The sequence below is a fragment of the Macaca mulatta genome, chromosome 3 (assembly GCF_049350105.2).
Source record: "Macaca mulatta isolate MMU2019108-1 chromosome 3, T2T-MMU8v2.0, whole genome shotgun sequence".
Lineage (NCBI taxonomy): Eukaryota > Metazoa > Chordata > Mammalia > Primates > Cercopithecidae > Macaca > Macaca mulatta.
This window is the reverse complement of record NC_133408.1, coordinates 72,620,977-72,675,404: the sequence shown is the minus strand read 5'-3', so window position 1 is coordinate 72,675,404 and position 54,428 is coordinate 72,620,977. Positions and strand designations below refer to the sequence as shown.

At 46.3% G+C, this 54,428-nt stretch overlaps 4 long non-coding RNA genes across 4 annotated transcripts; 2 read left to right on the top strand and 2 right to left on the bottom strand.

Moving 5' to 3' along the window:
* Nucleotides 1–2,877: 2,877 nt before the first annotated feature.
* On the bottom strand, nt 2,878–12,618 carry LOC144340076 (uncharacterized). The gene is made up of 4 exons (XR_013415790.1): nt 12,138–12,618; nt 10,760–10,818; nt 9,151–9,638; nt 2,878–3,032 (listed from the first exon to the last, which is right to left on the bottom strand). It is a non-coding gene; the product is annotated as an uncharacterized LOC144340076 (long non-coding RNA).
* A 1,904-nt stretch (nt 12,619–14,522) lies between these two features.
* On the bottom strand, nt 14,523–19,541 carry LOC144339838 (uncharacterized). Its single transcript, XR_013415343.1, has 4 exons — nt 19,214–19,541; nt 17,742–17,957; nt 16,684–16,860; nt 14,523–14,580 (listed from the first exon to the last, which is right to left on the bottom strand). It is a non-coding gene; the product is annotated as an uncharacterized LOC144339838 (long non-coding RNA).
* A 4,443-nt stretch (nt 19,542–23,984) lies between these two features.
* LOC114676901 (uncharacterized) lies at nt 23,985–36,751 on the top strand. The gene is made up of 4 exons (XR_013415342.1): nt 23,985–24,338; nt 25,297–25,381; nt 28,061–28,237; nt 36,239–36,751. It is a non-coding gene; the product is annotated as an uncharacterized LOC114676901 (long non-coding RNA).
* Nucleotides 36,752–48,747: 11,996 nt separating this feature from the next.
* LOC144340075 (uncharacterized) lies at nt 48,748–51,337 on the top strand. Its single transcript, XR_013415789.1, has 2 exons — nt 48,748–49,076; nt 50,905–51,337. It is a non-coding gene; the product is annotated as an uncharacterized LOC144340075 (long non-coding RNA).
* Nucleotides 51,338–54,428: the final 3,091 nt, after the last annotated feature.

Below are 54,428 nucleotides of genomic sequence, written 5' to 3'. Positions count from 1 at the left end.
CCAGTCTTAGCCTCCCCAGTAGCTGGGACTATAGGTGTACAGTGCAATGTGTAGCTCAATATTTTTTTAATTTTTAGTAGAGACAAAGTGTCGCTATGTTGACCAGGCTGGTGGTGATCTCCCACACTCAGGCAGTTCTCCCACCTCAACCTTCCAAAGTGCTGAGATTACAGGTGTGACCTGCCTGTAACACCACAGAGGTGTGACCTCACACCTGGCTGAGGGGGTTAATTTTTAATTATATAAAGAACTCAAAGAAAATATTAGAAGGAGCCTAAATGCCTACAGCAGCTGATGAGTAAACTGTGATACATCTATATAACAAAATATTATGCAACCATGAAAAGGATTAAGATAGATCAATAGGTATTGGCACAAATGTCCACGAAATATGAAAATGTGAAGTGATGTTCAATCACCATGTATGTGTCTTGAAGGATATGGCCCATTTTCTCAATAGAAATTATTTCCTGAGATAAGATTATGGGTCTAAAGACTGAAGGAAATTTTTCACTTATTTATTTTAAAGTATTTACTGTTTTTATAATTTAATAAAAGATTAAACAGATCATCGCATTAGTAAAAGACAAATTAATTCCATAAATAAATGGAAAAGACATGGACAGCCCAGGCATGGTGGCTGACGCTTATAATACTAGTATTTTGGGAGGGGGTGGTGGGGGGATCGCTTGAGGCCAGGAGTCCCAGACCAGCCTAAGAAACAAAGCAAGACCTCGTCTCTACTAAAAATTAAAAAAAAATTGGCCAGGCATAGTGGCATGTGCCCATAAACCCAAGTACTGAGGTGGAAGGATCACCTGAGATCAGGAGGTCAAGACTGCAGTGAGTTGAGACTGTGCCACTACACTCAAGCCTGGGAGACAGAGCGAGACTTCATCTCAAAAAAAGAAAAAAAAAAAAAAAAAGGGACAATAAAGAAAGAAAGCTAAGAAGCTAACACAAGGAAAGATAAAACGTGTGACAAATAGGCCGGGTACGTGGCTCACGCCTGTAATCCAGCACTTTGGGAGGCCGAGGCGGGTAGATCACGAGGTCAGGAGTTTGCGACCAGCCTGATCAATACGGTGAAACCCCATCTCTACTAAAAATACAAAAATTAGCGAGGCGTGGTGGTGTGTGCCTGCAATCTCAGCTACTCAGGAGGCTGAGGCAGAATTGCTTGAACCTGGGAGGCAGAGGTTACAGTGAACCAAGATCATACCACTGCACTAGAGCCTGGGCGACAGAGCGAGACTATGTCTCAAAAAAAAAAAAAAAAAAAAAAGGTGACAAAGTAATATGAAGTCTTTTATTTATCACACAGAAAGTAACTTGTTAAATTATAATACCTGTGCCAGTGAAAGTGCAGTGAAATGGCCATTTTCTTGTACTATCACTGGTGTTTAAATTGTATATAAACCTTCCAGGATAAAGCTTGGACATTTTTTTAAAATAATACAGACAGTTACTCATTATACTGCCTCCTCCAACTCCTGGCCTCAAGCAATCCTCCTACCTCAGCCTCCCAAAGTGCTGGAATTATAGGCTGACAGCCACCATGCCTGAAAGCTTGGCAATTTACATCAAGGGTAATAAGAATGCTCATACCCTGTCACTCACAGTAATCTCACTTCCGGAAATATCATCTTTGGATATAATTCAACCTAAACAAAAGGTGATATGCACAAACACAGTGAAAATCTGGGAGTAATTTTTTTCTCATTTTTTAAAAAATATGGAATGCTTCACAAATTTGCATGTCATTCTTTCACAGAGGCCTATTGTTCCAACTTAAGTACATGTGCCACTGAAGCAAGCATGAGTAATTTAAGATAGAGTGGTTAAGTGAAATAAGGAAGAGATAAAAAATCTGTGGTACTTATAGGCACCTAGTAACAGCTCAGCAAATTATTATTTTTATGGTAATTTCACTCAATTAAAAATTGTCATTAAAAATTACCATTGTCATGGAACATAATGTATCCTACAGTATAATTGTAAAAACAGATACAATTTGTCCCTTGGTATATGGGGGGATTAGTTCCAGCTACCCCATTTCTGTGTATACCAAAATCCATGTGTACTCAAGTTTTCGAAGTCAGTCCTGTGGAATCCAAATATTTTAAAAATGGGAAAATTAGTGAGGTGTGGTGACAAGCACCTGTAGTCCCAGCTACCTGTGAGGTTGAGGCAGGAGGACTGCTTGAACCCAGGAGGTTGAGGCTGCAGTGAGCCATAATTGCACTACTGCAGTCCAGTCTGGGCAACAGAGTGAGACAGAAGGTTCACTTTTTAATAGAATTTTTCTGTTCACTTGAAGATATGGTCAGGACTGTGGCATAGGAAAATTTTTCTTTTTTTTTTTTTTTTTTGAGACGGAGTCTCGCTCTGTCGCCCAGGCTGGAGTGCAGTGGCGCGATCTCGGCTCACTGCAAGCTCCGCCTCCCGGGTTCCCGCCATTCTCCTGCCTCAGCCTCCTGAGTAACTGGGACTACAGGCGCCCGCCACCGCGCCCGGCTAATTTTTTGTATTTTTAGTAGAGACGGGGTTTCACTGTGGTCTCGATCTCCTGACCTTGTGATCCGCCCGCCTCGGCCTCCCAAAGTGCTGGGATTACAGGCTTGAGCCACCGCGCCCGGCCAGGAAAATTTTTCATAAAATAACTATCTAATCCAATTAATGCTGGAGTTGGGGACAGAAAACGTTTTGGTGACTATTTATTCCTTCACTTGCTGTTACATAAACTATTGCCAGTAGGCATTTACCAACCAGAAGTGTCATCTCAGAGCTACTCACAATGAAAGGTGACGTCTGGGGCTCAGGTGTGTTGAGGTCTCTATGCCTGGGCTATGGGTGCTGAGTGGGACTTACTTGTGCATCCATTTTCTCTATTCCAGCACCGGGAAACTTGGGTTTATCCATCTTGATAAGATGTCATTGAAATTCCACTTGGCAAGAACCACAAATGGAAGAAAGGCCATGAAACCACAGGACAGTACTTGTTCTCAAGGGAATCTTTAGCTTAAGTGGCTCTGTAAAAGAGAAAGTATATTGTTGAAAAATCATTGCAGGTCAGGTGAGGTGGCTCATACCTATAATGCCAGCCACTGGGAGACAAAGGCAGGAGGATCCCGTGAGGCCAGGAGTTCAAGACCAGCCTGGGCAACACAGTGAAACCTCATCTCTACAAAAAATTAGGAAATGAGCTGGGTGTGGTAACACATTCCTATACTCCACGCTACTCTGGAGGCTGAAATAGGAGGATCGCTTGAGCCCATGAAGTAGAAGCTGCAGTGAGCTCTGATCTCACCACAGAACTCCAGCCTGGGTGACAGAGTGAGACCCTGTCTCAACACACACACACACACACAGACACACACACACACACACACACAAACACACACACCCTCATCTCAGTCTGCCCAGCCTTGACTAATCAAAAGGGTCTTCTGGTTACAGAAGAAGTATGCTCTTTTATAGGACAGGGAGAGACCAGCAAGCTTGTTCACAGCCTTTTCCTCATCCTCTGCTTAGTTTCCAAGAACCCTCACAGTGAAAACAGAGTCCCTGGGAAAACAACCTAAATCTTCAGGTTACCAGGGGAGAAATATGCCTCCTTTGTCAATTAATAAATGGAACACCTGCCTTAAAATCCAGGGAGTTCTGCTAGAATGAATCACTCCCTAAGACCTTGACCTATGCAGGGAACACGAAAAACTGGAGTTTAACCAGGCGCGGTGGCTCACGCCTGTAATCTCAGCACTTTGGGAGGCCGAGGCGGATGGATCATCTGAGGTCAAACCTGGCCAACATGGTGAAACCCCGCCTCTACCAAAACTACAAAAATTAGCTGGGCGTGGTGGTGGACGCCTGTAATCCCAGCTACTCCGGAGGCTGAGGCAGGAAAATCACTTGAACCCAGAAGGCGGAGGTTGCAATTACTTCTAGAATTTCCATTAGCCCTTTGAAATCCTTCAACATTCATTAAGGTCAAAGAGTTGTCACCTAATTTAATCTGATGGGTATGTGACCAGAGTCTTTCTAGGGAATAGAGACTCCCAAACTGTTCAGCTGGGAAGTGAGGAGATAATTTAATACTCAAAATCAAAGGGAAACGAAAAGAGGCCAACCTAGAGCATCATTATTCTTTCTTGGCAGGGAATGGATTCCAGAGTCATTCTGTGACCTTTACGTTCTGTGACCTCCTTATTAGCATCTAAAAGCTTCCAGTGTAGGATGCAGCCAGCTAGGTTCTCTTCTAATGTAATAAAATCTGCTTCAGCAAAGCTTATACAGAGCCATCTCCAGACTCCAGAAATAATAGGCTATAAATTACAGGATCTCCCATTTGATATAATGAAGTATAAGCACGCTCCTGAATGACTCCTCTACATACTACTCTGAGTGACTTGAAGTGAATCTGATACAAGTACTGGAGCGAGCGCAAAGCAGAGCTACATCTAGGATTAATGTGCTTGGGCCCAGCTCCTCACTACTCACCTATGAGTACAGTTCCAGAACCTAAGTAGAGGGTGGGGGAACAAGGCTCCTGGCTTTTTTCCCTAATGCCTGCCATCTCTTTCAGATTTCTTATTTCTTTGCAGAGAAACTAAACAGGCACGACTAAAAAAACTAAACGATTAAACCCTACACAGAGAATCTCCAAAAATTCACAAAATATCATTCAAGACTGTTAGAAAGACAGCCTTGAGGATAACTTGATGTACCAGTGATCTACAATATTTGGGATCATTCCAAATTCCCGTCAAGGATCTGCCTATATCAACACAGGGACAAAGGACCAACCATTCAAATAGGCCCTGCTGCCAAAATGCCATCTCTTCATATTGTTCCATTTAACAAAACTGCAGCCTGTCATCTATCCTTAAGTCCCTTGGCCAATGGTACAGAGCCAGAGTATGCTACTCCCTAGCAGGAAATCAACAGGATGACCTACTAAACACCATTCAGAAGATGCTAAGGCCCATGAATTGCAACAGGAAAGAAAAGACACATAATTAGTCAGATAGGTACATGCTGGGCCAAAAATGCACTACAACCCCCACCCAATTCTGCCTAATCCTAGCTGGGCTGACACCAACCTGATGAGACAGGCCTGTAAGATCTCAAACTAAAACAGAAACTCCTGAACTGGGTTCTTGAGAACCCAGGAAGCAGCAGTAAACCATTAAAGAACAATTAAGGTCTGGAGGTGAGGGGGGAGTTTCAGATAAATGAAATGCTGGTAGAACACAGGGCCCAAAGGAGCAAAAGTTAACCTAAGCCCAGGTAGAACCTTGTTTACCAGAGTACTAGGCACGGGGTGTGGCAACTATTCTAACCAAAGAGGCTCCACTGGGGTTGGGTTAGCAATCCAAGGTATGGTATGCATAGGGCTGGTGGAATTCAGGGGGACTGAAACAGAAGCTTCAGAACCAGAAAGACTATATCTGGGGACAGAGCACAAAACTCTCAAGAGATGAATCTTTGTAAGAGTGAGGCAGAACTATATAGCAGTTTCAGGAGATCTGCTGGTGCCCAGCAAGAGCTCCAAATGGGTTATATGCAGGGACGCAGGCTGTAGTCTCAGAAGAGGAGGTTCACAAAAGTCATTCAGTCCAAGACCCCAAACTGTGTTCTCTACTAACAGGAATTAAGGCCCCCTAGAGAAATGGCTGACTCCATGTATGGTACAGTATATTGATCCTGGAACATCTTTTTTGACAGAAAGCAAGGAAGTCATCAAAGTCCAACAGGATCACATCAAAAAGACAGGAGAGTCAACTTGAAGAGATAATTATTAACCTCGATGAGACAATGTAAGCATCCAAAACAATAAAGACAACAATGGCCTGAAATACATCAAATGCAAACAATAATCTATGAGTTCATGATGATATTCAGAAAAAAAAACTATTGGTCATTAAAGGGAAGGTTACTAGGTCACTAACTTACTACTCTGAAAAGTGACTTAAAATGAGAGGTAGCATGGAGCTATTTATTCAGTTTTTCCCTTACAAACATAAATTTTTAGGGAGATTAAAGCAGATGAAACAAATCTGGAAAAATGGAGGTAACTGCTTAATCGGAGGGTTGGGTACATGGAGGTTCATCCTATTTCTTTTGTGTATGTTTGAACCCCCTACAAAAAAAGCACAAGACAGAATGTGAGCCAAGCAGCTTGGGGTTCAGGCAAGGCTTCTGCCTACAAGAGACACTAGGATATGAGGGGTAGTTTTAGCCCTGATGGGCTGAGCCAACTGGAGGTACATAGGGAGGTGCTAAATTGCAGAGGTATCATGTTGCCCAGCACTTGATCGAATCCTAGATGCTAGGACTGCTTGGTAGCATGCTTCCTAGGTGGTGGATCTGAGGCTACCTACAGAATTTCCTTTGTAGTCATAATTGGCTCAGAAACTACAAAAGGGCTTGCTCTTGAAAATGGAGTCGGTCTTTGTCCATTTCATGCTGCTATAAAAGAATGCCACAGACCGCATAATTTACGAGAAGGAAAAAAGGAAGGAAGGAAGGAAGGGAGGGAGGGAGGGAAGGGAAGGGAAGGAAGGGAGGGAAGGAGGGAAAAAGGGAAGGCGGGAAGGAGGAAGGGGAGGAAGAGAAGGAAGGGAAGGGAAGGAAAAGAAGGAAGGGAAAGAGGGAAGGAGGAAGGGAAGGAAGGGAAGGAAGGGAAGGGAAGGAAGGGAAAGAGGGAAAGAGGGAAGGACGAAGGGAAGGAAGGTGGGAGGGGGAGAGAGAGGAAGGGAGGGGAAGGGAAGAGAACGGAAGAACAGGGAAGGGAAGGGAAGGGAAGCGACGGGAATGGAAGGAATGGAATGGAATGGAACAGAACGGAAAGGAAAAGAAAGGAAAGGAAAGGAAAGGAAAGGAAAGGAAAGGAAAGGAAAGGAAAGGAAAGGAAAGGAAAGGAAAGGAAAGGAAAGGGAAAGGAAAAGGGGAAAGGAAGAAACTTTATTTCTTATAGTTCTGGATGCTATGAAATCCAAGGTTGAGGGGCCTGCATCTAGTAGGGATCTTCTTGCTGCATCATCCCACGACAGAAGGCAGAAGGACAACAGAGTGCAAGACAGCAAGAGGGCAAAAGGGGCTGAACTCTCTTTTATAATAAGACCACTCTGTGATTACTTATCTATTACCATAATAACAACATTAACTCATTCTTGAGGGCTCTCTTATTAGGCCCCACATCCCAACTGTTGCATTGAGGACTGAGTTTCCAGCACATAAACTTTGGGGGACACACTTAAACCACAGCAGAGCACTTATGTAAATTCAACCAAGAGGTGCTGGGAAAATCAAAGGCATGAGAAAGAGAGCAAAGGCTAGCAGAGAAATACGCGCAGGTTAAGGAAAAAAGTCACAATGAATCCTGTAGTGCAGGCTACTTTATCAAAAGCACCTAAAAAAAAAGATCTCATTAACTGCCCCAACTCACCTCCACCCACATCTAAAGGGCCACACACAGCACCACCAAAGGCAGCACAATGAGAACAGCATTCTCCTCAACAGATGAGCTGTGAGTATCCATACACCTAACTCAATAGCTCCAGAACAGCCCTAAAACAGCTCCTCCCCAACCACCACTCAAGTCACCAGCTGGGAAAGTATTCAGAAAACCCAAATCCTGACACACCACTACCAAACAACTTAAACGGCAAAGAACAACCCATTTAAACAGCAATGCCAGTTGCCGGGAAAAAAAAGGAACAATGAGTAGAGGAAAAGCAGACCTCTTGGGGTCCACCAAGACCCAGTCTCTCAGCTTCAGCACTTTCAAATGCAGAATCCTCTGGGGCCTGTGGAACTCCACGAGGCATGTTGTCCTCAAAGATAAGTAAGCAGGCAAGCTGGCTAGAAAATTGCTAAGGGTATTATTCTTCAAAGAATCTTTATAGGGTCAAAGAGGAATGCGTCTTACGGGCTATGTGTATTCCCCACAGATTCTGAGGATGATGTCAGTATCCCTTTCCAGATGTGTTGAACAATTTGTGGTCACTTGTATTCCTGCCACTGAGTACCAGTGCTTTGCTAATTTGAACTGATTCCAGCTCACACTGACCCCGGCTCCCTGGATCTGGTTACCATTAGCCAAGACTGTCATCCATATTGTACCCTTTCAAAGAGTCCTAAAAACAGCTCTTCGCCTACTCTTCCAAGACAAATAAAAATGTCTGCCAAAGAAATGGGGAAGCCGGGCGCGGTGGCTCAAGCCTGTAATCCCAGCACTTTGGGAGGCCGAGACGGGCGGATCACGAGGTCAGGAGATCGAGACCATCCTGGCTAACACAGTGAAACCCCATCTCTACTAAAAATACAAAAACTTAGCCGGGCGAGGTGGCAGGCGCCTGTAGTCCCAGCTACTCGGGAGGCTGAGGCAGGAGAATGGCGTAAACCCGGGAGGTGGAGCTTGCAGTGAGCTGAGATCCGGCCACTGCACTCCAGCCTGGGTGACAGAGCGAGACTCCACCTCAAAAAAAAAAAAAAAAAAAAAAAGAAATGGGGAAAAAAGATTGAAAGAGAGAAAACAATTAACATTCTAACAAGAGAGCAAAAAGCGAAGGGGGAGGAGAAACTAGGAAAATCATACATGGGCTCACACCTATTTCCAAAGCTGAGCTAATATTCTTTTGCTTGTGTCTGAATAAGTCACCAATTTTAAACTGCTAAAGAAAAAAAAAAGAAAAAGAGAATGAAAGAAGCAGGCCCAGGCTGGGCACGGTGCTAGGATTAAAGTGCCGTAATCCTAGCACTTTGGGAGGACGAGGCGGGTGGATCACCCAAGGTCAGGAGTTCGAGACCAGCCTGGTCAACCTGGTGAAACACCATCTCTACTAAAAATACAAACAATTAGCTGGGCATGGTGGCGCATGCCTGTAAACCCAGCTACTCAGGAGGCCGAGCAGGAGAACAGCTTGAACCCAGAAGGCAGAGAATGTGATGACCTGAGATCACACCATTGCCCTCAAGCCAGGGCAATGAGAGCAAAACTCGGTCTCAAAAGAAAAAAAAAAGCCATAAAATAACTCAGGTTTCATTAAATACAACCCTAGTGGTGAATGACTATTGGTCAACAATAAAAAAGATGGATTACTCAGAACAGAGATTAAGAGTCCAGTAAGAATCCAGGAATCTTACCCTTAAATAATGAAAGAAATCCTTTCCTTGGAAAGTAATATCCTCTCAGGCCAGGAACTCCACTAGTAGACAGCCTTCTTAAAAAAAACATTTCTGGCCGGGCATGGGTTCATGCCTCTAATCCCAGCACTTTGGGAGGCTGAGGCAGGAAGATCACCTGAGGTCAGGAGTTCGAGACCGGCCTGGCCAACATGGCGAAACCCCATCTCCACTAAAAATACAAAAATTAGCCTGGCATGGTGCTGAGCACCTGTAATCCCAGCAACTCGGGAGGCTAAGGCAGAAGAGTCACTTGAACCCAGGAGGCAGAGGTTGCAGTGAGCCAAGGTCACGCCATTGCACTCCAGCCTGGGCGACAAGAGTGAAAACTCTGTCTCAAAAAAAAAAAAACATTCCTTTGGGAAGAACTTCTACATAAAAATCTTCAACATGAGACTGGAAAAAACAGTATGGGATCATCCCCGGACCGTTGGCTTTTACAGTTGGAGCTGTAAGAACAAAAAGAAAAAAGGATGTCATTTAAACACAATATGTAGAAAAGAATAATTATTAAATCTGTATTGGTCTTTAACTTTTATACTTTGATCTTTAATTCTGTTATTGTAATTGAGTCCAAAGAAAAATAGTATGAGTAAAATAAAAAGAACACCATAAATGCTAATATTCTGTTTATCAAAGTCTGCAGTGAAATATCCCATTAAATCCAAGTGCAGTGACTTACACCCATAATCCCAGCACTTTGGGAGGCTGAGGCCGGTGAATCTCCTGAGGTCAGGAGTTTGAGGCCAGCCTGGTCAACACGGTGAAACCCCAACGCTACTACAAATACAAAAATTAGGCAGGCGTGGTGGCAGGGGCCTGTAATCCCAGCTACTCAGGAGGCTAAGGCAGGGAGAATTGCTTGGACCCAGGAGGTGAGCTTGCCATGAGCTGAGATCACACCACTGCACTCCAGCATGGGTGACAGAACAAAACTCCATCTTAAAACACACACACACACACATACACACAAAACAGGTAGCACATGACATTTGCTATGGGGAGACTAGGGATATGATCTTGCTGCAATCCTTCTTCCATTTTAGTAATTGCAAACAGTGTGATTCCATTCTGTTTCGTCCCCACTCCACTCCAGAGCCAAAACAAGAAAATCAATTATATTTCTATTTCTTTAAAAACATATCTAACTAAATCATCTAATTAAAAGATAATATGCACGGCTCCATACTAGTAAAAAAAACTTCTTATGTCCTGAGTATCATGGACATTTGATGAATGCTTGTTCAGCTGACTGGTGTAGACTTCAATAATAACCTGTTCGATGCATTACGCCACATTAATCTTACATCTCAAAAGTAGGACAAATACTGTTCTTTCAGTTTTGTCTACCCAAAATGTAGTATTTACACATATTTAAAAATGGGTTAATAAAAAGAAAATGAGTTTGTTCTAGAGAGTATGAGAATTTTGAAAACATGAATTCTCCTGTCCTGGCACATAATTAATACTTAGAGGCATATTATTTCATGTGAAAGCTACCATTAAAAGAAATTAATGTTAAACGTTACTTCACATAATCTTCTAACCTGACTAAAGACTGAAGACCTACCTCACAAAGCTGATTTATCAAGTTGTAAATCTTCACCTGTTGAATTCATAAGTTCATCTCTGAAAGGTAAGAATAAATACTTAATATTCACTAGGCAATATTCAGCAAAGTAATATCCACTAGCACATATTTAACATTTCATCACCAAGGGTGGGTGTGAAAAGAAAAGACAGACTGGGCACCGTGGCTCACACCTGTAATCCCAGCACTTTGGGAGGCCGAGGTAGGCAGATCTTGAGGTCAGGAGTTCGAGACTAGCCTGACCAACATGGTGAAACCCCCGTCTCTACTAAAAATACAAAAATTAGCCAAGTGTGATGGCAGATGCCTGTAATCCTAGATACTCAGGAGGCTGAGGCAGGAGAATTGCCTGAACCCAGGAGGCAGAGATTGCAGGGAGCCAACATCATGCCACTGTACTCTAAGCCTAAGTGAAAGACCAAGTCTCCATCTCAGGAGGGAAAAAAATAATTAATTAATTAATTAATTAAGAAAAGACAAGACAATCGGGATGCTTGAGCACAGCTAAATCTTCTTTTGAGGTTTCTATACATTAACCAAACAAAATAATAATTGCAAATGGTCTCATCAGGTACTTCGTGGAGGATGTGTCCTCACAAATAAACTGGTAACTTTGCAACCCACAGGTCTTTGAAACATATTACAATAATCTTAAATGGGATCCTTTAATATCACATTGCATTCAAGACTATCTTTCTCTACACATCTATAAAAATCATTTATTCCCACATAGGCTTTAAAATCTCAGCCTTAAAAACAAGACATGGATACTATTTTCTTTAGCAAAAGTAGCAGAAAACTGTGAAAGAAAATGTCAATTGCGTGCCAGTCAGGTGAGGGCAGTCTTCACGTTTTAAAAGCTAACACTGGCATGACTTACTCAATGTTGGACCCAGATAAATTAAAAAGTGGAAGATAAAAATACCTAAAATAGGCCCGGTGCAGTGGCTCACGCCTGTAATCCCAGCACTTTGGGAGGCTGAGGCAGGCAGATCACCCGAGGTCGGGAGTTCAAGACCAGTCTGACAAACATAGACAAACCCCAACTCTACTAAAAATACAAAATTAGACAGGCATAGTGGCACGTGCCTGTAATGCCAGCTCCTCGGGAGGCTGAGGCAGGAGAATCGCTTGAACCCAGGAGGCAGACATTGCATGGAATCGAGATCGCACCATTGCATTTCAGCCTGGGCAAGGACAGCAAAACTCCATCTCAAAAAAAAACAAAACAAAACCATAAAATAACTCAGACTTAATTAAATATAACCCTGGTGGTGAATAAATATTTGTCAACAATAAAAAAAAATTTATTACTCAGAACAGAGAGGAGAGTCCAATAAGAATCCAAGAGTCTTACCTTTTAATAAAAAAATGAATCCATTCCTTTGACAGCAATATCCTCTCCAGGCCAGGAATTCCATTAGTAGACAGTCTTCTTTAAAAAAATTCCTGGCAGGGCATAGTGGTTCACATCTGTAATCCCAGCACTTTGGGAGGCTGAGGCAGGAGGATCATCTGAGGTCAGGAGTTCAAGACCAGCCTGGCCAACATGCTGAAACCCCGCCTCTACTAAAAATACAAAAATCAGGCTGGCATGATGTTGGGCGCCTGTAATCCCACCTACTCGGGAGGCTGAGGTAGGAGAATCACACGAACCCAAGAGGCAGAGGTTGCAGTGAGCCAGGATCACGCCATTGCACTCCCGCCTCAGCAAGAAGAATGAAAACCCCATCCCCCACCACAAAAAAAAAGTTCCTTTGGAACGGCCTTCTACATAAAGATCTTCAACATGACACTGGAAAAAAGGGTATGGGATCATCACTGGACCTTTGGCTTTTACAGCTTGAGTTATACGGACAAAAAGAAAAAGGGATATCATTTAAACACAATATGTAGAATAGAATAACTATTAAATCTGTATTGGTCTTTAACTTTTATACTTTTATCTTTACTTCTGTTAATATAATTGAGTCTAAAGAAAAATAGCAATAAAATAAAAATATTATTGTTCAAAACATTGAACAATTATACTCTGTTCAATGCATTATGCCAGATAAATCTTGCATCTCAAAAGTAGGACAAATACTGTTCTTCCAGTTCTGTCTACCCGTAAATGCAATATTTACATGTATTCGTAATGGGTTAATAAAAAGAAAATGAGTTCATTGTTCTAGAGAGTATGATAATTTTGACAACATGAATTCTCTTGTCCTGGCACATAATTAATACTTAGAGGCATATTATTTCATGTGGAGGGTACCATTAAAAGAATTCAATGTTAAACCTTAAATAATGACTGAAATAAAAACAACAGCAAAAATGCTAATATTCTGTTTATCAAAGTCTGTAGCGAAATATCCCATTAAAGCCGGTTGTCGTGACTCACACCCGTAATCCCAGCAGTTTGAGAGGCCAAGGCGGGTGAATCACCTGAGGTCAGGAGTTCGAGACCAGCCTGGCCAACAGTGAAACCCCATCTCTAGTAAAAATACAAAAAGTAGCCAGACATTGGGGAGGGCGCCTGTAATCCCAGCTACTCAGGAGGCTGAAGAAGGAGAATCGCTTAAACCCGGGAGGCGGAGGCTGCAGTGAGCCAAGATCACGGAATTGCACTCCAGCCCAGGCAACAAGAGCTAAACTCTATCTCAAAACAAAACAAAACAGACAAACAAAAAACAGTAAGAGAAAACTGGAGCTAAGTCCTACTCATTGTATTTACTTTCCTAAAATAAAACAACATTATTAAAAAAATTATGGCCAAGCCCAGTGGCTCATGCCTGTAATCCCAGCGCTTTGTGAGGCCAATGTGGATAAATCACATGAGGTCAGGAGTTCAAGACCAGCCTGGCCAACATGGTGAAACCTCAACTCTACTATGATTACAAAAATTAGGAAGGCATGGTGGCAGGTGCCTGTAATCCCAGCTACTTGGGAGGCTGAGGCAGGTAGAATTGCTTAAACCCAGAAGGTACAGCTTGCCATGAGCTGAGAACACACTACTGCACTGCAAGGGCAACAAAACAAAACTCCATCTTAAAAAAAAAAAAAAAAAAGAACTGCTAGCAGGTGCAATTATTCACAATATGTAGAAATTATTCTTTTCTACATACTGTGTTTAAATGATATCCATTTTTCTAATTGTTCTTATAGCTCAACCTGTAAAAGCCAAAGGTCCAGGGAGATGGGATATGATCTCACTGGCTATCCTTCCATTTTAGCAAATCTAAACAGTGTCATTCCATTCTGTATCGTCCCCACTCCAGAGCCAAAACAAGAAAATCAATTATACTTCTATTTCTTTAAAAACCTATCTAACTAAATCTAATTAAAAGATAATATGCATGGCTCTACACTCTAAAAGAAAACCTTCTGTCCTACGTATCATGGACATATGACAAATGCTTGTTCAGTTGACCGGTGTAGACTTCAATAATAATCTGTTCAATGCATTACACCAGATAAATCTTGCATCTCAAAAGTAGGACAAATACTGTTCTTCCAGTTCTGTCTACCCGTAAATGCAATATTTACATGTATTTGTAATGGGTTAATAAAAAGAAAATGAGTTCACTGTCCTAGAGAGTATGAGAATTTTGACAACACGAATTCTCTTGTCCTGGCACATAATTAATACTTAGAGGCATATTATTTCATGTGGAGGGTACCATTAAAAGAATTCAATGTTAAACCTTAAATAATTATTTCACATAATCTTCTAATCTGACTTAAGATTGAAGACCTACCTCCTGAAGCTGTTTAATCAAACTAAATCTTCACCTGTTGAATTCGTAAGTTCATTTCTGAAAGGTAAGAATACTTAATATTCACTAGGCAACATTAAGCAAAATAATATCCACTAGTACTTATTTAACATTTCATCACCAACGGTGGTTGTGATAAGAAAAGACAGGCTGGACACGGCGGCTGATGCCTTTAATCCCAGCACTTTGGAAGGCTGAGGCAGGCAGATCACGAGGTCAGGAGTTTGAGGCCAGCCTGCCCAACATGGCGAAATCCTGTCTCTACTAAAAATACAAACATTAACCAGGCATGGTGGCAGGCACCTGTAAGCCCAGCTACTCAGGAGGCTGAGACAAGACAATTGCCTGAACCCAGGAGGCAGATGTTGCAGAAACCACGATCACACCACTGCATTCCAGCCTGGGTGAAACAGCAAGATTCTGTCTCAATCAATCAATCAATAAAAATGTAAGGAGGAAGCATTTACTGTGCATGTATATGCCTGGTATTATATGAAGCACTTTAGTGTCTTATCAAATCTTCAGGATAGATCTTCAGTTCTCATGACCACAAAAGAGGACACTAAAGCTCAGACAGGAGAAGAGACATGGCCAGCCTGTGTCCCCAGAGCCTACGGTCTTACCACCAGGTGAGACCGTTACACTGGTTCCAGATATCACATGTTGTGAGATTTTTACTTTAAAATGAACCAAAAAAAAACAAACGCAAAAAAGGCACAAGCTATTAAAAAGTGGGAGAAACACTAAGAGAACCTTAAGCACATAACTAAAAATATTATGGAAATGTTACTGAATTCACTAGCAAATTTAATTCTAGATTTTCATTGAGGAGTACGTTATATTATTCATGATGAAGAAAAAGTGTTCACTTAAGTATATTAACATAAATACCATCAATATGATTTATCATGATTAAACGTTCACTTAAGGCAATTCAGTCAAAATTCTGCATCTCATACAATTTTATAGTTTGCTAGTAGGTTACAAGTAGTCATCCAAATAAAAACAGTAAAACACATGATGTTTTCCACTGGTTATTGCTCTTTTTAGGTAAGCACTTTGGTTATTGCTCTTTTTAGGTAAGCACTTGATATATACCAACAGACAGAGGATAATAACAAATTGCTAATTTCTTTCATCATTATATAAAGGTGGCTTCAGGATAGAATAGTATAAGTGCAATGACGAATTTGAAATCTAATGTCAACTCAGTGATGCATCAAGATAAAAGTAGAGACAATAGGGGCACCTTGGTGAGTACTGAATTTTTATTTATTTATTTATTTATTTATTTTGAGATGGAGTTTTGCTCCTTTTGCCCAAGCTAGAGTGCAATGGTGCAATCTCGGCTCACCACAACCTCTGCCTCACGGGTTAAAGCGATCCTCCTGCCTCAGCCTCCCGAGTAGCTGGGATTACAGACATGTGCCACCATGCCCATATAATTTTGTATTTTTAGTAGAGACGGGGTTTCTCCATGTTGGTCAGGCTGGTCTTGAACTCCCGACCTCAAGTATCTGCCTGTCTCGACCTCCCAAAGTGCTGGGATTACAGGCGTGAGCCACCACACCTGGATGAATACCAAATTTAATGAAGCAGACTAAGAGAAACAATTCATTTTAAAAAATAACATTTGGCCAGGCATGGTGGCTCACACCTGTAATCCCAGCACTTTGGGAGGCTGAGGCAGGTGGATCAGTAGGTCAGGAGTTCAAGACCAGCCTGGGCCAAGATCATGATACCATCTCTATTAAAAATACAAAAATCAGCCAGGCGTGGTAGCTGGCGCCTGTAATCCCAGCTGCTCAGGAGGCTGAGGCAGAGAACTGCTTGAACCCGGGAGGCAGAGGTTGCAGTGAGCAGAGATCACACCACTGTACTCCAGCCTGGGCGACATAGTGAGGCTCTGTCTCAAAAAATAATAATAATAATAATTCAATGAAATCCCTAAGATGAAGGGCTTTGCAATACATATGTAAATAAATTCCCAATCTCCATGCTGAAAGTTTAAAAAAATTCTATTAATTAAAGAAACACAACTTTTCCTTAGCTTTGTAGCAATTTAGAAACAGAGAATGTTTCCAATATTTAGACACTACAAAGCACCTGACAAAGAGAAACGTGTAAGGAGGCATGACTCACCGGCAGCCCTGGGCCTGTCCACGGTACCCCCATGATGAAGAGTAACTCCACTGTGTAAATGCTCATGAACACAGGATTACAGGACTTTTCCAGTTTAGACATACCATATTTTCTTTCAGACAATTCTTCAACTTGCTTATGTAGATCAGCAATACGATTATTCCATTTCTCTGAAAACTGAGCAAAAGCTGATTCTCAATAATATGTCCCTATGTCAGAGCAGCACTAACATGTAAGAACTTATTTCATATATTTTACATTCTAACAGTCCACATCATTTTACTGCTTTGAAAAAAATTTTTCCCTTTTTTGGTGGTTCTTAATTAGTTTAATGAGAGACTATTAGAGAAGTTGAAAAGCAAGAGGGCAGAAAAGTTCAATCAAATTAAACACGGTAACAGGGAGGCCACAAAGAGGAGGTCTCCAGGGGTCTTTTAGCAAACTTCCTAAAACTTGTCTCAGCTGTGTGGAAATAAGTCTTTACAGCAGCTGGGTGTGGTGGTGCAGGCCTGTAATCCTAGCACTTCAGCAGCAGAGGCAGGCGGATCTCTTTGAGCTCAGGGTAACATAGCCAAAACCCCCCTCCCCACCCCCACCTATCTCTACCAAAAATACAAAACAGCCAGGCATGGTGGTGGGCGCCTATAGTCCCATCTACTCAGGAGGCTGAGGCAGGAGAATCACTTGAACCCAGGAAGCAGACGTTGCAGTGAGCCAAGACCATGCCACTGCCAGACTGGACGACAGAGCAACACTCCACCTCAAAAAAGAAAAAACAAAAACAAAAACAAGGTTAAAAGGGACCCCAGACCTTAAAGGTACAAGTTTAAGAGGGACCCCTAAGCAAAAAATGCCAACCCTTTTTCTCTCAATCTTTGAAACACCAGGAGGGTGTAACAGTTTTGCAGCCTAGCTGTAGCAGGCTGATGCCCCCAAGATGCCCATATCCTAACCCCGGAAACTGGTGAACATGACCTTGTATGGCAAAAGGGGCTTTGCAGATATAATGAAGTTAAGGGTCTTTGGCTGGCTTGTACTGGCGGGGTTAATGTACTCACCCGGATCCTTATAAGAGCAGAGAAGGTGATGGAGAGGGTGGGAGGTGTAGTGACGGAAGCAGGAAACTCCAGTCATTCAGGACATGCAGCACAAGCTGAGAAGTGCAGGCCGCCTCCAGGGCCAGGAGACAGATTCTCCTGCAGAGCCTCGGAAGGCAACAACCCTGCTCCCACCTTGCTTCAGTGGGACTTACTTTAGAATTCTGGTCTTCAGAACTGTAAGGGAATACATTCGTGTTGTTTGAAGTCACTGTGTGGTAATTTGTTGCAGCAGCCACGGGAAACTAGTATTGTAGTGAAGCCTCAAAACCCATCTGAAGGGGCTGGGCTCAGTGGCTCATGTCTGTAATCCCAACACTTTGGGAGGCTGAGGAGGGCAGATCACTTGAGGTCAGGAGTTCGAGACCAGCCTGGCCAACGTGGTGAAATGCCGTCTCTACAAAAAATACAAAAATTAGCCGGGCACAGTGGCACATACCTGTAATCTCAGCTACTCAGGAGGCTGAGACATGAGAATTGTTTGCACCCAGGGTGGGGGGGTGGAGGCTGCAATGAACTGAGATTGCACCACTGCACTCCCGCCTGGGTGACAGACCAAGGCTCCATCTTGAAAACAAAAACAAAACAAACCAAAAAACCCACCTGAAGAAGGTTTCCAGTTCTGCCAGCAGTCCCCCACCCAACCCTCGGAAGCAGACATTCCATTGCTGTGGGCCATGGACAGGCAAAACGAAGCGCCTCCTCGTGGCAGAGGCCTACCCAGGAGAAACCCAAGGGAAGGCACTGCCGGGCCAGGCTCTCTGCCAAAGCCATATTATGGTGTTTTTTGTTTTTGCTTTTGTTTGAACACAGTTTCACTGTGTCTCCCAGACTGGAGTGCAGTGGCACAATCTCGGCTCACTTCGACCTCTGCCTCCCCAGTTTAAGCAATTCTCCTGCCTCAGCCTCTTGAGTAGCTGGGATTACAGGAACATAGTATGCCTAGCTAATTTTTATATTTTTAGTAGAGATGGGGTTTTGCCATGTTGCCCAGGCTAGACTTGAACGCCTTACCTCAAGTGATCCACCTGTCTCAGCCTCCCAAACTGCTGGGATTACAGGAGTGAGCCACCGCACCCAGCACTCGCCAAAGCAGGCTTTTTCCAGGGGATCAGTCCTGGTCTGGTCTGGCTCTGCCCACTCTCCCTCTCACCTAGCTGGAATCCCTAGCTCCTTCTCAGTAGAGGAGTGTGGACCCCAACCCCAGCTTGGTATGGTTCAGATCTGCGTTTCACTCATGGAACCTGGCTGCTCCCCAGGCCCTGGAGAAAAACAGGGTCTCTCTGCAGGTATGATACAGGATGGGCCTGTCCCCAGGACCCTGTGAGAGGGAAGCCCAATGTCCCACCAGATTGGCAGAGCTGGGAAAGAGAAAGTTTTATGATAGCCCTAAGGAAAAAAAGAGGCAGCAGAGGAAGCAGGACAGCACTCACATGGAACCCATGTCACTGCCTGAGTGAGGTGAGGGAGGAGTGCACCCCAGTGACATGAGGGGGAAGAGAGGCGCGGTTCCAGGGCAGCTTTCCCCCTCATTTCCTGCCATGTTACTCTGATCCCCTCCAGGTGAGCCTGCCCACTTTGTGCCCAGGAGCCTGTAGAAAAACACAGCTCCAAATGGTTATGGCTCCAGGAGTGGGGCACAGCAGGGAGGAGACCTGGACAGAGGACAGGCAGGGGAGGAGGGAGTGGGCCTCAAACTCCTGGAGGGGGCCCTTCTCATGGGTCCTCCTTTTTGGCTTCTCCTTCTTTACCCTGGGCTGATCACCCAGGGAAGAACTGAAGCAAGGTTTCTCACCCTCAGGTCCAAGGGGTTCAACTCCCGGGCCCTTAGGGAAGTGTGAGCCCCCTGAAAGGATGCAAGGGTTTTTTTTTGGAGATGGAGTTTTGCTCTTGTCACCAAGGCTGGAGAGCAGTGGTGCAATCTCACCTCACTGCAACCTCTGCCTCCCGGATTCAAGTGAATCTCCTGCCTTAGCCTCCAGAGTAGCCTGTAAGGTGTAAGGCCACCAGTAAGGTGGCTGCCACCACGCCTAATTTTTTGCATTTTTAGTAGAGATGGGGTTTCACCATGTTGGGCACGCTGGTCTCGAACTCCTGACCTCAGGTGATCCGACCGGCTCGGCCTCCCGAAGTTCTGGGATTACAGGCGTGAGCCACTGCGCTTGGCCGCAATGCAAGGTTTTGCATGGAGAGCATGTACATGCCTTTCTGGAAAACAGTCCACAGCTTATTCTCAGCAGGCTCCACAGTCAAAAAAGGTTAGAACTCTTGCTACAGAGCTGTGGGAGCACCTAGGTGAGGGGCCTGCCAAGGGCATTCTGGGGACTACCTGGGCACCCCTGAGCCCACTGTCCCCTAGGCAGGCTGCACTGCTTGGTATTTGCAGAGCTGAGGGGGTGGGGCACATGGGGACTGTGAAATTGCCCTGAGATGACCCACAGTCCTCAGCTGGGAAGTGAGGGGTGCATCTCCTGCAGCATCCTCCATCCCTAGACCATGGGGCCAGGAGAACTGATCCTTTCAGCAAGTCAAAAGCCTATTACTGACTTCTTCCCTGGCCATGTAGACAGTGAACCAGGGTAGTCATATCAAGTAAATGCCTTGGTCCTGTCACCGAGGTGACCAGTAGGCATTCCCAGGTGCAGTGAAGGTCCTGACACCAAGATATGCACCTGGCCACCTGAGGAAAGAGAAAGGACTATCCAAGGGGATGGGGCTGAGCTGGGTGTGGAGTGGTCCTTGTGAGTCTTGGTGAATGGGAGGGGGAGCAGCATGATCCAGACCTTGAGGCGGAAGGACAACCAGGAGACAGCCTGGAAAATGTGCTGGACCCACAAGGGCTCAAGGCTGGCCAGAGAGGGAGGTGGGATAGGCTGGAAAGTCCTGAGGTCTGAAGATTGGCCCTGGCAGAAAGAAGCCAGGTAAGGTGGGGTGTTACCTGCACCCTGGGGACCAACTGCAGGCCAGATCAGGCCAACTACCGGGCCCTTAGGGAGATGTGAGCCCCTTGAAATGGTGGAAGGTTTTTTGTTTTTTTTTTTTTGAGACGGAGTTTCGCTCTTGTCGCACAGGCTGCCACCTTTGCCCAGAGCAGGCACCAATATTTCTGGCTCTGGGTGTGACCTCAGAATGGGGAAAAGCCCCAACCCCCACCAGGACCACCTGCCGCCTAGACTACTTCAGATGCTGAACCCAAGCCAGGGGCAGGAAGCTAGAATGACACCTAGGTTAATCCCGATAAAGTCCCTGGCTCCCCCCAGCTATGGGGCTGAAGGGGAATTACAGCCCAAACCCCAGATGCTGACTCTCCAACACTGAGCCCTCAGTGCCCACAGGGAGATAGAATCAGCACACTATCCAGATGGGGAAATGGGCTCAGAGAAGTGCAAGAGCCTTGCCCAATGCCCCAGACCAGGGCTCCAGACCCACAGGGTTCTTTTGTCACTGTGTCTACTCCAGCCTGGGTGACACAGCAAGACTGTCTCCAAAAAAAAAAAAAAAAAAGAAAGAAAAACAATAAATTAGACATCTGGATCAAATCAGCTACTTCTGTCATCGTCTAGTCCCGCAAAGTGTCAGGTAACGTCCTATTAAGATCGCTGCTCACATATCTATAAAATACTGAAAATATCATTTTAAAAAATCTTTTTTTTTTTTATTTTGAGACGGGACTTTTGCTCTTGTTGCCCAGGCTGGAGTGCACTGGTGCGATCTCGGCTCACTGCAACCTCCACTTCCTGGGTTCAAGCAATTCTCCTGTCTCAGCTTCCCGAGTAGCTGGGACAGCAGGCATGCACCACCATGCCCGGCTAATTTTGTAGTTTTAGTAGAGACAGGGTTTCTCCATGTTGGTCAGGCTGGTCTTCAACTCCCGACCTCAGGTGATCCACCCATCTTGGCCTCCCAAAGTGCTGGGATTACAAGCGTGAGCCACCGCACCTGGCCAAGAAACCCTTATTTAAAAACAAGCCAGGTGTGGTGGCTTACACCTATAATCCCAGCACTTTGGGAAGCAGAGGCAGGTGGATCACTTGACATCAGTAGTTTGAGACAAGCCTGGGCAACATGATGTAACCCCATCTCTACTAAGAATATATATAAAAAAAAAAAAAATTAGCTGGGTGTGGTGGTGGGCACCTGTAATCCCAGCTTCTCAGGAGGCTGAGGCAGGAGAATCGCTTGACCCTGGGAGGTGGAGGTTGCAGTGAGCGGAGATCTTGCCACTGCACTCTAGCCTGGGAGACAACAGCAAAACTCCATCTCAAAAAAAAAAACAAAAACAGACCCCATTTCAAAACAAAAAGAAAAGCAAAACAAAACACAAATGTGGTATGGAAATAAAAATAATTACCGTGTTAAACACAGCTTCGTAGAAAATAAAAGACCACTCAAATACAATAAGCTGTCTTTTTAGACAGGTATAATTGTTATTCTTATTTTACAGCTTAAGAAACAAGCTCAGAGAATGTTATTTGATTGGACCATGTTGCATCTCTGGACAGTGCAGCTGAGATCAGACTTCGTGTGTAACTCCACTAGCCTACCAGGGTGCCTCTCACAAAGGTAAGAAATGTAAATTTGGCCTAATATACGAAGTTGCCACGGCAGCACTGGGTCAGTTCTACATACACTACTTCTATGTTCATCAAGGGAAACCTTACAGGAAAGTGAAAATGTTTCTAGAAGGTGATTGGACACCAGCACATTTGCTTGTTGCCTTTGGGCTCTTCTTCTCAGGCCAACAGTAACCTGAAATTATTGACTGACTATTCCAGTCAACTGGAGAAAATGGTACCAAGGTCGCCAACATCAGACAAATTCACTTGAGGACCTATCTATGTACTTTGAAAGACAAAACTGCTTGTGAAGGATACTGTATTTCAGAAAAACAGAATCATATTAACAACTAATAACACTGTAAAATGCTGATGTGTTGAATGCTACTTTAGAAAAACATGTTCAAATCGAGGGAAAAAAGTCGAAAACTACATATCTAGCTAGCTAGTTAACTATCTAGAGACATGCTTTCATTCCTGGCCTCAAGTAGTCCTCCTACCTCAGCCTCCTAAGTAGCCTGGGCCACAGGTGGACACAGTTACACCTGGATTTTTTGTTTTGTAGAGACAGGGTTTCACTACATTGCCCAGGCTGGTGTCATACTTTGGAGTCTCGCTGTGTTGCCTAGGCTGGGGTGAAGTGGTGCAATCTCGGCTCACTGTAACCTCAGCCTTTTGGGTTCAAGGAGTAGCTGGGACGACAGGCATGTGCCACCACACCCGGCTAATTTTTGTACTTTTTGTAGAGACTGAGTTTCACCATGGCCAGGTTGGTCTCAAACTCTTGACCTCAGGTGATCCACCCACCTCGGCCTCCCAAAGTGCTGGGATTACAGGCTTGAGGCACCAAGCCTGGTGGAGCACTTTCTTGTTATTAAACAGCCTAACCCAGGCGGGGCACAGTCCCTCACGCCTGTAATCCTGACGACTCTAATGGCCAAGGTGAGAAGACCGCTTGAACCCAGGAGCTCGAAACTGGCCTGGGCAACACAGCGAGACCCCCATCTCTACAAAAATTACAAAAATTAGGCCACGTGAGCACCGCCCCCGGCCAATTTTTGTATCTTTTGTAGAGACGGGGTTTCTTCATGTTGCCCAGGCTGGTCTAGAACTCCTGAGCCCAAGCCAGCCATCCTCCCGCCTCGGCCTCCCAAAGTACTGGGATCGCAGTTTTATTTGGCAGTCCCTCCCTGTTGCACACTTAGGTTTTTTTTTTACTTTTTTAGACACGGTTTACCTCAGTCTCGCAGGCTGGAATGCTGTGGTGGGACCATAGCTCATTGGAGCCTTGAACCTTGGGGTTCAAGTAGCTGGGGGGCTGAGGTAGGACTACTGAGACAGGGTCGCACCATGTTGCTAGACTGATCGTGGCCTGAAGGGATCCTCCCGCCTTGGTCGCGCCTGGACATATTTTTGTATTTTTGACCGACATAAACACTGCGCTGGGTCTGAGTTTGTCAACTACCCTTCTCCAGCCAGCAACACACAGGACCTGGAGGGGAGGTCGCGGTTACCAGGCTCCACTCTCAGGAGAAAACTGCTCAGCTACTGACACTCCCACCTCCGTGACGCCGCCGAACGCCCCCGCCTGTGACATCGCTCCAAGGCCCATCCTTGTGACGTCACCGAAGGCGGGGCTTGTGACGTCGCAGAAGCCCGCTCCTCACGCGGAGCCGATCGGAACTGGCGGCGGGGCTGCAGGTCTTCTAGGAGCGCTCGTGCGCGGACGCCTGGCCACAGGCCGCCGGGGGGGATATAACCGGCAGCTGAGCTGGCCTTTTTGTGTCCGCAAGCTTCGGCCCGGCTGCCGCCGCCCATAAGCTACCGGGAGGAGCTTTACGACTTCCCCGCCTGCAGGGCCGGGCGTAGCAAGGGCCAGACGCGTCACGAGCAGGCGCTGCGCCCCAACCGGCCGGCTCCTGGCGGGCCCGTTGCGGAGAAGCTCCTCAATGGCCAGCGGCAGCTGCAGCCTCGGCCGTGCACTCGCCTCACCTGATCCCGGGTAAGTGCATCCCACAACACCTCCCCCAGCCAGGGCCCGAGGACCCCCGGGAGCGTCCCCCGCCACCTGGCGCAGCTCATCCTGGGCAGGGTAGGCCCCCTCTGAGGTTGCCCCGCATTAGGGAGCTGCACCGCGGAGCTCGACCTCTCAGGGGCCGTTGTAATCGCATTAAGCCTTTGAAACTTTGTAGCGGTGTAAAAGGGGCTAGAAAACGAAGAAAACATCTTTTTAAAAATATAAGCGATCGGTCGGGCGCGGTGGCCCACGCCTGTAATCCCAGCACTTTGGGAGGTCGAGGCGGGTGGATCACGAGGTCAGGAGTTCAAGACCAGCTTGGCCAGCATGGTGAAACCCCGTCTCTACTAAAAGTACAAAAATTAGCCGGGCGTGGTGGCGGGCGCCTGTAATCGCAGTTACTCCGGAGGCTGAGGCAGAGAATTGTTTGAACCGGGGAGGCGGAGGTTGAAGTGTGCCGAGATCGCACCACTGCACTCCAGCCTGGGCGACAGACCGAGACTTTGTCTAAACGTGTGTGTGTGTGTGTGTGTCTGTGTGTGTGTGTTTTCTTTTGTTTGTTTTGAGACAGGGCTCTATGGACCAGGCTCTATGGATCAGGCTGGACTGCAGTGTGATCCTGGCTCACGGCAACCTTCACCTCCTGGGTTCAAGCAATTCTTGTGCCTCAGCCTCCCAAGTAGCTGGTGTTAAACAGATATGTGCCACCATGCCTGGCTAATTTTTGTATTTGTAGTAGAGACAGGTTTTTGCCATGTTGGCCAGGCTGATCTTGAACTCCCAACCTCAAGTGATCTACCTGCCTTGGCCTCCCGAACTGCTGAGATTAAAGGTGTGAGCCATCTTGCCTGGCCCCCTGTTGTGTTCTGATGGGGGAGGATGGGAGGGTGTTCGAGCCCTTCCTGGACTGACGGAACCTGTGTCTTCTGCCTTCTGTGGACAGGATGGTGATTGCTCATGCCAAAGCCTTGGACCCCTCCCAGCCTGTGACCTTTGTGACCAACTCCAACTATGCAGCGGACAAGGGGGTGAGCCTGGGGGTCTCCACCCCATTTTTCCCCACCTTTGCCTGGGTTTGTCCTGAAGTCTGCTCATGGGAATAGCTGGAAAGGACCATGAGGTGCCAGCCAGGGATTTTTTATTTTGTTTTTTTACTTGAAAAGATAGAGACAGGATCTTGCCATGTTGCCCAGACTGGTCTCGAACTCCTGGGCTCAAGCGATCCTCCTGCCTCAACCTCCCAAAGGGCTGGGGTTACAGGTATGGGCCACCGCACCCAGCTGCAGCCAGTCTGTTTTCAAAGATGGTCTTTGGGTTAATGAGAATTCTCTCCCTGCTTACTCGCCAGGCAGTGTGGCTTTCTGAATCCAGGGAGGCTGGGCATAGGGAGATGGGATTTGTTTGCTCAGTTTGGACTCAGCGTTTTTTGCACTTTGATTTAATAGACTCATAGAATGTCAAAGGTTTAAGGGGGCTTAGAGTTCATCTGGCCCACGCCTGGATGTTCAGAATCTCTAGGGGAATTTTTTTTGAAATGGCAAATCTCTGCATTCTGAGATTCAGTAACTCCAAAGTTGGAACCTGCATTTTCCTTTTTCTTCTGTAGAGGCAAGGTCTTACTCTGTTGCCCTGGCTGGAGTACAGTGGTGCAATCACAGCTCACTGTAGCCTTGAATTCCTGGGCCCAAGAGATCCTCCTGCCTCATCCTCCCGAGTAACTGGGACTTCAGGTGTGCTGGGCTAATTTTAAATCTTTTTGCAGAGATGGGATTGCACTATATTGCCCAGGCTGGTCTCAAACTCTTGAGCTCAAGTGATCCTCCAGCCTTGGCCTCCCAAAGTGGTGGGATTACAGACACAAGCTGCCATGCCTGGCTGACATTAGCATTTTTTTTTTTTTTTTTTTTGAGATGGAGTCTTGCTCTGTTACCCAGGCTGTAGTGCAATGGTGCAATCTTGGCTTACTGCAACTTCCTCTGCCCGAGTTCAAGCAATTCTCCTGCCTCGGCCTCCAGTGTAGCTGGGATTACAGGCCCACGATACCACGCCTGGATAATTTTTATATTTTTTAGTAGAGACAGGATTTTGCCATGTTGGCCAGGCTTGTCTCGAACTCCTAACCTCAGGTGATCCACCCACCTTGGCCTCCTAAAGTGCTGGGATTACAGGCATGAGCCACTGCACCCAGCGAGCATTCTTACTAGAAAGTAGTGTGTTCAGGACGCATTAGAAACTAGCCAGTTGGACACAGAAGCATCTGCTGCTCAGCCCTGAGCACCAGTTTGCTGAAGCTGATGGTGGTCCTACTTGGTCATCTCTGCCCTGCTCCTAGGTGGGACTCTTTCAGGCCCTCTGCAGCCCACAGTGCTGCCTCATGAAAGCTGCCTCAAGATTCTCTGTGATGGGCCGGGCGCAGTGGCTCAAGCCTGTAATCCCAGCATTTTGGGAGGCCGAGATGGGCGGATCACGAAGTCAGGAGATCGAGACCATCCTGGATAACACGATGAAACCCCATCTCTACTAAAAAATACAAAAAACTAACCGGGCAAGGCAGCGGGCGCCTGTAGTCCCAGCTACTCATGAGGCTGAGGCAGGAGAATGGCGTAAACCCAGGAGGCGGAGCTTGCAGTGAGCTGAGATCCGGCCACTGCACTCCGGCCTGGGCGACAGAGCAAGAGTCCGTCTCAAAAAAAAAAAAAAAAAAAATTCTCTGTGATGGCCGGGCATAGTGGCTTACACCTGCAATCCCAACATTTTGGGAGGCCAAGGCAGGTGGATCACTTGAGGTCAGGAGTTAGAGACCAGACCAGCCAACTGGTGAAACCTTGTTTCTACCAAAAATACAAAAAATTAGCTGGATGTGGTGGCACGCACCTGTAATCCCAGCTACCTGGGAGGCTGAGGCATGAGCAGCACTTGATCGTGGGAGGCAGAGGTTGCAGTGAGCCGAGATGATGACACTACATTCTAGCCTGGGCAACAGAGTGAGACTCTGTATCCAAAACAAAACAGAAAAAGATTTTCTGTGAGAATGACTGCATCGGCCCCTCAGGTGGGAGCGCTTCTCCAGGGCAAGGTAAGTCCAGGGCAAGTCCCAGTGATGGGACTGCTGCCTGGAGAGGAGTCAGCACCAGTGGCGGGGGCCCTCGGCTTTGGCTGAGGACTGCGCGTTGGCAGCTGCTCTGCCTCTCACAGTCCTTTTCAGCTGCGCACGTCAGTGCAGAGTCACAGGCCTGCCTCCTTTGGGCTACTTTGTGACCATGTTTCCTGCCTGTGGGGCAGGGTAATTTCAGGATCGAAATTGGTGAACTTGGATGTTCTCAGTCCCGAGAGGCAGCTCTTCCTCTTCTAGTTTTTTGTTTGTTTGTTTTGTAGAAATGGGGTCATGCCATGTTGCCCAGGCTGGTCTCAAACTTCCGTGCTGAAGCGATCCTCCCACCTTGGCCTCCCAGTGTGCTGGGATTACAGGCATGAGCTACTGTGCCCTGTTAATTGTCTTACTACTATACTTTTAGAGCTGAGGTCTTGGTGTGTTGCTCAGGCTGGTCTCGAACTCCTGGCCTCAAGCCATCCTCCTGCCTCAGCCTCCCTGAGTGCCTCAATTACATCCTCTTCTTACCTTCCTGCCAGAAGAGCCCCCAAAGCATGTGAGTTCTGAATCATGCAGTCTTCTGGGTGCTGAACGGGCTCTCCTGCTCTGGTCCTAGGCTCCGTATGTGGATGTGATCTGTGTGAACAGCTGCTACTCTTGATATCATGACTGCAGGCACCTGGAATTGATTCAGCTGCAGCTGGCCACCCAGTTTGAGAAGTGGTGTAAGATGTTTCAGAAACCCATTATTCAGAGCAACTACAGAGCCGAAATGATTGCAGGGTTTCATTAGGTAAGTGCTATTGAACTTTCTGCTTATGTGTTATCTCGGGACAGAGATGTCACTCGCCTCCCCCGGCCTGCCCTGCGCCCACTGCACTGTTCCCCTCACTTCAGCTTTGGGCTCACCTCCCTCTGTCCCGTCCATATTCCCTTCCTGCCAGCAGCCAGGCCTCTGCCCCACTCGCTTGGTCCTCAGAGGTGGCCTCCTTACCAGCCTTGTTTCCAGGCAGCCTCCTATCACCCATGCCCAAGTGGCCTTTCTAAAAAATCCAAATTTGTATTTGTTTGCTTTTGAGACCGGGACTCTCTCTGTCACCCAGGCTGGAGTGTGGTGGTGTGATCACTGCTACTGCAACCTAAACTTCCTGGGCCCAAGGGATGCTGCCACCTCAGCCTCCTGAGTAGCGGGGATCATAGGCACATGCCAACATGCCTGGCTAATTTTTTTACTTTCATAGAGATGGGGTCTTGCTGTGTTGCCCAGGCTGATCTTGATTCCTGGTCTCAAGTGTTCCTCCTGTCTCACCCTCACAAAGCACTGGGATTACAGGGGTGAGCCACTGTGCCCGGCCACAGATTAAAATTTGGGAGTCCTGTGATTGGCTCCCCCAGGCCCACAGGACAAAGCCGTAATCCCTGGTCAGGACACTCAGTGTCCTCTGCTCTCTCCTGGATTTTCATCCTCTTCTCTCCTCACTCCCAGCCACTGATCTGTTTCCACTGCCCTCGTTGCTCTCCTGCTCTTGCTTGAGCTGTTTCTTCTGTCTGGAATGCCCATGTTGGCACCATAATTGAAGGGGTGGCCTGCCCCTCCACACCTGTGGGCGTTTCTCATTAGGTGGAATGAGAGACTTGAGAAAAGAAATGAGACGCAGAGACAAAGTATAGAGAAAGAAAAAGTGGGCCCAGGGGACCGGCGCTCAGCATACAGAGGATCCACGCTGGCACCGGTCTCTGAGTTCCCTTAGTATTTATTGATAATTATCTTTACCATCTTAGAAAAAGGGAAGTGGCAGGATAATAGGATCATCGTAGGGAGAAGGTCAACAGTAAGACATATGAATAAAGATCTCTGTGACATAAGTTTAAGGAAAAGTGCTGTGCCTTGATAGGCATATGCAAACATCTCCATAAACCTTTTTAGTGGATGAAGAGCAGCATTGGCTAGCAAGTCCCACCTTTCACCCTAAGGCGGTTTTCTCCTTTCTCAGTAAACAGAACATACAATTGGGTTTTACACCAAGATGTTCCATTGCCCAGGGTCGGGCAGGAGACAGATGCTTTTCTCTATCTCAACTGCCAAGAGGCCTTCTTTCCTCTTATACTAATCCTCCTCAGCACAGACCCTTCACGGGTGTCAGGCTGGGGGACGATTAGGTCTTTCCCTTCCCATGAGGCCATATTTCAGACTATCACATGGGGAGAAACCTTGGACAATACCTAGCTTTCCTCGGCAGAGGTCCCTGCGAACTTTGGCAGTGTACGCGTCCCTGGGTACTTGAGATTAAGAGAATGGTGATGACTTTTAACCAGCAAGCTGCCTTCAGGCACTTGTTTAACAAAGCACCCCCTGCACAGCCCCAAATCCTTTAAACCTTGAGTCACCACAGCACATGTCTCTTGCAAGGACAAGGTTGGCGGTAGGGTCACAGATTAACAGCATCTCAAATGCAGAACAAAATGGAGTCTCTTATGTCTACTTCTTTCTACATAGACACGGTAACAGTCTGATCTCTCTTTTCCCCACAATAATCACCAACTAAAATATCCTTTTCTTTTTCTTTATGTTTTTGGAGATAGGTTCTTGCTATGTTGCCCAGGCTGGTCTCGAATTCCTGGACTCAATTGATCTTCCTGCCTTGGCCTCTCAAAGGGCTGAGGTTAGAGGTGGGATCCACTGTGCTAGCCTTTTTTGTTTTTGTTTTTCACAGGATCTTACTCTGTTGTCCAGGCTGGAGTGCAGTGGTGTCATCATAGCTCACTGCGGCCTTAAACCCCTGGGCTGAAGTGATTCCCCCACCTCAGCCTCCTGAGTAGCTGGGACAACAGACATGAACCACCATGGGCAGCCTATTTTTAAAATTTTGGGGGCCAGGCGCCATGACTCACACCTGTAGTCCTAGCACTTTGGGAGGCTGAGGTGGGCAGATCACGATGTCAGGAGTTCGAAACTGGCCTGGCTAACATGGTGAAAGCCCGTCTCTACTAAAGATACAAACAATTAGCCGGACAGAGGTTGCAGTTAGCCGAAATTGCGCGATTGCACTCCAGCCTGGGTGACAGGGCGAGACTCCGTATCAAAAAAAATTTTTTTTTTTTTTTGTAGAGATGGAGTCTCATTCTCAAGCTGATCTTGAGCTCCTGGCCTTAGTGATTCTCACCTTGGACTCTCAAAGTACTGGGAATACGAGCGTGAGTCACACGATGCATGACTGAAAAGATTTCTGTTCACTGGCTGAGTCTCCTCACAGCTGTCCCGCCGTGGGGAGGTTTACCCCGCCTGCTCCAGGCTGAGGGAGGCTTCCCCGTGCTCTGCCCCTGTTGCAGCCCGAACCTGGCTCTCCCAGCGTTCTTGCCAGGCACTGTCATTATTTCTTTGCCTCTCTTTGACTGGACTGGGGCTCAGGAGAGAGAAAGAGTTCTTTTTATTGTTGCTTCCCAGGTACTCTGCGATGTCTGACACAGCACGTGCTAAATAATAGTAGCTGGGAGTGCACCACTACACCTGGCTAATTTTTGTATTTTTAGTAGAGATGGGGTTTCACCATGTTGGCCAGGCTGATCTCAAACTCCTGACCTTGTGATCCGCCCACCTCAGCCTCCCAAAGTGCTGGGATTACAGGTGTGAGCCACTGTTCCAAGCGTGTTTTCCAAATTTCTGAGCAATCTAGGCACACACAATTTGGAATGAAGGGCAGATAGCCTGTGTGCCTGCCTGGCTAGATCGTAAACTGCAGCCCTCAGACTGCAGAAGAAGAAACTTGTAGATTTTCTGGGTCATTCTCCACCATTTAACACAAAAAGAGATGCAGGCCAGTCATGGTGACTTATGCCTGCAACACTAGCACTTTGGGAGGCTGAGGTGAGAGGACTGCTGTTGACCAAGAGTTCGAGACCAACCTGGCCAACACAACGAGACTGCATATCTTAAAAAAAAAAAAAAAAAAAGAGAGAGAGAGAGAGATGCAGCAAAGGGTGCCCTTTTCTACATAGGGGCCTCTGTTGACCAGGCTGGAGTGTACTGGCATGATAGTGATCACAGTTCACTGCAGCCTCAAACTGCTGGGCTCAGGTCATCCTCCTTTCTTGGCCTCCTGAGTAGCTGAGACTACAGGTGCACACCACCACCTAGCTAATTTTTTTTTTTTTTCTTTTTACAGGACAGGGTCTCAGTATATTTCCCAAGCTGGTGTTAAACTCCTGGCCTCAAGCAATCCTCCTATCTCAGCCTCCCAAAGTGCTGGAATTACAGGCATGAGCCACTGTGGTATAGTTATCTTTTTTTTTTTTTGAGATGGAGTTTCTCTTGTCTCCAGGGCTGGAGTGCAATGACCCAGTCTCAGCTCACTGCAACCTCCGCCCACCAGGTTCAAGTGATTCTCCTGCCTCAGCCTCCTGAGTAGCTGGGATTACAGGCACCTGCCACCAAGCCTGGCTAATTTTTTGTCTTTACAGAGATGGGTTTCACCATGTTGGCCAGACTGGTCTTGAACTCCCGACCTCAGGTGATTCAACTGCCTAAGCCTTCCAAAGTGCTGGGATTCCAGGCGTGAGCCACTGTGCCTGGCCCCTGGTACATTTTTCGGCAACACTTTTCTGCCTTTGAAAGGGGCTGAATGCACACCTTCTCGCTGAAAAGCCAAGATGTAAAGGCAGTATGACAAGTGGAAATCCAATCTCCACAACTCACTGGGTAATCAGAGATAAGTTCTGGGTCTTGCTGACTTGTTTCTCTGCCCCTAAATTGGGGTCCAGGAGAACTCCCTTGCTCAAGGCCCTACTTTGGGCTGCTGTGAGAATCCCATGTGGCCACGCAGGTGAAGGGCCATCAATGTGGCCTCTGGTTTTCCTCAGGAATTCTCCTCGTGGTAGATTCCACAGCTTCCTCGGCCACGTGTGGTGGCATATGCCTATAATCCCAGCACTTTTGGAGGCCAAGGCAGGTGGGTCACCTGAGGTTAGCAGTATGAGACCAGCCTGGCCAACATGGCGAAATCTCATCTCTACTAAAAATGCAAAAAATTAGCTGGGCATGGTGGCAGATGCCTGTAATCCCAGCTACTCAGGAGGCTGAGGTAGGAGAATCACTTGAACCCGAGAGGTAGAGTTTGCAGTGAGCCAAGATCATGCCACTGCACTCCAGCCTGGGCAATAAGAGTCTCCAAAAAAATAAATAAAAATTTAAAAAAACCCACAAAAATTAGCCAGGCGTGCTCACACGCCTGTAGTGTCAGCTGCTCGGAAGTCTGAGGCAGGAGAATCGCCTGAACCTCGGAGGTGGAGGTTGCAGTGAGCTGAGATCGTACCACTGCCCTCCAGCCTGTGCGACCGAGAGACGCTCCGTCTGATTGTTTAAAAAAAAAAAAAAAAAAAAAGATGCCGCAGCCTCTAGATGTCAATTTCTTGTGCTCCTGACAGCCCTGGAAGCCCTCCTAGGTGCGTTTAGGGCCTAGCCCCCACCCCTCAACTGAGCCAGCACCCACAGGCCATGGGACCAGCTGCCATTGCTCCTACCAGCAGCTCAGGCCAAAGCCAGCAGACACAAGCTCTTTACAACCCTCACTCCCTCCTCTGTGGGGACAGACAGGGCCTGTGAAAGACTCCAATCACTCCAGCTTCCAGTGATCCTACAAGCCTTTCTGCTATACCCAATCTCTAAAGGAGAGCTGAGAAATACAGCATATGCATTCTCTCATCCCCAGTGCCCCTACCCTGGGATGGGGTGCTAAGGGGCAGCCAGGCCCCTCAGATGTCCAGCTGGGATCAAACTGGCAGAGCCCATCAACAGATGAGTGGATAAAGAAAAATGTGGTGTGTATATATTATGGAATACTACTCAGCCTAAAAAAAAAAAAAAAAAAATGAGGCCGGGTGTGGTGGCTCACACCTGTAATCCCAGCACTTTGGGAGGCTAAGGCAGGTGGATCACTTGAGGCCAGGAGTTTGAGACCAGCCTGACAAACATGGTGAAATCCCATCTCTACTAAAATTACAAAAATGAGCCAGGCGTGGTGGCACATGCCTGTAGTCCCAGCAACTAGGGAGGCTGAGGTGGGAGGATCACTTGAACCCAGGAGACAGAGGTTGTAGTGAGCCAAGATCATGCCACTGCATTCTAGCCTGGGTGACAGAACAAGATTTCATCTATGAATGAATGCATGAATGAATGAATGAAATAGAGGCTGGGTGAGGTGATTAATGTCTGAAGTCCCAGCACTTTGGGAGGCCAAGACAGGAGGATTGCTTGAGGCCAGGAATTCGACACCAGCCTGGGCAACATAATGAGACCCCCATCTCTACGAAAAATTTAAAAATTAGCCGGGTGTGGTGTTGCACACCTGTTAGTCTTGGGACTACTTGGGAGGCTGAGGTGGGAGGATTGCTTGAAACTGGGAGGCCAAGGCTGCAGTGAATCATGTACTGCTGCACTCCAGCCTGGGTGACAGAGAAAGATCCTGTCTCCAAAACAGAAAGAATGATGTCTTTGGCAGCAACTTGGATGAAACTGGAGGCCATTGTCCTTAGTGAAGTAACTCAGGAACAGAAAACCAAATGCTGCACATTCTCACCAATAAGTGGGGGTTAAGCTATGGGTACGCAAAGACATACAGAGTGGGGACATTGGAGATTCAGAAGGAGGAGGATGTTAGGTGGTGACGGATGAAAAACTACTTATTGGATACAAAGTACACTACTTAGGTGACAGGTGCTGTAAAATCCTAGACTTCACCACCATAGAATTCTTCCATGTCTCCAAAAACCACTTGTACCCTTCAAGCTATTGAAATGGAAAAACTTAAAAATAAATTTTTGCGGCTGGGCACGGTATCTCACGCCTGTAATCCCAGCACTTTGGGAGGCCGAGGCGGTCAGATCACGAGGTCAGGAGATCGAGACCATCCTGGCTAACACGGTGAAACACTCTACTAAAAATACAAAAAATTAGCCAGGTTTGGCAGGTGCCTATAGTCCCAGTTACTTGGGAGGCTGAGGCAGGAGAATGGTGTGAACCTGGGAGGCGGAGCTTACAGTGAGCCGAGATAGTGCCACTGCACTCCAGCCTGGGGGACAGAGCGAGACTCCATTTCAAAAAATAAAAATAAATAAGTAAATTTTTGCCAGGGCACAGTGGCTCATGCCTGTAATCCTAACACTTTGGGAGACTGAGGCAGGTGGATCACCTGGGGTCAGGAGTTCGAGATCAGCCTGGCCAACATGGCGAAACCCTGTCTCTACTAAAAACTTAGCTGGGCACGGTGGCATGCGCCTGCAATTTCAGCTACTGTAGGGGCTGAGGCAGGAGAATCGCTGGGAGGTGGAGGTTGCAGTGAGCCAAGATTGTGCTACTGCACTCCAGTCTGGGTGACAGAGCGAGACTCCATCTCAAAAATAAATAAATAAAAATTTTTTTTGAGACAGTCTTGCTCAGTTTCCCAAGTTGAAGGGCAGCGGTGCTATCAACCTCCTGGGCTCAAGTGATCCTCTCACCTCAGCCTCCTGAATACCTTGGACTACAGGCTCGTGCCATCACACCTGGCTAATTTTTGTAATTTTTGCAGGGATGGGGTCTTACTATGTTGCCTAAGCTGGTCTTGAACTCCAGGCTCAAGTGACCCTCCTTCCTTGGCCTCCCAGCTAACTGGGACTACAGGCACGCACCACCATACCTGGCTAATTTTTTATTTGTTGTAGAGGTGGGCTGTCATTATATTGCCCAGGCTGGTCTCAAACTCCTGGCCTCAAGCAGTCCTCCTACCTTGGTCTCCCAAAATGCTGGGATTACAGGTGTGAGCCACCGCATCTGGCCAAAATTTTTTTTTAAAAAGAAAAACTAGTGGCCGGGAATGGTGGCTCACACCTGTAATCCCAGCACTTTGGGAGACCAAGGCAGGTGGATCTCCTGAGGTCAGGAGTTCGAGACCAGCCTGGCCAACATGGTAACCCCCGTCTCTACTAAAAATACAAAACTTAGCCAAGTGTGGTAGCTCTTGCCTGTAATCCCAGCTACTCAGGAGGCTGAGGCAGGAGAATCGCTTGAATTTGGGGGACAGTGGTTTCAGTGAGCCGAGATCGTGCCACTGCTCTTTAGCCTGGGTGTCAGAGTAAGACTCTGTCCCATAAATAAATAGAAAAAATAAATTGGCAGAGCCACACAGAGTGTAAGAAACTAATCAGATCTGTTCAGCTGGAAAAACAGTTTTGCACAACTGTGTCCATTTTCCCCCCATGGAGTTTCACACCTTGATGCAAACGGGGAGATTGTGGGAAAGTGGAATTAATGTTAATTTGCATTTCTGACCTTGGAGGGGTAGGTGAAATGCGCCTTCTTTTCTATGGCATAGATAAGACAGTGGCACTCTGAGAGGCTCAAAAGGAAGCTTCCTCCCCCAAAAGCCATCCCCAGCATAACCATAAAACAAAAATGGCGCATCTCAGAAGGACCTTGGTGGTGTCGTTGGAAGGTTGATCAACAAGAATGACACCTGCAAGCTGTAATTGCACTTGCATTCCCTGACATACGGTAGGTGCCCCATAAACATCTGATGGGATGAATTAATAAGCGAATGAGCTCTTTACTCAATGGTCCAACCCCAAACCAGCATCCCTCAACCAGTCCTTCCATAACCATCTAGGTGAGGGGGGGTTGTTAATGGAAAAAGGTAAGAACAAAATTTTCAAACTCCCCTGTTAGCTTCACAATAATTCATGCTCATCTGCATCTAATAAAATATGGAAGCAATTTTACAGGAACATTTTGTGCTTTAGCGATTCATTTAACTCTTTCCTCCAGGGGGCAAGTCGTATATCCTCATCCAGATATGTGGGAAGTTCCGTGAATACATCTGCAAATATCTTATGATGAGATGCTCTTCTCCCCGCCGGGCGCCTGACTGTAGTGAAGGGAAGCTTGAACGTGAACACCAACCGGGCTTACGCTGACCTCCTCTCCTACCCATGGTTTCGTGCCCCTGTGTCTGTCCCACTGCCAAAGTAACCTGAAATTACTAGAGGAGGTGAGCGCTGAAGTCAATGTCCTCAGAGCCAAGGACATTGTCCTCTAGAGCCAAGTCCACCCCTTTACTTGGCAGGGCCTCCAAGAGATGAGCTGCTGTCCACCCCATCAGCCCTCACCACCAGACCACCAGGAAGGACAGACGCTCAGGTGCCAGAGCTGCTGCCACCGTCCCCCAAGACACCACAAACAGTCCCTTCACTGCTTCCAGTTGTGTCCGCCTCTGCGCGCTGCCCCCAAACTCCTTGCAGATTTGAAAACTGAGGAATAAAAATGAGCAACGCTTGCCCTGAGCCGCCTATTGCTCCATTCACATCCTGATTTTCTGGGTCACCAATTTTCCAGTTTTTTTTTAAATTAAACTCTTCATTTTCAGATGATTGTAGATTCACATGTGGTTGTAAGAAGTACTACAGAGAGCTCTTGAACTGTCTTCCCTGCTTCCCCTGCAGTGGTAGCATCTTGCAAAACTATAGTACAATATTGGGTTATCTTTTTGTGGTGGTTTTGTTTTGTTTTGCTATGAGATGGAGTCTTGCCCTGTCTGGAGGCTGGGGTGCAGTGGCATGATCTCAGCTCACTGCAACCTCCACCTCCCAGGTTCAAGCAATTCTCCTGCGTCATAATCCCAGGGAGCTGGGATTACAGGTGCCCGCCACCACACCTGGCTAATGTTTTTGTATTTTTAGTAGAGACGGGGTTTCACCATGTTGGCCAGGCAGGTTTCAAACTGCTGACCTCAGGTGATCTGCCCGCTTTGGCCTCCCAAAGTGTAGGATTACAGGCGTGAATCACTGTGCCTGGCCCAATTTTTTTTTTTTTTTTTTTTGGTAGAGGGCCTTACTCTGTCACCCAGGCTGGAGTGTAGTGGCACAATCATAGCTCACTGCAACCTCTACCTCCTGGTCTCAAGCAGTCCTCCCCAGCTTCAGCCTTCCAGGTAGCTGGGACTACAGGTGCGCACCACTATGTTCGGCTACTGTTTAAAAATTTTTTGTAGAGATGGGATCTTGCTCTGTTTCCCAGGCTGGTCTCAAACTCCTAGCCTCAAAGGATCCTCCCACCTTGGTTTCCCAAAGTATTGGGATTACAGGCATGAGCCACCACTCCTGGCTAGTCAGCAATTTTTTTTAAATGTAATATCCTATCCTTATTTTATAATATTTGGTAGGAAGCTTATTTTCACCAAACAGATTCTTGACCCCACCTGCCCACTCCAAAATCTGCTTGACTTGTTTACCCGATATTTCCCATCTGGATAAAGGGCGCTCATTGTGCAAGTCCCAGCCCACATGCAGGAGTGATTCCTCTCTCTTCCCTGCTTTCTCCCACCCAAATCCCAAATATCAGCCAGTCTTACGGATCCTAGCCAAAAAGTCCGGAATTCACCCACTTCTCACATGCTCTTCCACGATGACCCTGACGTTACCCACTGGCCCTGCCCTTCAGCAGAACTCCCTGTGGAACTTCTGGGGCCCAGTGAAAAACCAACACAGGGAGCCCCCTGTACAAAAATTATTAAGAATTTCAAGCCAGGCATGGTGGCCTCGACCCGGGAGTTCAAGACCAGCCTGGGCAACATAGCAAGACCCCCACCTCTAAAAAGAAATTATTTTAATTAACTGGGCATGGTGGCCGCACCTGTAGTCCCAACTACTCAGGTGGCTGAGGCAGGAGGATCGCTGGAGCTCAGGAGCTTGAGTCTGCAGTGAGCTGTGATCACGTCACTGCAGTTTAGCCTGGGGAACAGAGAAAGAGACCTTGTCTCTAAAATATTTAAAAGAATTCAATATGGCAGCAGCCAAGCATTAATCTGGTCAAGGGATTAATGCTTCTAAGCCCAGGACTCTGTGGATTGCACAGGTCCACACACATGAAACTGGCCCTGCCCCTCCAAGACCACCAGGATCACACTGACAGCTGAACAAAGTGATGCGATGCAAGAAGAGCACACGGATCATGGAAAACAGGGCACATCGGTAAGGATGTATTTAGGATTCATGCTGGTGTTGTATGCTTTGGAAAATAGCACAAGGAAGCAAGGCTTTGCTCTGGATTGCATGTTATTAAGAACCAGGTCATTCCACAACTGAGCATCTTTTTTTTTCTTTTTTTTTTTTTATTTAATTTTATTTTACGTTCTGGGATACATGTGCAGAACATGCAGGTTAAATATGTGCCATGGTGGTTTGCTGCACCTATGGAACCATAGGTATTAAGCCCCGCATGCATTAGCTGTCTATCTGGTGCTCTCCCTCCCCTGCCCCTCCAACAGGCCCCAGTGTGTGGTGTTCCCCTCCCTGTCTCCATGTGTTCTCATTGTTCAGCTCCCACATAAAACTGAGAAATGCGGTGTTTGGTTTTCTTTTCCTTGCTGAGGATAATGGCTTAGCTCCATCCATATCTCTGCTAAGGACATGATCTCATTCCTTTTTATGGCTGTGTAGTATTCCATGGTGCATATGTACCACATTTTCTTTATCCAGTCTATCATTGATGGGCATTTGGGTTGATTCCATGTCTTTGCTATTGTGAAGAGTGCTGCAATGAACATACGTGTGCATGTATCTTTATAATAGAATGATTTCTGTTTCTTTGGGAATATACCCAGTAATGGGATTGCTGGATCAAATGGTATTTCTGGTTCTAGGTCTTTGAGGAATCGCCACACTATCTTCCACAATGGTTGAACTAATTTACATTCCCATCAATAGTGTAAAAGCATTGCTATTTCTCCACAGCCTCACCAGCATCTGTTGTTTCTTTTTAATAATTCCATCCTGACTGGCCTGAGATGGTATCCACAATTGAGTATCTTGATAATTCTTTTTTTTTTTTTTTTTTTTTTTTTTGAGACTGAGTCTTGCTCTGTTGCCCAGGCTGGAGTGCAGTGGCACAACTATAGCTCACTGCAGTCTCAATCTCCTGGACTCAAGTGATCCTCCTGCCTCAGCTTCTCTAAACGTGTTTCTCCTCCTCTGTGCCCTGTCCCAAAGAGCCACCCATCATTCTCTACCTAAGTCATTCAAATCCCTGACTCCTCCTTCTCCTTTATCACCCCACTGTCTGTGTCAAAGTCCCGTATATTTTGAGACAACTGTTCCCCACGTTCCATTCCTTTTTTTTTTTTTGAGACAGAGTCTCGCTGTGTCACCATGTGGAGTGCTGTGGCTTAGTCTCGGCTCACTGCAACCTTCGACTCTCTGGTTCAAGCAGTTCTCCTGCCTCAGCCTCCCGAGTAGCTGGGATTACAGGCACATGCCACCACGCCCAGTTTTAGTAGAGACAGGGTTTCACCATATTGGCCAGGATGGTCTCGATCTCCTGACCTCGTGATCCTCCTGCCATGGTCTTCCCAAGTGCTGGGATTACAGGAGTGAGCCACTGTGCCTGGCTTCTATTTTTCACAAATGTTACCTTGCCTCAGGTCAGCCTCATTTCTTGCCTGAATCACTGAAATTGTTTGTCATTTGTTTTGCCTCCTGACAATTTTGCTAGCTAATATACTACTGAGAGATTTCTAAGTATAGGGCCCACTCCATGACCTCAAAAAACTTACCCTTCTCTCTGGTGGGAGGGAAGAACACATGAGCAAATAATTACAATCCTATCCCATGAGAGGCTTGCAATGAGAGAGGGGAGAAGCATAGTTACTGTGGGATCATGGAGGAAGACTAGCCAATTCTACCACCAACCCATCCCTCAAAAACTATGCAGGTGAGGCCGGGCATGGTGGTTCATGCCTGTAATCCCAGCACTTTGGGAGGTCAAGGCAGGCAGATCAAGAGGTCAGGAGTTTGAGACCAGCCCGCCTCAGCCTCCCAAAGTGTTGGGGTTACAGGCGTGAGCCACCATGCCCGACCCGTAGTTCATTCTTTGAAATTCTTCTATTTTCCTGTTTTGTAATATATACAACATATTAGTACTTGGGTACATGTAAATAATTTCTAAATAAAAATATACATATATTGAATTGTGTGTGTCTTTTAAAATTTAATTTCCAGTTGATGGCGTGCAACAACAGAAAGCTTCAAAGGCCAATAACCTACCTCCTGTGTCAATCAGTTCTCCAGAGAAAGAGAACTGATAGGATTTATTTATCTTTTCTCTCTCCCCTAGGGATGAGTGTTATGAGAGAGAGAGAAAGAGAGTTGAAGAAATTGGCTTTTATGATTGTAGGGACTGGTAAGTCCAAAATGTATAAGGGCAGGCTGGAAACTGGGGCAGAATTAGTCTGTCACAGTCTTGAGGTAGAGTTTGTTCTTCTCCAGAAAACCTCAGAGATGGAGTTTCACTCTTGTTGCCTGGGCTGGAGTACAATGACACGATCTCAGCTTACTGCAACCTCCGCCTCCCTGGTTCAAGTGATTCTTTTGTCTCAGCCTCCTAAGTAGCTGGGATTACAGGTGCCCGCCACCACGCCCAGCTAATTTTTGTATTTTTAGTAGAGATGGTGTTTCGCCATGTTGGCCAGGCTGGTCTTGAACTCCTGACCTCTGGTGATCTGCCTGCTTTGGCCTCCCAAAGTGCTGGGATTATAGGTGTGAGCTACTGTGCCGGCCCTCAGTTTTACTCTTCAGGCCTTCAACTGAAAGAAGAATCCATGGGTGGGAAGAGGAATCCACCCATTTCACAGACTTGACTTAAGCCCCCTTCACTTAAAGCTACTTTAAAGTCTATGGATTGTTCCGGTGTGGTGGCTCACACCTGTAATCCCAGCACTTTGGGAGACCGAGGCGGGCGGATCACCTGGAGCAGGAGAATCACTTGAACCTGGGAGGCGGAGGTTGCAGTGAGCTGAGATCATGCCACTGCACTCCAGCCTGGGCAACAGAGCAAGACTCCGTCTCAAAAGTAAGAAGTAGTCAACGGATTGGAGCTGTTAATCACATCCACAAGACACCTTCACAGAAACACCTAGATTAGTGTTTGATTCCATAAGTGGGTACCACAGCCTAACCAGGTTGACACATAAAACTCACCACCCTACCCTGTTGCCAGGTTCCCTAAATTGGCATCCCAATTCTAGTCTCCCCTGTTCTGAGCGCCTTCCGTGCCACTTCCAGGCTAAGCTTACTAAAGGAAATCTCTGGCCAGGTCTCTGCTTAACTTCCACCACCCCCAGATGTTTAGACTGACATCTGCTGCTCTTTATAGACTGTGGTTCAAGCTCCCCCTATCCCTCTCCCCTGGCTTTCTGTCAACATGAACATCTCATTCGTGCTCACTCTTCCTGCGGCTCTCCACCCTATCACACCCCCACACCTGGGCTTTTCTGTAACTGTGCCCTGTGTTAGGCCATTCTCGCTTTGCTATAAAGAAATACCTGAGACTGGGTAATTTATAAAGAAGAGCTCCTGGTTCTGCAGGAGGTATAGGAAGCATGGAGGAATCTGCTTTTGGGAAGGTTTGAGGGAGCTTTCAATAATGGCGGGAAGCAAAGGGGGACGCAGGCACTTCACATGGCTGGAGAAGGAGCAAGAGCGGGGGAGGAGGGTGGGGGCGGTGCTACACACTTTTAAACCACCAGATCTCAAAATAACTCATGATCATGAGAACAGCACCAAGTTTAGTGTTAAACCATTCATGAGAAATCCACCCCCATGACTCAATCACCTCCTACCATGCCCCACATCCAACACGGGGAATTACAATTGAACATGAGATTTGGGTGGGAACACACATCCAAACCACATTACAGCCTGTAAAAACATGCCATTCCCATCAGTTGGTACATATTTGGCTTTGCCTGTCAAATTCCTACACTCTTCAATCAATATGTCTACTCTCCAACCTTACCTTACTCTGAAATATGCTTCTTCCACTGTATTTCTGGGGCTCAGTTAATGCATTACTTCCCCTGGCATAAGCTAGAAACTGCAAATACAAATTAAATAGACCTCAGAGTGTGGGAAGATATTCCCAGTGCCTAAAACAGTCAAGGGAATAATTTCTAGAGTACACAAAGAAATCCTCCAATGACAAAAAGGACAAAAAAAAAAAAAAAAAGAAAAATAGGCCAAAGATATTTCAAGGCAATTCACGGAAGAAGGCGCTCTGGTAGGCAAAAAAGAATATAGATAAATACATAAATGAAAAGTAGAACAGCATTGAGGTGCTGTCTTATAATGGCCCAGTTGGCAAAAATTAGATAATACCAAATATTGTACAGCAGGTGACTGACTTCATGTCTTTCTCTGTCTTTATCATTCTATTGATTTTTGGAGTCATCGAATTCCTTAGCTCAACTTTGTTTCTGAACCTTATACATGCAAATCCAACCCATTTTAGACATCTCTGCTTCAAAGATCCATTGGTTTGTTAAATACAACATGTCCCAAACTGAACCTATGCTATGCTTCTCTAAATGTGTTTCTCCTCCTCTGTGCCCTGTCCCAAAGAGCCACCCATCATTCTCTACCTAAGTCATTCAAATCCCTGCCTCCTCCTCCTTCACCCCCACCATCTGTGACAAAGTCCTGTATATCTTCCAGCTAAAGCATAGCAGACATCTGATGCCCACATTCCATTCTTTTTTTTGAGACAGAGTCTTGTTCTGTCGCCAGGCTGGAGCGCTGTGGCATGATCTCAGCTCACTGCAACTTTTGACTCCCTGGTTCAAGCAATTCTCCTGCCTCAGCCTCCCGAGTAGCTGGGATTACAGGCACGTGCCACCATGCCCAGCTAATTTTTGTAGTTTTAGTGGAGACAAGGATTCACCATGTTGGCCAGGATGGTCTCGATCTCCTGACCTTGTGAGCCTCCCACCATGGCCTCCCAAAGTGCCGGGATTACAGGCGTGAGCCACTGTGCCTGCCCTCCATGTTTTACAAATGTTACCTTAGATCAGGCTAGCCTCATTTATTGCCAGAATTACTGAAATTGTTTGTCATTTGTTTTCCCTCCTGACAATTTGCTAGCTAATACAATACTGAGAGATTGCTAAGAATAAGGCCCCACTCCATGACCTCAAAAACTTGCCCTTCTCTCTGGTGGGAGGAAGGACACATGAGCCAATAATTACAATCCTATTCCATAAGAGGCTTGCAATGAGAGAGGGGAGAAGTGTAGTTACTATTGGAGCAGCGAGGAAGACTAGCCATTCCTACCACCAACCCATCCCTCAAAAACCTTGCAAGTGAGGCCGGGCATGGTGGCTCATGCTTGTGATCCCAGCACTTTGGGAGGCTGAGGCGGGTGGATCACGAGGTCAAACGTTTAGGACCAGCCTGGCCAATATAGTGAAACACTGTCTCTACTAAAAATACAAAAAATTAGCCAGGCATGTTGGCGCACACCTATAATCCCAGCTACTCAGGAGGCTGAGGCAGAAGACACGCTTGAACTTGGGAGGTGGAGGTTGCAGTGAGCCAAGATTGTGCCACTGTACTCCAGTCTGGGTGACAGAGTGAGACTCCATCTCAAAAACAAAACAAAGAAAACCATACAGGTGATCTTCCTAAAACGCAGGTTCTGACCAAATGCCCCAGTTTTAAAACTGTCCAAAGGCTGCTTTTAGGATGAAGCCCTTGACACAATGTGAGCCATACATGGGTCATCTTTGCCTACTTGCATAACTCTTACAAATTCTCAGGCAATGATAAATGACTCAATACTCCGCATACACAAAAATCATCCTTTCTATCCCCCTTTGATGGATGAACCTTTAGGACCTGTTTTAAATTGAATGTTAATTTGGTTGGTGAAAAAAAACAAGTTCCAGTTTGGATAAAGTTGCATTTAAAATATTCGCAGTTGCCTTCTGTCACGTCCTTGATCAAGGAAGTAAGTAATAATGCAACAGACATTACTGTCATTAAATGCCAGCAGTGTGCAATGCAGTATGCTAAACATTGTGGGGGAGGCAAAGAGGATGTAGCCAAACTCAACCACCTGCTCTCTCCCGGTCTCTCTCCCGGTCTCCCCAGCTCCACATCAACAAGCTGTCTCTAGACAGACTTGAAGCTCTCTGTCCTTCCATCTCTCCACACTGAACTCCTACCTCTCCCATGCAGCAGGCATCCTTCCTGTTCTGTGTTATTGCTGCTCATGTACACAGCCAATCCCTGCCCACATTCAGAGTCTGGTCTCCTTTAATGGAGGGGTGCTCTCTGATTAAACTTTGTATGGTGTCTGGCACAGTCTACTACTGAACAAATTCACTGAATTAATAATTATTGGGAAATCTTGGTTTGTTTGTTTGTTTGTTTGAGACATTGTCTTACTCTGTTGCCCAGGCTAGAGTGCAGTGGCACAACCCCAGCTCACTGCAACCTCTCCCTCTTGGGTTCAAGCGATTCTGCTGCCTCAGCCTACCGAATAGCTGGGATTCCAGGCGCCCACCACCATTCCTGGCTAATTTTTGTATTTTTCAGTAGAGACAAGGTTTCACCCTGTTGGACAGGCTGGTCTTGAACTCCTGACCTCAAGTGATCCACCTGCCTCAGCCTCCCAAAGTGCTGGGATTATAGGCATGAGCCACTATGCCCGGCCAATAATTTTTGTTTTCCAGGAGCTCACAATTGTCTACTGACTATGATATTAAGAGCAGATTTTCCAGCAAAGATGTCAGAGCCTTCTGGAACTAGGCACTGCCTTACCGGGTCAGCTGGCCTGACTCATTCATTCATTTAAACAGTGTTCATTGAGATGAACATTAAAAACATATATTGAGAACCTACCCCATACTAGGTCCAGTTCTAAGATGCTCAGGATAAAATAATTTTAAAAAAAAGGTTGGATGTGGCCCTTGCCCAACTAGCATGTATAGGAGAAGGATGAAACCAACCCTAAATAAATGAACAATAATTACAAATTGTGAAAAGTGCTATGAGATAAACAAATGGTGTTTTATGAGAGCACTTAGTGGGGGGTGCTCAGCTATTCCCTTGGCTGAAATATTCATTGAACGCTGTCTGCCAATCTGAACCCCAGATCTCTTTAAACCCATGGCTCACTTCTGGGAAGCCTTCCCTGATGACTGCAAGCCCTGCCTGACTCCTAAAACATTTAGTATGTGTTCACCAAATCTGTAGAACTCTTCCAGCCAGGAAAGCTGCGTGGAGCCTGTGACACATTTTTATCTGGTACGTGAGCCACATGGGTGACGTCACTGTGGCCACCACGCCTCCTTCAGTTATCCATCATGCAGGCCCTTCCATGTGTATAGAACCAGGCTCATGGGCAAAATGGTGCAATTTCTGGGATCTTTATGCATACTCATTTAGCAACGGAGAGAAAACTCACATACAACACAGCCACCCCAAAGGCACGATCACAGTAAGTTGATTGCAAAGTTCTATATCCATCCCTCTAACTTATCCTTTCTTGACCCTGGCCTGATTCATCCTCTCTAGGAGCTAGCCATAAATCTTTCTTCCCTTTCCTGCCATCTCTACCTCATGCTGAAGAGTTTACTCATGGTTCACTCATTTGTAATAGTTCAGTCATTTTTGTTGATGTTTGCGATAGATCCCAAAGCCTAGCAGACTCTCCACCTGGAATTATACCTCTTGGGTGGGTCTCTTTGGCAAAGCAATGGGCAGTTTTATATGCAGACCATTACACTAGGCAATCATGAATAAACAGTTGAGAGGTGAGGGTGGAGGGATCTGGAGGACACTACTGTTTGAGATATTATAGATCACAGTTTATATTTATTAATGCTAATTTTAAGCATTCTTGTAAGGTAAAATGATCATTCCTACTTTTAAAAGATGAGGAAAATTAGGACACAAGAAGGTAAAAGAAGTTGGCTAAAAGCTAACTCTTGTAGGACAGAGTCATATGTTTAAGCACGTGATTTTGAAAGTGCAGGAGGTATGGTAAAGTGGAAGTTTGCATCGAGCTATGGTTCTCTAATGTGAGTGTGCATCAGAATCATGGGAAAGGCTCCTTAAAGCGCAGGTTGCTGAGTCCCAGCCGCAGTTTCTGGTTCAGTGGGTCCACGATGGAGCCAAGTAATTTGCATTTCTAACACATGTTAAGGTACAAAAAGCTCACTATAATAATAACAACAACAAGTGGTATTTCTCCAGCCTCTATTACAGTGATACTGGCCTAATATGTGCCCAGATGATGCTGCTGCTTCTGGTCCAGGGACCACAATTTGAGAAGCACTGGCATCATATATGGTGTGAACCCAGAGGAGGGCGCCAAGGGATGGCTTCGCAGGGAAAGGGGCATCTGGGTTGGGCATTGAAGGTCACATAGGAATTCTCCGACCCACTCCCATCTGCCATTTGTTGGTCATAGAGGAAAGGACTGAGCACATGCTATGTTCGGACCCACAGGCACAAGTCAAGTTCAAATGCGGTGAATGTTCAGTGAGTGTGTGTAATTTCAGGTGGCTCAGCAGAGCTTGTACTGACAGGGAAGAGGCCAGTGGGTGAGCGTGGCGCCAGATGGAAAGCCACGTGACAGAGTTCAAATTTCATCCTTTGGGTATCAGGCTTTTAATCAGAAAAGTAATGCAATTCTCTTTGCTTAATTGGGTTCTAATTGTTCATTCATTAAAAATAAGATATTAATCACTCACTACACCAAGGAATGCTAAGGTATAAAAAGCTCACTATACAAATAATAACAACAAGAAGTGGTATTTCTCCAGCTCTTACCACAGTGATACTAGCCTTGCGTGTATGATATGATTTGCTCCCTACAGCAATCCTTTGCAGCTGATGTTACTGTTATCCCATTTTAGAGATGAGGAAACCGAGGTTTAAGGAGGCAAGGGCACAGTGCTTGAAAGTAGCTGAATAGCAGTCGGGCACGGTGGCTCACGCCTGTAATCCCAGCACTTCAAGAGGCCGAGAAGAGAGGATCACTTGAGGCCAGGAGTTCCAGACCAGCCTGGGAAACATCTCTACAAAAAATAAATATTTACAAAATTAGCTGGGCCTGGTGGCACACACCTACGTACCAGCTGCTCAGAGGCTGAGGCAGGAGGATCACTTGAGCCCAGGAGTTTGAGGCTTCAGTGAGCTATGATCACGCCATTGCCCACACTTCAGCCTGGGCAACACAGTGAGACCCTGTCTCCAAAAATAAAGAAAGTCGCTTATAGGCCGGGCGCGGTGGCTCACGCCTGTAATCCCAGCACTTTGGGAGGCCGAGGTGGGCGGATCACAAGGTCAGGAGATCGAGACCATGGTGAAACCCCGTCTCTACTAAAAATAGAAAAAAATTAGCCGGGCGCAGTGGCGGGCGCCTGTAGTCCCAGCTACTCGGGAGGCTGAGGCAGGAGAATGGCGTGAACCCGGAAGGCCTAGCTTGCAGTGAGCCGAGATTGCGCCACTGCACTCCAGCCTGGGCAATAGAGCAAGACTCCGTCTCAAAAAAAAAAAAAAAAGGTAGCTTATAGCAATTTGGGGTTAAGTGTAAAGGGTCATTTCTGCATCGTAAACTTTGCTTTCCATTATGACATCCTTGAGTTCAAGGACTGTATCTCTACCTTCCCTCTCACCCAAATGTTGCATTTAACATGAAGCTTCCCCTACTGTGTTTCGTAAAAGTAGCCCAGGCTCTCCCAGCAATGCCCTTTCCCTTGCAGGTATTGTGACCTCTACACAAAGACATGAGGCAACCAGGAGCTACTGTTTGTTACTGGAGGATCTGTGGTCTTCACAGTGTGGGAATGTCATCCCGAGGGGACAGGAGGATCTATTGCTGTCATACCTGAGGCCCTATTTTTTTTTTTTTAATTCTTGCAAACTCAGGACTTTTCAGATATTTAGGGCTGATTAGAGATAGAGCACTACAATAGACAGCTTAAATTGCAGCAAGTGGGGAGAAGAGACAAAGAGAGGTACCACGCATAAAATAAAGTACATTGTCTCTTTTTGGGAAGAAAACACATACTTCTTGGTAAGCACAGCACAATAAAAGTTCTTGGAGAACAGAGAGGATCTTTGTCGGAAATTGTGTCTCATTTAGCAACATTGTTTCACTGTGTTCCTTTCAGAATGAAATTGATTCATGTTGCTTTTGTTCCAGGTTGCTTTTATTTTTTCCCTTCCTGGGAAATTTCTCTTCCATTAGGAGGCAAGCACTATTTCCTTTCACCTGTCATCACAAACGAGGACTTTTCTTCTGCAACGTGTTTCTGCTCAGCTCTCACAGTCCAATTTAATGATATATATATATATTCATTTTGCCAAGTAGTGATTCAGTTAACATGGACAATATTGATGTGAAAGGGGTTAAAAATATTTTAATGATTTCCTTCATTGGAAGTGGTGTGTGTCTGTGTGTGCATTGCATTACAAAAAACATCGTCATTTACTCACTCAGGAAGTATTTTTGCATTTTTTTCTAACTTCATTGTGCTGCTGAGGACATGAAGTATTTGCTAGGAGGCAGTCATTGCACTGGGCGTAGCTCTAAATGAAAGGCAACACAAAAAGTAGTTAATTATGGTGGGAATGTTGAAGAGCAAAACGGTATGATAAGAGATACCCCAAGGGCAACTTTAGAGGCTCTGTTCACTGCACCGGGAGAAAGAAGGAGAGGATTCATGATGAAAATTCATAATTCATTTTGACTTTTATCAGAAAGCTTTTTGACAAAAGAGACTGAAGTAACACGAATATCTTCTCGGACGCACTGTGTCTGCCAGGTAATAACCACTTTATTTCATTGTCTGTTCCGCTTCAAGCAGCCGTAGTAGCAAGGTGCAGTGGCTCATACCAGTAATCCCAGCACTTTGGGAGGCCAAATTGGGAGGATCACTTGAGGCCAGCAGTTTGAGACCAGCCTGGGCAACATAGCAAAACCCCATCTCTACAAAAGATTTAAAAAAAAAATAGCCAGGTGTGGTGGTGCACACCTGTAGCCACAGCTACTCAGGAGGCTAAGGCAGGAGAATCCTTGGAGCCCCGAAGTTTCAGGCTGTGGTAAGCCATGATTGCACCATTATACTTCAGCCTGTGTGACAGAGTAAAACCCTGTCTCAAAAAAAAAAAAAAAAAAAAAAAAGCAGACTGATTAAGGGACCTAAGTTTATAGCAATTGAGCACCTAAATTTACAATTGAGCAGCTTTCAGAAAGCTGTATAGCTCAAGGACTGGTACAGTGGCTCAGGCATGTAATCCCAGTACTTTAGGAGGCCAAGCCAGGCAGATCACCTGAGGTCAGGAGCTCAAGACCAGCGGCCAACATTGTGAAACCCCGTCTCTACCAAAAATACAAAAAATAGCCGGGCATTGTGGTGAGCACTTGTAACCCCAGCTACTTGGGAGGTGGAGGCAGGAGAAACACTTGAACTCAGGAGGCGGAGGTTGCAGTGAGTCCAGATCGTGCCATTGTACTTCAGCCAAGCTGACAGAGTGAGACTCCATCTCAAAAAAGTAAAAAAAAAAAAAAAAAAAAAGAGTCCTTTCAGCACTGAATGCTTTTGGTTCTAAGTCATTTGACTACATATACAAGGGTTTATTTCTGGACTTGATTCTATTCCACTGGTCTGTGTGTCTGTCTTCATGCCCTATCGGTTAATTACAGCACTAGAAGGTTAGTTCTATGAGGGCAGGTGGCTTGCCTGGCTTTCCACAGCCCCACCTCTGGCACAGAGGGGCTCACTGAATTTCCAGTAGCTGACCAGCTGTGACAGTTTCTAGCTTTCCCTTGCACAGCCCAGATGGACTTCCCCGTCTGTCTCCAGCTTGTCCTGTGTTGGGCATACCACCTGTCCTGGGCAGTCTGTCATGCTCTTTTTCCTTAGACTTCAGAGGGGTCTTGCCTTCCCTCCAAACTCATCTCAGTGTCTGCTGGATTATTTGACCCAGCTCCGTCCTCCTTCTGTTCATAACTGGTGCTTGTGCATCCAGCATTTGCCATTTGCTCACCCTTCTTCCAGGCATCCTCCCTGCACCTATGTTCCTGTCCTCCTCAGACCTGTGTCCACCAGACCCTCACGGACCCCCACCTGCTTTCTGGGATTTTCCTGCTTCACTTGAGTCCTGGCATCTCAGGGCCATGTGGAAAGCTAAGCCTCAGGCTCTGTTCCAGCCTTGTTTAAGTCACATCAAAAGGCGATCCTGTTTTTTTTGTTTTTGATTTTGTTTCCATTCTCATAAATAAGGCCTCCGTAATGGCAGGAGGAAATCCAGAGGGCAGGAACACAGCATTACATCATCACATTACCTACAGGGATGCATTTTCAAGGCCAGCAAACTCAATTAGCTTGTTGGTAATAGCAGATCCAGCACCAGGACGCGTACAGCAGAGTTCATCATGCTGAAGGACACAAAAGACAGGTGACAGTGTGGTCCACCATGCAGATCTGCCAGCAAACTAGCCCAGAGAGACAGCTCCAAATGTGATTTCCTTTCAATAATCTTGGGCTGTTATAATCTTGAGAAATTGAATGCTATTTGTTAGCTTCATCCTCGTTATTTGTTTCATCACCCATCCTTGAGCAACTTTTCTTTTCTTCTGCAAATTTCCAGCTATTGCACCGGACCCTTGTTGACTCCAGTAGAGATGGCACCATGTCCCAGAAGCCAAAGAGAAGACCCAGAGCCAGTGAAGGTGACAGGAGGAAGTGGCAGGAGGAAGACAAATTCCTAGGCAGCCAGAGGCAGGTCCCTGGTGAAGTCCGACCTTCAAGCCAAAGACAGCTCAAAGCCTGAAAACCTAGCTATTACAGCCCAGGACTGGAGTGAGAACTTCCTCTATGCCTTTTTAGACAATCAAATGATGCTTTTTCCAGGCCCACCCATGGATCAATCAGCACGCACTCCCCCATTGTGAGCCCATAAAACCCCAGACTCAGCCACACACTGGGACTACCTGCCTTGGGGAAGGGGCTACACTTCGGGTTCCCCTCTCATGTTGAGAGCTGTTATGTTGCTCAATAAAACTCTTCTCCACCTTGCTCTCTCCGGTTGTCCACATAACCTTATTCTTGGTCATGGGACAAGAACCCAGAGCTTGCTAAATGGCAGGAGCGAAAAGGGCTGTAACAAGTTCCTGGCTGGCCAGCCAAGAAGTGGGTGGTGACACACTCATTTGCTGGACTACAAGGGAAGAGCGGTAAACCTTCTGGGGTCCCAGGTCTTGGGACTCCCTAATCCACAGCTGTGACACGGTGTAACATGCACTTAGGCCTCTGTGGTTGCTGGTGTCTGAATTTTCAGGAACCATCATGTTCCCCTTATCCAGATGCCAGCACCCAAGGCGGAAGCCACTTGAGGCACATCTGGTCCAGCCACAGCCTTGTACAGAGCTTGTGCCTGTGCTGGTGCCTGGAGCTGCCCACCCCACCTTAGCAGGTGGTGCACTTGGCTGTGCCATGGCTGTGCCCCATGCTTGCTCGCTCACACAGCCCTCGCCACTCTGCACCTGGCTCACTCACAGCGAGTGTGGGATCTGGGCCGATATTGAGAGCCGAGCACAGCCAGCTCAGCACAGACTGCTGGGCTGAGTGGGCAGAGCCAACCCAGCGGTCATAAGCAAAGCTCAGGCAGAGGTGCTGCCAGCCACAGAGGTTTCCAGCTGGCGAAGCGGCACCCAAAGAGTCCTGTGACAAAAGGGTTTATTGAGGACTTACAAATGGTGCAGTCCAGGAGTGGCAGGCTGGACAGGAGACTCCCTACCTTTTACAAAAATGTATGCAGGTTATAACGTTTTTTCACTTAGCAACCCCCACCTAGCAACCTGTATGTAACCCAAAACAAAGGGCCTCGAGCCCCTGTAGAGCCTGCATTTCAAGGGGATGGGCCAGGGCTTCTGATGTCCTTCACAGATAAGGAGTGAATCTTCAGGTTGGCCACTTCTGGATTCCTTAGCTTGGAACTTTGAACACACATTTCCTTAGACCATAGTGTTATTTTCAGGCTTAAGTTATTGCTATCAAGTATGTCTTCCATACACCAGCATTGAGACCTAGAGAGGTTAGAACACTTACCTACATACATTTACCAAGTGGCCTTTTCTCAGTCACTGTTTAGTCATTGTTCAGCGTGTCAGATCATCAGCTGCGCTAATGTTTTGGGTAAGTTAGAGCAGGCAGAAAATCTCTGTTGAGAATCAATGGGGAAGAAGGACAGTCAGGGTTACGAAGAAGTCAAAATAACTTACTATTTTAACCACAGTGTCCTGAGAGCAGGGAATGTTTTAGTTCAACAGTTCTTAGTTTTTATTTATTTATCTATTTATTTTTTGAGACAGCGTCTAGCTCTGTCACACAGGCTGGAGTGCAATGGTGCAATCTCGGCTCACTGCGACCTCTGTCTCCCGAGTTCAAGTGATTCTCCTGCCTCAGCCTCCCGAGTAGCTGGGATTGCAGGCACATGCCACCACGCCCGGCTAATTTTTGTATTTTTAATAGACACGGGGTTTCACCATGATGGTCAGGTTGGTCTCAAACTCCTGACCTCGTGATCTGCAGCCTCCCGAAGTGCTGGGATTTCAGGCATGAGCCACCATGCCCGGTCAGTTCAACAGTTCTTAGAATTAAACTTGTCCGACCTTGTAATTTTACAGATGAGAAAACCAAGAATCATAGAAAGTTAAATCATGTCTGCCGGGCGGCCATGGCTCATTAGCACACGTGCAGAGTGACTATAAATAACCCACAGTCCACTTACGGAAAAGCTGGTCTTGCAGAGTCTCTTCAGAGCGTGCTTTATCACCCAGAGATGAGGTGGATTTCAAAGCAGCACACAGTGGGCCTTCAGGTGCTGTCAATCTTGTGTTGATGGGGTATTTGCTTTTGTCTGTAAACTAAACAAGCCCTTCAGAATCTCAGTCAGCTTTCTATTTTCAATAAGGAGTTCCTTGTTCATAGTGCTAAGAGAAGTGTTAGTTATGCTGCTAAACATGAAAACTGTCAAACAGAGGCATTCAAATTCTTTTGCAGGAAGGTTATGTGAACTTGAAAATGTGAGACAGGTCTCAGTTAATTGAGAAAGTTGATTTTGCCAGGGTTGAGGGTGCACACCTGTGACCCAGCCTCAGGCGGTCCCGACGACATGTGCCCAAGGTGGTCAGGGTACAGCTTGATTTCACACATTTTAGGGAGACATGAGACATCAATCAATATGTGTAAAATGTACATTAATTCAGTCCAGAAAGGTGGGACGGCTGGAGGCAAAGGCCAGGCGACTCGAAGTGGGGAGAGGCTTTCGGGTCATAGGTAGGTAAGAGACAAGTGGTTGGATCATTCCTGATGAGCCTTTGTTTCAAATGAGGCAATCAGATATGCTTCTATCTCAGTGAGCAGAGGACTGACTTTGGATAGAATGAGAGGCAGGTTTGCCCTAAGCAGTTTCCAGCTTGACTTTTCCCTTTAGCTTAGTGATTTGGGGCCCCCAGATTTATTTTCCTTTCACAGTTACATCATACTTCTCTCAAAGGAACCTCTCTTTTCCACGCCTCTTTAGCCGTAGATGCATTTTTCATCTCCCCCCTTTTCTGGAACAAGAAGAGGAATCCTGTGTACAGAGGCCCTTATATCTTGGATACCAACAATCCCTGCTTCTATGCAGAACGCACTTAAAAGCATGTGGATTCTGGCATATGTTCTACATGGCTCATTAATCATGCATTTTCTTTTTTTTTGTCACAATTCATCTTTATTAATAGAAAATAAACACTTATTCCAGTTTCAAAGTTGTTATACTTGAAGTTGCTAATTTTAAAAAATGAATTTTAAATAATCACTTAATCCTGGTTTGACTAAGACAATGAAATATGGCTTAAAAAAAAAAAGTGTTCAGCACCATTTGCTCATAGGTCTTTCAGAGTTTGTTCTTAAAGTTTCTGGAACTTTCCTGTCTGTAAAGTATAGGAATTACTGAGGTCCATTGGAAAGCCTCTCTGGGACAGGCAATGGGGAGTTAAGCAGTCATCATAAAGGAATCAGTGTACATTCAGCATGGTGACTTGGACTACACAAGAATCCCTTCCCCTCTATAGTAGCTCAAGAGAAACATGCTTCTAAGCTCTGAGGTATGAGGAGTCTCAGACT